The sequence below is a fragment of the Cimex lectularius genome, unplaced genomic scaffold (genome assembly GCF_000648675.2).
Source record: "Cimex lectularius strain Harlan isolate CLEC.00 unplaced genomic scaffold, Clec_2.1 scaffold345, whole genome shotgun sequence".
Classification (NCBI taxonomy): Eukaryota; Metazoa; Arthropoda; class Insecta; order Hemiptera; family Cimicidae; genus Cimex; species Cimex lectularius.
Window position 1 is genome coordinate 255,955 of NW_019392908.1, and position 71,867 is coordinate 327,821.

The 71,867-nt window shown below is 34.3% G+C and overlaps 5 protein-coding genes and 2 non-coding genes across 17 annotated transcripts; 2 read left to right on the forward strand and 5 right to left on the reverse strand.

The window, feature by feature from the left end:
- The first annotated feature begins 1,496 nt into the window (after positions 1–1,496).
- On the forward strand, positions 1,497–10,681 carry LOC106664231. Of its 2 annotated transcripts, none has more exons than XM_024229261.1 (7): positions 1,497–1,592; positions 1,685–1,757; positions 4,022–4,052; positions 6,129–6,679; positions 6,735–6,802; positions 10,204–10,311; positions 10,407–10,681. In XM_024229261.1, exons 1-7 carry the CDS (start codon positions 1,511–1,513, stop codon positions 10,433–10,435), a joined length of 942 nt encoding a protein of 313 aa, XP_024085029.1. In that variant the 5' UTR covers positions 1,497–1,510; the 3' UTR covers positions 10,436–10,681. The 2 variants fall into 2 exon arrangements, with proteins under 2 accessions (XP_024085029.1, XP_024085030.1); XM_024229262.1 differs by having other exon boundaries at positions 10,425–10,681.
- A 1,532-nt stretch (positions 10,682–12,213) lies between these two features.
- LOC106664229 lies at positions 12,214–14,764 on the reverse strand. 4 transcript variants are annotated; one of them, XM_014389732.2, is made up of 7 exons: positions 14,670–14,764; positions 14,355–14,443; positions 14,084–14,162; positions 12,920–13,584; positions 12,792–12,862; positions 12,617–12,730; positions 12,214–12,548 (listed from the first exon to the last, which is right to left on the reverse strand). In XM_014389732.2, exons 1-7 carry the CDS (start codon positions 14,694–14,696, stop codon positions 12,520–12,522), a joined length of 1,074 nt encoding a protein of 357 aa, XP_014245218.1. In that variant the 5' UTR covers positions 14,697–14,764; the 3' UTR covers positions 12,214–12,519. The 4 variants fall into 4 exon arrangements, with proteins under 4 accessions (XP_014245218.1, XP_014245220.1, XP_014245221.1 ...); XM_014389734.2 differs by having other exon boundaries at positions 14,529–14,717; XM_014389735.2 differs by having other exon boundaries at positions 14,492–14,715.
- Positions 14,765–20,839: 6,075 nt separating this feature from the next.
- On the reverse strand, positions 20,840–23,192 carry LOC106673716. 4 transcript variants are annotated; one of them, XM_024229257.1, is made up of 7 exons: positions 23,098–23,192; positions 22,764–22,852; positions 22,494–22,572; positions 21,329–21,993; positions 21,201–21,271; positions 21,026–21,139; positions 20,840–20,957 (listed from the first exon to the last, which is right to left on the reverse strand). In XM_024229257.1, exons 1-7 carry the CDS (start codon positions 23,122–23,124, stop codon positions 20,929–20,931), a joined length of 1,074 nt encoding a protein of 357 aa, XP_024085025.1. In that variant the 5' UTR covers positions 23,125–23,192; the 3' UTR covers positions 20,840–20,928. The 4 variants fall into 4 exon arrangements, with proteins under 4 accessions (XP_024085025.1, XP_024085028.1, XP_024085026.1 ...); XM_024229260.1 differs by having other exon boundaries at positions 22,920–23,141; XM_024229258.1 differs by having other exon boundaries at positions 22,917–23,141.
- Positions 23,193–25,316: 2,124 nt separating this feature from the next.
- Trnah-aug lies at positions 25,317–25,389 on the reverse strand. The gene has a single exon. It is a non-coding gene; the product is annotated as a tRNA-His (tRNA).
- Positions 25,390–26,804: 1,415 nt separating this feature from the next.
- On the forward strand, positions 26,805–35,290 carry LOC106664227 (von Willebrand factor D and EGF domain-containing protein-like). 2 transcript variants are annotated; one of them, XM_014389727.2, is made up of 7 exons: positions 26,805–26,891; positions 27,107–27,195; positions 27,349–27,466; positions 30,556–32,243; positions 32,302–32,360; positions 34,476–34,592; positions 34,670–35,290. In XM_014389727.2, the coding sequence occupies exons 2-7, from the start codon at positions 27,107–27,109 to the stop codon at positions 34,696–34,698; spliced, it is 2,100 nt and encodes a 699-aa protein (XP_014245213.1). In that variant the 5' UTR covers positions 26,805–26,891; the 3' UTR covers positions 34,699–35,290. The 2 variants fall into 2 exon arrangements, with proteins under 2 accessions (XP_014245213.1, XP_014245212.1); XM_014389726.2 differs by having other exon boundaries at positions 26,821–26,967.
- Positions 35,291–38,243: 2,953 nt separating this feature from the next.
- On the reverse strand, positions 38,244–50,161 carry LOC106664408. 3 transcript variants are annotated; one of them, XM_024229252.1, is made up of 3 exons: positions 49,958–50,161; positions 42,831–42,994; positions 38,244–39,245 (listed from the first exon to the last, which is right to left on the reverse strand). In XM_024229252.1, exons 1-3 carry the CDS (start codon positions 50,106–50,108, stop codon positions 39,057–39,059), a joined length of 504 nt encoding a protein of 167 aa, XP_024085020.1. In that variant the 5' UTR covers positions 50,109–50,161; the 3' UTR covers positions 38,244–39,056. The 3 variants fall into 3 exon arrangements, with proteins under 3 accessions (XP_024085020.1, XP_024085021.1, XP_024085022.1); XM_024229253.1 differs by having other exon boundaries at positions 49,976–50,160; XM_024229254.1 differs by having other exon boundaries at positions 50,033–50,159.
- Positions 44,061–44,134, reverse strand: Trnan-auu. Its single transcript has one exon. It is a non-coding gene; the product is annotated as a tRNA-Asn (tRNA).
- Positions 50,162–71,867: the final 21,706 nt, after the last annotated feature.

Sequence of the window (71,867 nt, forward strand, 5' to 3'; positions counted from 1 at the left end):
GAGCGTAGAGGTCAGTAGTAGTGACTACTCGGATATAATGAGTTGTTAAAATTAAAAGTTATACAAAATTACACGTTAAAAACAATATTTCTTCTATTAATTTCGAGATTTTTAAATATATAGATATATAATTATTCAGGAATCTTGAGATGCGGTCTGGTGTGATGTAGGTTCAGAAAAACATTTTCTTTATCGTGCCAACGTATCGATCTTTATTGAGATCATCTTCAGGGCCTGGGATTTACAAACATTGTTTACATTTAACAAATACATGTAGGATGTGGAAAAAAGTGAATTTATACAATGCAAAATATATTTTTTATAGTCAATCAAAGTATTTCTACTCACTCAAAATGTTTGTTTTCTGCGTACTTTGATTGAATATAAAAAAATTTTTTTTTTCATTGTATAAATTCACTTTTATATAGCCCAATATTTATTATATAGCCCAATTATATATCTATATTTGTAGTGATTAGTGACCGTTAGTCGATAATTATTCCCACAGAAATCGTGAGATGCGGTCTGGTGTGATGTAGGTTTCAGAAAAACGTTTTCTTTATCGTGCCAACGTTTTAATCTTTATTGAGATCATCATCAGGGCCTGGGATTTATAAACATTGTTTCAATTATACAAATACAAGTAGGATGTGGAAAAAAGTGAATTTATACAATGCAAAAAAATATTTTTTTTTATATTCAATCAAAGTACGCAGAAAACAAACACTTTGAGTGAGTAGAAATACTTTGATTGAATATAAAAAATTTTTTTTTTCGTATAAATTCACTTTTTTCCACATCCTACATGTATTTGTTAAATGTAAACAATGTTTGTAAATCCCAGGCCCTGAAGATGATCTCAATAAAGATCGAAACGTTGGCACAATAAAGAAAATGTTTTTTCTGAAACCTACATCACACCAGACCGCATCTCACGATTTCTGAATAATTATCGACTAACGGTCACTAATCTCCTCACATATAGATATATAATTGAGCTATATAATAATTTTTTATGGCGTTCTAAGATCCTAATTGTTTTATTCTAAAACGAAGTTTCAAATGTGCAGGAATTTTTCTTTACATTCTTTTATTTCGTTCCATCTTATTAAGTTTTAAGATTGAAAAAACTTTAAACTAAAAAGGAATAATTTACACGTTAAAAAGCAATAATATTATGAAATAAATCTAGATCTTTTTCGTATTGCCTAGTCAATAATTTTATTTATTAACACCCATTTATATTTCAATGCTAGCAATGCATAAGGGGAAAAATCTTTGTTATTAAGAACATTGAAAAATTCTCCTATTTCCAATGTGACCTTCCCAAAATACCTCTATCTATTAAACTACATTTACTATTGTTGCGTTTTTAAAATAACCCATCTATCTCGTTTGATGCCCTACGAGCATTTTGTTTTATTCTTACTCTCTTTAATCATTCTTTAATCATTATTATTGTGTATGTACATAATAGTAGAGAAAGACAGAATAAGACGTGTGCACATTCATGGTACAGGATCATTTCTTCTCGGAGGGGGAATTGCATTTGTCATTTCGTTCAGTCTCGCTCTGTACGCCAGTGTCGCAAGGTAAGATTCTACCGTGAAGAAATATATTTGTATCTTTTCGTATTTTTTACTTCAGAAGATCGTTGTCCCAACCTGTGCGGTTTGTATTTCAGATGAATCTTTACACGGGGATTATTCTGATTTTTATCGTTTGTCAATCCGGAGGTATGACGACGGTGGGATACTGTGAGTTTCGCACGTAAGCTGTTTGCAATAAAAAGCCCAGTTTTACAACTTAACCTAACAATAGTGAATATCATTAACTTTTGTAGGGTGAGTAAAAAAAAAACACATTTTCCAAAAGCAAAATTAAACTTGCTTTCTATTGGGTTGTCCGGAAAATAATGCAGGATTTTAAGTTTTCATTAAAAAAAATCTATATAAAATATTCTGTTTACGTTTACAGGATTACTCATTNAATTATTTTGATTAAAGAACATTGCTTTAAAGTAACTAGTTTCTTTTTTTTTGTTTAATACCAAAATCCTGCATTATTTTCCGGACAACCCAATATTTCCAATGACCCTCTCAACCTTTGACGTCCAGTATGTAATAAATGCTGTTTAGTTTAGTTGAGATTAACAAATCAGTCCCTTAATTTCTGTACGGTTCTTTAAATTTTGATTGAATATCATTTTCTACCTCAGTCTCTCAATTTGTAGTCTATTGCTGATGAAGACTTGACAGAATAAATTAAGAAGGTCTATAGTGTGGGTGCATGGAATGTGTTACATTTCACTCACAAAGTGAGATCGCGGATTGTAATGAAATTTTTCTATTTTGCATTGATTTTTTTAGGCCACAAACCTAGACGTCAAAAAAAATTTGTGTCAAATTACATAGGATTAGGTACCAGAATTTATTTATCAATTCCAAGGGCTGTATTGTTATTGGTTTTAACTTTGTAATTCCGCCATGGCAAAACGATTTAGCAAAAAGTGATTTGTGAGGATAACAAATTAAATAAAGATGCCGGTGGGTCAAAAGTAACATAATTAAAATAATAATAATTTACCTTCTAAAAATGAGAACATTTAAAATTTACTACAATAATACAATTCCTTTAAACAATGGAACAAAAATACAAACTTTTGATGAAAATTAAGTAATTAATTAAACAATGAAAGGAAGGAAATAAAGGACAAACTCACAGGTCTTAGATGGGGGCCAATACCAACACAAAAACCGAAACCTCTCCTTTCTTATCTTTTACCTCGCCTAGGTGGGACACCTCCCACCATGTTAATATTTGATCCTTACATCATTTTTTCGATCTCTGACCGATTTCGAATTTATTGAGGAGCGATCGAAGGGATAAGGAATTGAAGAATTGAAATAATTCTTGTACCCGTGGACCATCCGCCATTGGTTATTAAGCGGGGAACACACTTACCCGATGCAACGCTATGCGACCCGACGCCTTGTCTTCAGGCACTATTTTGAGCAAAATCTTATAATAAATTGTTAGTTCAATTTTATGAGCAAATCCATGAAATAAATTGCTGGTTAAATTTAATTGTTTTAAATAAAGTTATTCCGGTGTTTCCATAAATTCCATTCGCGTGAGAGAGTTTAACAAGATTGCTCTCCCCGTTTATTTCGAAAACGAATGGAGTTATAGAGGCTTTTATGCGTAGCTTATATTCATTTTTGAAAAAAACTCTTTTCCAAAAAAAAAAAAATATATATATATATATTTAATAGCAAAGGTCTATTTTATTTTTAAAATGACTCTCAGCTGTTATTATATTTCGTTGCAGATTTTATCTTTTTAAATTAAAATTTATGATAATAAATGGTCAAATACGCTTCCTGAGCAAAAATGGCGCCGTATAAAATCTCGGCCTTTTAAATCTAAAACAGGGAGGACCATCTTCTTGTTACATAAAGTATACCTCCCTCATGCGTCGTCCGGCGGGCATAACTCAAAAGTGGTCGATCCTATAAAATTTCCTTTCAGTAAAAGTAGCATAAAATAAGCTCTAAAATCGAATTGTACAATAAAACTATGGCATTCTCATTTAAATTAACAAAGTTAGTGTTATTTCGCAGGTAGATGAGATGCTAAATCTTTTACCACCACCCGATTCCTAGCCAAATTTACCTTGGAGTTGTATAAGACTATTTTTTGCTAAAGTTAATAGTTTCCGAATTAAATGGGTGGACTATACAAGTTGTACCTGTATACATTTCAAAATCCCCCTACATCCCTGAGGTACCGGAACATCGACCTTTTCCTGCTGCCTAAATTTTTGAAAATCCGGCGATATTTTTTCTGTTCAATATGATTCGATGAATCAATAGATTAAAAGAGTCAATAATAATACAGAATTATAAGGATGGAAGACAGTGGTGAAAACGAATTAAATAAAGTTGTTTTTTTTACTCACCTCTTTATATTGAATATTTATGACAACGCTAGAATTTCTACATAAAGTTATTTTTTACAGGTTTTCAACTAGACGTACGCATTCTCTGGTGGTATGCTATTTGTCTGATATACAATTAATGATCTGCCTTCAATTATAATTTAAAGTGTTAGATGTATCGACCAACTTTTCACTCAGGAATAATCTTGATTTCGGGATGATCTGGATGAAGCATATTAATTATTATCTGCCGAACTTTAGACCTATTTTAAGGTCATCATCAGGGTGTAAATTAATTACACATTATGATACATATATATTATTATATTGTTGTGACCGTTAGTTAATGATCATCTGAAGATCGTGTCCATCTTGTGTGACGTCGGTTTTAGAAAAACACTTTCTTTAGCGTGCCTACGTTTTGATCTTTATTGAGATCATCTTCAGGGCCTAGGATTTATAAACATTGTTTAAATTTTAAAATAATCAGGCCGAACCATTACTCCTTATAGAAATGTTTTTCTATCCCGTCTTCCTTCCCTACCCTTTCAACATCCAACGTATATAGACATAAAACCAACTAGGCCTTAGACACAAGAATCTTTTCAATTTTTAGTTTATTCTTTTGATGAAAATACTTGCCACTTAGATTAAGGGATCTATAAAATAAATTTGTTATAATACTGATTTTAGTTTTGGTGGAGTGTAATGAGGTATGATGTAATACCCTATCCGAGTTAGGCCTAGTACGCACTGGGATTCTTTGAGTCGACTCTTTGAATCTCCGGAGAGTCTCGGCTGCGTCTAGCCTGAGTCCGGGCTGCCCTGACTCATTGTTGCGATGAATCTGGTGTGTTGCGGGCTAGCATTTTCCAACTCTTTTGAATCCCATCCGATGTGGGATTCTTTGACTCAATGTTGCGCAACATTTGCCAGTGCGGACGTGAATCGGACTTCATTTGTTTAGTTGACGTTCTACTGAGTGTTTTCTTGAAGATTTTGATACTGTCTTTATCATAAAGGTATGTTGTGGAGTACCGAGTTGACTTTATAGTTTATTGAAGACATGCATCCCATCGGTGTTTGTCGGATTATCATTCACGGAATACAGAAATCGGGAATTGAAAAGCCAAACATTGAACGGTTTAACCCAACAATTCAGTGTTTCCGTCGCCGAAATTGAAAAAAATACACCCTTTAAAAGGACAGTTTTTAATGCACTTCCGATTGGATGCACTACGTACAATGCAAAAAAAGAGCAAGGGAAATTCCTGAGAGCTAGTTCCTCCGTCCTTTTCGCAAGCACTGATGAATGTGAACTGAATCTTGGTATGGACACGGTTCTTTGTCGCGGAGGAATTGCGAGAAGAATGCAGTTCTTCTGCATCGCAACAATGAATCTACGCAGCCCCGACTCTGTCCCGCAACATGAATCGATTCAAAGAATCTCAGTGCGTACGAGGCTTTAGAAGGTGTCTGATACCAATCAGTTTGCAATAGTTGCCAATTACTATAAAAAATAAGACTATCAACAGGTGACTAATTTCGATTATGTCAAGAAGAGAGAGAGGACAGAACATAGCAATTGACCAGCAAATGGCTATGGTGGTAAATCTTTCTTGAGCCATACCACAGAGAAAAAATTTTATTCTCATAAAAGAAACGAAATTTTTCCAGCAAATCCATTAGTGATTGGACCCAATAGAAGACAGTTTGTGTACTAAATGGACAAAGCCCTACGACTCCTAATGAGAAAGAAAAAAAATAAAATTTCAATGTTGCCGAGGATCTGTTTTTCTGAAGGTCGACGTAAATTAATGTTTTGTTTTTTATTTCTCATCCCTAATAGTTTTTTAATATGTCATACTCAAATATAAAATTTAAAAAATTATATTAAACATTCAACTATTTTAGGGCAAATTTGAAAGTATGATTTATATAATTTTATTATTTGCTACTTGTTTGATGTTTGTTATATTGATTCTGAAAAAATACAGGTTTTTTTAATATTGAAATACTTAGGTCGTTGTGAGAATTTTTTAAAAAATATTTTTATAACTGTTTACTTGAGTTCTCTTCAGTGCAGGTACATGATGGCCATTGTTTGAATATAAATTTAATATAAATAAGTTTAAAGCACAAAAAAAAGATTAAAAACATGTAGTTTGTTTTACCAATATGATTGCAGCAATTCGACGACTCTGACGCGAATTGTTGCTTCCGGCCTGAAGAAGGGAAACCTATTTTTGACAACAGTCAAAATAAATGCCTCGTGCTTACTAAACTTTTCTATACTGCGTTTCAATGCCGATGTAACTACTCAGTGGAAATACCCAATTGCCCATACGAGTGCGAACAATTCGACTGTCTGGAAAAATCAAGCCTTTATTGCTTTCGCATATTCCCAAAAACGACCGATTTCAGCGCCCTTCTGATCGAAGATAAAAAGGACCAGAAAGCCCTGACGACTCAAATCGGATGCGAAGATCTGGTCGAAACGTACGGACTGACTGGCAGTGGTAACGACATATTTGTGGAATGTTGGACCGAACGGATCGGCCAAAATGACACATTCACGTGCCAGTTGCCTCCAAAAAATTACAGGCATCAACCTAAAAGTTCAATGAATGATACCGGCTCCGTATCGTCATCAAAGATAAATATGAACTTCACCCTTGTACCTCAGGATAAGGGGGTTTATAAGGGAATTTGTGGACTTTGCTTCTGCGACGAAGTTGAGTAAGTGCTTTAATAAACATCTTGAAAACAAATATTAAAACGTATTTGATTATAGGCAAAATCGGTCAGTATTTCGACTATGCCCGTGTGACGTGGACTTAAAAAACGAACCTGAAACAAAACGTAAGTATTTTTTTAAATTTAATTTTTACAATCCAATCATTATCATGTACCAAATCACATTCACAATATATACACGTAATGAATGAAAAAATATTATATATAATAATATATAAATAAATAAAACCTGTAAAATAAAAATAGAAATAAAAAGGACACGTTTTAAAGAAAACCTACACCTTAAGAACATAATCACACCGTAGATGAAGGGTGTCTTTCTGCTAAGTAATTCCTTATAATTATAATGATCAGATGAGTAATTATTTAAACCAATTGTTAATAATATAAAAATATATCAAAATGTTTAACTTTAAATGCCTCCATCCTAATTTTATTTTGTTTGTCATCCCTTAAGATTGATTTTAAATTTATCGAACTAATCTGTAAATTTCATTATCCCCCCCGCCTAAAGCTTTTTCACCTTCTGACGTTCGTTCTACCGTACAACACCTAAAATCAAAGAAAGCTCCAGGTTTTGATCTTATTAGCCTAAAAATTCTCCAACACCTTCCCAAAAAGGCCATCATACTCATTACATACCTATTTAATTGTGTTCTTCGTACGACCTACTTCCCTATAGCTTGGAAGCACTCGTATATTCGAATGATCCCTAAGCCAAAAAAGCCAACACATTGTACTACTTCATACAGACCAATAAGTCTACTACCCACTTCGGGTAAAATTTTAGAAAAACTCCTATTGAAAAGAATTGTTCCGTTTCTAAATTCTCAAAACATAATACCACCCCATCAATTTGGTTTTCGCAACCGTCACTCAACTATCCAGCAGTACACATTATTTCCTCCTCTCATGAGATGAGACAGCACTGTTCTGGGGACTTTCTTGACGTAAGCCAAGCTTTTGATCGAATTTGGCACCCAGGCCTGCTGTTCATTCTCCACGGCATCCTTCTAACCACCTACTATCTAGAACAGTTACCTCATTGACCGATTCTTCCAAGCCATCGAAGGCCATTCCCTCCCTGCATATGTTCCTATCCATGCTGGCGTTCCTCAGGGTAGCGTTCTGGCCCCTGAACTATACCAGATGTTCACAGCTGATATGACATGCCATCTCATCCCGAAACCATTACATTCACATTTACAGACGATACAGCAATTCTCTAGCAACTCCGACCTCGTCATTTCCACTCGAAATCTCCAACATAGTACTACTAGAGTCTTGGTGTAAAAGGAAAAGGATAAAATTGAACACAGACAAATCCACCCACATTACCTTCACTCTGCGTAAAAAGATTGTTTTCTTGTTTTCTTAAATAATATTCCCCTCCCACCTGCGGACAAGGTGCGATACTTCGTACTGTACATCGACAATCGCTGACGTGAAACCTCACACACGACTGAAACGTCAGGAGGTTATGACACGATCTAACTCTTGCGCGACTTGTCGACCAACGTTCTAATTTACCTCTCAAAAATAAAAGGCTGCTTTATAACACCAAAGTTAAGCCGGTATGGACTTACGGACTGGAAGTGTGGGGTTCAGCCAAACATTCCAACATCCACCATATGTGAATACGGTAGTATTAGTTCAAACTGCCCAGTCCTTAATACTACGAAAAATTCTAGATGCTCCATTTTATCGGACCAACTATACATAGAGATTTACATATCCCGTTCGTTCAAGAAGAAATACGTCCGCGTTACCGTAATTTTCATAAAAACCTCCCAACTACTGTAAATCTCGCATCCCGACGAATCAAACCCTCCTCGCTAACTGAGGAGACAATGGCCGCGAGATCTCCTATGAAGTGATGGTGATGATAGTGAAAGTGATAATGGCACAAGTATCAATTAAACAGACAATATTTTAGTAACATTGGAATAATACCAATGGGTGTTTTCTCCACTCTTGGTTTAAATTTTGTACCTCGATCACTGTTACTTGGTACCTATTTAAAGGTAGTTGTATTGTAGTTCAAATTATTTTTAAAAAATCGTCTTCATATCAAGATACACTTCATTATTGGCAAAATAATTACAATTAATTAAGGTTTTTAGTTGAGATGAAAAAAAGTTAATGGCACGAGCGGGATTCGAACCAAAGAAATGAAAAATTGAAAAATGGCAAAAAGGAGGGAAAACTCATAAGGTGGGGTTGAGATAGGAAGTTGATGTCCGAGTGGATCGAGGTCACGATAGCTCAAGTGGTAGAGCAGCGGCATATCTAGCCGAAGATCGTGGGTTCGAATCCCGCTCGTGCCATTAACTTTTTTTCATCTCAACTAAAAACCTTAATTAATTGTAATGATTTAACTGGTCAAGCGGACCACGAAATTAGTGAATTGGCAAAATAGTTTAACTTCACTATTTCAAATACCTTGTCATTTTCGACCTCCTACTATGTTCTGATTGAGTAGTTCCGTCGCTAACACATTCTCGTCGAGTTAAGCTACGGTTTTAATAAAACTTGGTTTAGTCGCATTTCCTGGTTTGGTTCCTATCTCACAAGGACTGCCTTCTCTTCTTGTATTCCCATTAAAGCCGGTGTCTCCCAGGGCAGCATCATAAGGCACAAATTCATAATACACAACCGACATCGTTTCCCCTGACCATATTAAATGCTTTTTTGCTGGCAAAGCCATCTTTCATCTAATCCTGAGCCTTATTTAGCTAGACGTAATAAACAAGTCTATTTAAACCTTAATTTACCAACAACACCTTTTGAAAGTCCACTTGTCGAAACCCATTCCAACCTCTGATATTTTGCGATACCTGGGACTATAGATTCACAAAATACTAACATGGAATATCCTATGTACTACTTTAAAAGTCAGGGAACGAACCTACAAATTACACCTTAGGTTATTTGACCAAGGACTCACACCTCACTGACAAACTCACCATTGATGCCAAAAGTCAATAAAAATTTAAACCTTCATCCCATCCACTGTAACAGCTGTGTGGACCAACATGCCAGGAAATCCAACACGTTTGAAGTAGTTATGACCAAAAGATCCTTGAGAGATTTAACTAACTGACTAAATGTGAGGGATTGTCACTGCTGTTTGACTTCTCTCATCATGTGTAACACGCTGGATTTTAGTAGTCAATTTTCACATTTGTATGTTGCGACTAAAAATCGTAATTGTAAAATTCCACAATGCATTAACAAAATAGATTATCTTATAATGATAATATTGTTGTAGTTATTCTATTCTGTAAATTGTTATTAATTTAAAAAAAAAATCTTAATCCACTCTACTCCACAGACTTGGACAATTGGTTGTCCCACAATACAAATCAAAAAATTTACATTCTGGAAAATATCATAAGCAAATATTGACTAAACACTCATAAACAAGTGCTTATGAATTATGAAACACTAAAACAAAATAATTAGATGTTGATAAAAATCTGGCTGAATTATGACATTTGTTACAGATCTGATGCTATACGTATTGGTTACAACAGGAATAATTTTTATTGTGTTATTAATAATTTGCGGCACGTATAAATTAGTGTCAAAGAAAACTGGAAAATTTCAGCCGGGTAAGAGTTATTTTGTTTTGAATTAGTTTCAAGTATCGCGTATGCGATACATTTGATGCATTTTCATGTTTTTTGTTTGTTTCTTTAAATTTCAGTTTCAAAAATCGAAACAGTTCAGATGTAACATTGGCTGAAAAGAAAAATCTGCCAACACTGCTGTATGTTTTCTCATTACTGACATGGATCAAAACTGTCCTGATTTTTTTTTTTAATATAACTTTTCGATTATTATTTACCCTTCATAAATCCGTCATGAATTATATTTTTTATTAGTAGGTATAACGTATAATTACCGTTAATTTTAGTACCGACGGCTATTATCATGTTATGTATTTATTGTTATGCTAATAAACTATTGTACGATTTGTTATTTTGTCATTTTTTTCTAAAGTCATCCTGTGACATAATTGAGTTTAACACATCCATATTTATTCTAAAAAACACATTTAAATTGACAAACGTCAACTATTTTTTTTAAATATTTGGAATCTCAAAGGTAAGTGATTGAACATTTCAACCTCCACCACCTGCTCTGTTCAGATCTGTCAGATTTTGAAAGCCTTGCTTAAGACAGCATTTCTTCTCGAATTGTAAGGACGAATATCTCTGTAGGTCAAAGAGTTTGTTTATTAATAAAAACACACAAAAAATATCATATGGTAAGGACCCATAGACTGATGAACCAAGGCCTAACCCTGTCATATATTTCTGACGAGTGTTGTTCACTTAGCCAACCCTTCAATCCTACAAAATCTCATTCCTTACCTATCTGGGTCAACTATTCATCTGCGGCGACTACATCCCCAATGAAACAACCCGTACGGACTGTGGAGGTCAACCAAAAATTCCATCATTGCATTAGGTTTCCCGATCCAAAAATAGCACGTACTTCTACGTATCCAATCCATAATGGAACGTTCTTTTTGTGAAAGATTACGCGTAAAAAATCGTTGTACAGAACGTCCTGTATATCTATGTTATTTTAGGATATTTTTGTAAAAATTTACCTTTGGAGCAGAAAGTTTTATATGCTATTTTGAATTTATGGAGGTGTAGTGACTGTCAGGGCCGGTGTTGTTTGGAAGCGTTCTACATCGGTTGAAGGGACTCTGGTGCAGCAGTTTGCCCGTAGCCAAGTCGGCTATGTTGAGAAGGCGAGTTCGAACTTCGAGGTTAACGCTGAAAGTACCCTGGCCATCGTGGTAGATGTTTCATTATTGATAAGCGAGAACTCGGGTTGAAGAGTCTGAAGCCATTGGGGCAGTACTCCTGCTTATATACGCACTGGCTCTGCTCTGTTTCGCACTTTCGCTGCAGAGTAGGGACGAGGCCATTTCAGAACCGGTAGTGACACCTAAAGGGGTACCGTGGTAACCGTAGGTCCCTACTACAGAGGCAAGAGGATGATACGTTTTCGCGTTTCTTTTGTCTCAAAAACATCCTCTCGTCTCTACCATAAACCTGAAACCTATGTCACATCGCAGAGGCAGTGGGAATTGAGAGTAAACGTACAAAAATGTGAAAATATCGCAATCATCCATCGATGAACTCTTAATGAGCACAATATCCAGTGTGTCCTTGAAATAGCCAAAAAGAGGTACAAAATTAACAATTATTACAAACTCTCGAGAAACAAATTTCATTCCGTACCCTTCCATGTTCTCGACAACTAGGCGCCGCATAAGTCACTGGAAATGATTGACGCTAATACATAGAACAGACTACTAATGATTAATTTCTGATATTTTCATATTTATATGTTTTTGTGTTGACTTTCATTTTGTTTTTAAAAAATTATGATATTTACTTAAGCGCAATAATTGGCTTCATAAATAAATAAATACTTTTAAAAATGGCGGTAAGCCAACCATAATATAGTCAGAAGTAATTAAAAAACAATGGCTCCATAAATGATTTTATTAACATAATTTTATTACCCATATTAAATACACGATGAGGTAGAAAATGCATTTCTAATGATGAATATTTACTTTATTTTTTATAAAAATTACTAAGCTTGTTCAAAGTATTAAAGAAGCATAACTTCAAAACTGCCGTTAGATGATTATTCGGATCAGTTATCAAGCATAAGGCATAAGGCATGCGGTAAAAAAAAAATAAGTTAAAACAAAAATACGATTGTAAGTACATTAAGGCATAAGATACAAAGAGAATAAATATATTATCACAATTTGTGACTTACACTCGTCACATCTCAACTTGGTTTGCTTGGGAAACTAAAAAAAAAATATATTAAAGAAATCAAAGAAAAATATTAAAACTCAAATAAATAAAAATGTTTTACCAGGTGTAAAATGGCGAGTGTTCTTAATCTTCAAAACTAATTTATAAGCGATGAATGCTATTATTAAGACGACTATCAATGTTCCTAAAGTTCCAAATATGTACGATACCCAATCTGTAACAAACACCAAAATCAAACACATTTGAGCCAAGATTTTTTTATTGTGCTCACTTACTTTGTTCTCTTTGTAGTGATGACTCTACACACTGACATAGTCGAATAACACTACGGTTTTTATTTAAATCTCTACAATTAAATACATTTAAAATATTTAAAAATTGTTTCTAACAGGTCAATACTTACAGAAAATCGCCACAGAAGCAAAATTCACAAATTGCTGTAGAATTTCCCTTATTCGGGTATACAAAAGTGAAATTCACGCCAGTCGGTGACATGGAGCTACGAGTCTCATTCATTGGAACAAGTTCAATTGAAGAATTCCCCGACGCCAACTGACAGAGACTGTGGACCATTTCACTGTCTAGATTGTGCGAACATTCGAAAAATACATTTGTCGATCGGTCAGTATTCTCGTTCATTTCGACAAATTTTTCGCATTCAGAACGAACGGTGAACGCCTTCTTGCCTTTGGGTAGAAAAATTCTATTAGCTCCGTTGATAGAAAATTCGACCAAATGTTCAACAATGCGATAGCAATCGGGTGTCGCGTCTTCCTCACAAACTGTGCCGCAATAGGTTTCGTTTAGTTTCACTGTGTCCGGATTGCATTGGCAAACATCAGGCTCGACGCACTCGCCGTTCAAGCAACCCATCCTGCATGCAGGTACACAAGTGTTTCGGGTAACGTCCGATAGCTTGAAACCTTCATTGCACCCGCATACATCTGGTACTATGCAAACTCCATTTTCACAGGGCGGAGAACAAATAGGTCTACATTCTAATGGATCTGACCGCACTGTTTCATAATTGGAGCAACATCGTTCAACCTCGATGGTGGAACACCTTATCTGCAACCAATTGATAAAAAATTATTCAAGTACAAAGAACAGGCCGACATTCCCACCATTCTTTCGGAAATTATTTAAGCTTTTTTTGTTGTTCTTTAAGTACTGAAAATTACCAACATAACTAACATTCTACTGAGTGTCTCCATGTCAGTGCGACACCCACTTTTCTCAAAAAACGAAAGGTTATAAAAAAATTTAAATGTTAACCCCACGATTTTCCAAAGGATCTAAAATAGTAAGTGTTGCAAATATTTTTAACGTCACCGTAATATGTAATTGAGTATCAATTTATTGTTTAAATGAGAACAACCAGATACCATTCGAATTTTTATTATTATTTTTCCCGCACTTATCCCACAACAAACAGAACAAAATTTCAAATAATTACATAATTTGTAAACAACGACGTACTCAAGAATGAAAAATTCGTTGCATACACATCACACATTAATACATAATTTAAAGAGTAAATATTCTGTTACAAAACATGAGAACCCACCTTTTCAACCGTATATTGTCCACTTCCATACCAACAATCATGGTCGCAATTTTCCAGTTTCGTATAGGGGATTTCATGGCTGAAAAAAATAAAAATCAAACTTCGCGTTTAAAAACAAAGTATTCAGATATTATATTCAGATGCTATATTATGGAAAATCATGTAATATAATCAACTTAGAGATATTTTTAACGTTATACACCATTAATGCTTATTTTTTAATCTGTGAATATCGAAGGAAAATATGGGGGATTATGAAAAATTCGTATACCTCTCGACGCGTGTGCATATGCCATTATCCCATGTACGTCCGATTGAAACTGCTGCAAAAAGGCAAACTAAAACTGAGTATATCTCCATCTAGAAAATTACAAGGCACTGTTATGAAACGGTGTAATTAAACACTTCCTAGGTCAGTCTGTGTATGTTAGAAATTCAACCAAACTATTTTATGTGTTGTAAGTCTATCAATCCTATTTTATTTTAATAATCCGCTTGAACAATTTCGTTTCTATTCATTAAATTGTACTCAGAAAACCGATTCAAAATGTACACCCAGCAAAAAAAGTTTACATTAGCAGCTTACAACGAGTATCGACGGTCTTAAATACATCCACTGGTAAGTAAAAACGCGAAACTGTGTAATCGGACTTGTCTCCCTTGATATAAAGCATAAGAACGATTTTGGAGGGGGATCCAATTTATCATATATTATGCTTCTTCCTGTAATATTACGGTCACAAAGATAAACGAAGAGGATGTGGATGCGAGGAACGCTTTTTTGATAAACGTTTTCTTCTATCACTCCATGGCGTATTGGCAAATTGTCCTGATTGTTTATTTGCAAAAACTGTTCATTCTAAACTACTTATCGTGAATTAAATATTTATAACGCTTACATTTTTAATCCAAATAATGTAATAGTAAGTTAAACGTGATTTCAAAGTTTAAATACCGAGCATGCTCTTTGGGACTTAACTTCGACAAAAGACTTACTGTTAACCAAAACACACCCGATTTGAAAGGATATAATTGAAAAGATGATATAAACTCATTAAGTATGAGGAAACTCACAATTTACTCATTAAGTAGTTTTTACTGATTAACAGATCGAAACTTTCAGTAGTTTTTCTTTGCTTGAATCTAAAATGTAAAATTGATCTAAAAGGAAGAAATGAACTGTTAACAGGTTTGGGTCTGTTAACAAGCAAGCAGACTATACTCGTTAGAAACACAAATGTCGAACAATTAAAATAAAAAGAGAATATAAGAAAGAAAACTCACTTTCCAGTCGGGTCCTCGAAGCTCCACTATGATTCATAAGGGGAAAAGACAAGGGTGAAAGAAAAACGGGATCGGGCTACTATTTACCTCCATTCCTCGAAGAGCTACTGCTAACAGGCGATCTCACCACGACGATCGCGAGAATTAAAAAAAGAGACAGAAAGAAAACCTATAATTTTTGAAGATTTGCAAAACGGCCGATTTGAACTGTTCGAACAACGGGCGGAGAAAACAGGGCGTAAACATTGGCTGACCACGAGTTGAAATCCCGAAAAGTGGCGTTAACAGTATCCGTGGAGTTTTTGTGCACAACCAATTCTCAAGGAAAAGTAAACATCCTTGAGGTACAAAACTACTCCGCGCGATTCGTGTTAATTCTTTTACTCATTTATCTTCTCTTTTCCCTTCACTTCTTTTTTGTAATCGTGTTTGAAATCCTTAAAAGAGCAATGAGGATCTTTAACGTCCGCACCTAGCCTATTCGGCCTTATCGGACTTTTGTTTGTCAAGATGAGAGCTGACGCAGCTCCACATACGACAGAATGGTGTTACTGCCGCAGCATTGGTGCAGAGGCAGCTCAGCCCCGAAGGCCCAAGACAATCTCACTCCCCATTTGCCCATTCGGAGTGGTCGGGTCTGAATTAAGCATCAGACGGTATGCCGCGCGCATAGGGCTACCTAAGCCGAAATGCATCAGCCGGGTCTCCCAGTTGAGTAGTAGTAACTGGTACTACTACTAGGTATTCAGCCATATTACTTATGTATGTCGGGCTATACGCCCCTCCAAACCGCCGTCGAGGAAAGAGACCATCCCGTACGTACAACTTTACAAACTTATACTACATTGTCCCTAATCGGGCGTATTAGGGAGAGCAGAATAGAAACCTTACACAGATTGCGTGCTCATGGAAAAGTCCACATCTCCCCCACTGCTCTGAAGCAAAACGCAGAGATTCCCCACCCCACCCCCAACGACGACACCGACCAACCCGCAGCACCCTGACAGGCAAGAGCCCCGCATAGGCGCAGCCCGACACACTCCCCCAAAGCTCACATCTCATTATTACAATCCTGCAGGAACCTATGCAATAGTTTGTGCGGTTCCTCACATGCAATGCTAGCATACTCTCCAAACTAAAAGGCATGCTGACCTCTTCTAACTGAGTGAAACGGTCGAAAAATGTCTTTCTCTCCTTCTCGTATTACGATGTGCCTGATACTCTTCAATTCATCACAAGTCGCACAATTAGGAGCTTGTCTTAATTTAATCCTATGAAGGCAGGCACCGCATATGGAGTGATTTGTTCTGATCCGGGCTAACGTAGAAAAGAAACCTTTATTTCCTTTCATGCCTGAGAACCACGGGGTATGATTTGGTTCTGGAACAAGGATTTGTAGAAGGATCCACCTGTCCTATTCACAAACCTTGTTCACCATTTTTCTTTCCATTTTGTATTACATTAATCTTTTAGCATCTGCTTTTGTTAATATGATATTGAGGGGTGCTCCATACACTGACACTAATGAAACCGGTCGGTACGAAATAGGGTAACGAGGTGGTTTGCCGGGTTTTTTAACTAATATTGTTAAAATGTCCTTCCATTTATCTGGTATTTTAGGGCTCATGCAGATTTTATTAAATACTTTGAGGAGAGCTTGCTTGAGGAATCCAGGGAGATTACTGATCATGCTGTAATGTACTTAGTCTATACCCGGGGCACTCTCGCTTGTGTTTTTAGTGGTGAATTAAGATCGCAAAGGTGAATGGGGCTTCCAAGCTGCTGTTATCAGAGCTTGTGTTTACCTCAACATTCTGCTTATTACCTGGGACTTGGGGGCAAAAGCTGTTAATAAATTCTTCAATCTAATGTCCATATACCATGAAAGGTCGTAAAGGAGTGGGAACACTTTTAATTTGCATCAAATATTTTTAATGGGAGTTGCTTGATTAATGGAGGAGCAAAATGTTCTCCATGCTGCTCTTTCTGCTGTACGAAAGGTGTGCCTAAACTCCAGTGAAACCGTTTTTAGCTTTTCGTAATTTTCTAAAGGAGGAATTTTTTTAAAAATTCCGATAAGCATTTTTCCTCCTCGTTAGGCTCTTCTCACAGTTTACATCCCACCATATTTTACCCTTTCCCTTAAAGGAGCCAGTCCTTTTGTTTTGGGGAATACTACGCTGACACACCTTGGACCACACTTCATCCAAAGTGTTGTAATCGAGTGGACCCTCAAGAGCAGGTTTGTATTTTCTCCATGAATCTTTATAAGCTTTCCAATTAGCTTTTTTTTCGTTCCATCTTCCATGCTTTTGAATGACTTGACTTACGGGGTGTTTGTGATATTAAAATAGATAGGAAGATGATCTGATCCAATAGGGTCCTCTAATATATTCCAATTCGTCATAATCGATAGGTCAGAAGACACAAAGTGATGTCAACGGCTAACATCTGAGTATGGTTCGGTAACATAACCTTATTGGGAGATCCATCATTGAAAAATAGTAAATCGTTTTTTTTTCTACCGCTATAATCAATTCCGTCCCTTTTTTTGTCAGTCCAGTCAGATCCTAACGCTACATGATGACCGTTAAAGTTTAGTGCTATCAAGCCCAGTCTACCGGGATTCAGAGTATTAATAGATCAACTCAGTCTCCTAATAAATAATTTTAAGGATGAATTTTCGACAGAGTCTGCTGAATCAGTACCTGAAATCTTAACTGTTATCACTATTAAAAAAAACACTCGCATAACGCGAATTTTATACAGAAATTATGAAGAAAAAAATTAGATTAGTTTTCTGCAAAGGAACGCGCGTTCGATTTCTCCCAAGAAAGATAACCTTGAGCTCATTTTATTCGAAATGAATATAGAGATAACAATAATTTCTGAAACCTGGCTTTCTCCAGATTCCAGATGTGAATTTAGCAATTACTATTTTGTTCGGCTGATAGAAAAGATGGTGTGGGGATATTTGTGTACAGAAGTATTCAGTATAAACAACTAAATATTACAAATGGGTTAATGGTGAGGTTATAATTATTGCTGACTCATCTTCCCTTTATGCCTGGGCAGTATACAAATACAACTCTTTTCGTGATTGGGATACTTTTTTTAAATCGGTAAGCAAACCGTGCGTCATTGCTCTCTTATATAAAATAAGAAAATCCATTCAAGCCAACTAGTCAAAACTTATTGAACCTTGCAGACCGGTACTGTATACTTAAATTCACTAATTTCGTGGTCCGCTAGATCAATTATTATACTACAATTAATTAAGGTATTTAGTTGAGATAAAAAATAATTTTAGATACTTTATACTTTGAGATGACTATTCCGAACTCAAGCCGAACCATACTAGAGTACCACAAGGCAGTGTGTTAGGCCCTGCCCTATATCTGTTTACTAGCGATCTACCAGAATACGAAGAAAATACCACGTCCACATTTGCTGATGTTAAGGCAATTAAGAAAGTTCTCAATCGACTCGTATATTGAACAACTACATTTCCCAAATTTATAAATGAAAACAAAATAGAGAAAAAAATTTGAATAATGAAAATTCTATATGTGACTTCAGCAAAAGTAAAATCCGACGAAGCAAAGTATTTTGTAAGGAAAAGAAGAAGAAGAGGCATGTGAGGTATTAGCAAATGGGAAAAAAATCATAATGTTTATTTATTCCGATTATTTTTTTTACGAGGGTTGCTGGTGTTTTTGAAAAAAAAGCCCCTTTGTAAGTCTGTCGGGGAGGGCCATCTTGTTACACCCGTTCACGCGTCATCCGTCGGGCATGAGAGCAAAAGTAGCATAAAATAAGCTCTAAAATCGAATTGTACAATAAAACTATGGGATTCTTATTTAAAATAACAAAGTTAGTGTCATTTCCCAGCTACAAGAGAAAGTTATTAAATATATATTACCACCACGCGAATCAACGAAATGAGGACCTACTCATTATTAGTCACTGAGAAAGATTTCGGGCTTGTATGACTGATTGTTTATTGTTTGTGAAACGTCTTGTAGTTGTGTATGGCTTCGTCAAGAGGAAGTTGTATATTAAGAACATTGCCATGTCATGATTGGATTGAAAGTTGTCATCAAACTTACTTAAGTGCAGTAATTGGCGTAATAAATGAATTATTACATTCACTAATTTCGTGGTCCGCTTGACCAATTAATATATTACAATTAATTAACGTTTTTAGTTGAGATAAAAAAGTCAATGGCACGAGCGGGATTCGAACCCACGATCTTCGGCTTGATACGCCGCTGCTCTACCACTTGAGCTATCGTGACCTCGATCCACTCGGACACCAACTTCCCATCTCAACCCCACCTTTTGAATTTTCCCTCCTTTTTGCCATTTTTCAAATGTCGTGTAATCGGATTGGATTCTCGACGACAAATGAAATGGCCACGGAGAGCTTTAGTGAAGTATACTTCATTTTAAATCATTAAATTCACTAATTTCGTGGTCCGCTTGACCAATTAATATATTACAATTAATTAAGGTTTTTAGTTGAGATAAAAAAGTAAATGGCACGAGCGGGATTCGAACCCACGATCTTCGGCTAGATACGCCGCTGCTCTACCACCTGAGCTATCGTGACCTCGATCCACTCGGACACTAACTTCCTATCTCAACCCCACCTTTTGAATTTTCCCTCCTTTTTGCCATTTTTCAAATGTTCGAATCCCGCTCGTGCCATTGACATTTTTATCTCAACTAAAAACCTTAATTAATTGTAATAAATTATTACTTTGAAAAATAAAGGTATGCCAATAACTTCATACTTAATTGTATCAACATAATTTTATTTTTTATCATTTTTATGCTGCTGTTTTATTCATTCCGCGATGTATAGGTAAACATAGCCAGGTCGTTGTGAGGCTTCTTTTTGTTTTCAATAAGTTTTTAGTTCCATAAATGAGCCAACTTCACTGCACATATTGACTTTCATCTATTTTATAAAAATTATTACTTTAAGTAGTTTAAACATGTAAGGGATATAAGCGTTATCAATAACGTATCAAGGTCTCAAACTTTATCACCTATGACATCACAGCTTTATTTTGGTAAAATTTTTACATTTTCTTTTTTATATACGATTATAATATTACTATATTGTGCAGAAGTGTTTTCCTACCTTTTTTTCAACTGTACTAACGTTATTTTTTTATAAAAATTACTGAGCTTGTTCAACGTATTAAAGGAGCATGTCTTTTTTTTACGAGGGTTCGCAACAGCAAAAGTTAGATCAACCCTCAGGGTGCTGGTGTTTTTGAAAAAACAGCCCATTTGTAAGTATGTCGGATTCGACCCCGGGACCTTTACCTTACAGTGATGAGCGCCGTGTCGACGCCTATACCGTTGCGGCCACCGACGCCCCTGAAGCATAACTTTAAAACTGACATTAGATGATTTTTCTGAGTTATTAAGCATATGGCATAAGCGTGCGGTAATAAAAGATAAATTAAAACAAAAATACGATTATAAGTACATTAAGGCATAAGATAAAAGAGAATAAATATATTATCACAATTTGTGACTTATACTCGTCACATCTCAACTTGGTTTTCTTGGGAAACTGAAAAAAAAATATATTAAAGAAATCAGAGAAAAATATTAAAACTCAAATAAATAAAAATGTTTTACCAGGTGTAAATTTGCGAGTGTTCTTAATCTTCAAAACTAATTTATAAGCGATGAATGCTATTATTAAGACGACTATCAATGTTCCTAAAGTTCCAAATATGTACGATACCCAATCTGTAACAAACACCAAAATCAAACACATTTGAGCCAAGATTTTTTTATTGTGCTCACTTACTTTGTTCTCTTTGTAGTGATGACTCTACACACTGACATAGTCGAATAACACTACGGTTTTTATTTAAATCTCTACAATTAAATACATTTAAAATATTTAAAAATTGTTTCTAACAGGTCAATACTTACAGAAAATCGCCACAGAAGCAAAATTCACAAATTGCTGTAGAATTTCCCTTATTCGGGTATACAAAAGTGAAATTCACGCCAGTCGGTGACATGGAGCTACGAGTCTCATTCATTGGAACAAGTTCAATTGAAGAATTCCCCGACGCCAACTGACAGAGACTGTGGACCATTTCACTGTCTAGATTGTGCGAACATTCGAAAAATACATTTGTCGATCGGTCAGTATTCTCGTTCATTTCGACAAATTTTTCGCATTCAGAACGAACGGTGAACGCCTTCTTGCCTTTGGGTAGAAAAATTCTATTAGCTCCGTTGATAGAAAATTCGACCAAATGTTCAACAATGCGATAGCAATCGGGTGTCGCGTCTTCCTCACAAACTGTGCCGCAATAGGTTTCGTTTAGTTTCACTGTGTCCGGATTGCATTGGCAAACATCAGGCTCGACGCACTCGCCGTTCAAGCAACCCATCCTGCATGCAGGTACACAAGTGTTTCGGGTAACGTCCGATAGCTTGAAACCTTCATTGCACCCGCATACATCTGGTACTATGCAAACTCCATTTTCACAGGGCGGAGAACAAATAGGTCTACATTCTAATGGATCTGACCGCACTGTTTCATAATTGGAGCAACATCGTTCAACCTCGATGGTGGAACACCTTATCTGCAACCAATTGATAAAAAATTATTCAAGTACAAAGAACAGCCCGACATTCCCACCATTTCTTTCGGAAATTATTTAAGCATTTTTTGTTTTTCTTTAAGTACTGAAATTTACCAACATAATTAACATTCTACAGAGTGTCTCCGTGTCAGTGCGACACCCACTTTTCTCAAAAAACGAAAGGTTATAAAAAAATTTAAATGTTAACCCCACGATTTTCCAAAGGATCTAAAATAGTAAGTGTTGGAAATATTTTTAACGTCACCGTAATATGTAATTGAGTATCAATTTATTGTTTAAACGAGAACAACCAGATACCATTCGAATTTTTATTGTTATTTTGCCCGCATTTATCCCACAACAAACAAAACAAAATTTCAAATAATTACATAATTTGTAAACAACGACGTACTCAAGAATGAAAAATCCGTTGCATACACATCATACATTAATACATAATTTATAGAGTAAATATTCTGTTACAAAACATGAGAACCCACCTTTTCAACCGTATATTGTCCTTTTCCATACCAACAATTATGGTCGCAATTTTCCAGTTTCGTATAGGGGATTTCATGGCTGAAAAAAATAAAAATCAAACTTCGCGTTTAAAAACAAAGTATTCAGATATTATATTCAGATGCTATATTATGGAAAATCATGTAACATAATCAACTTAGAGATATTTTTAACGTTATACACCATTAATGCTTATTTTTAATCTGTGAATATCGAAGGAAAATATGGGGGATTATGAAAAATTCGTATACCTCACGACGCGTGTGCATATGCCATTATCCCATGTACGTCCGATTGAAACTGCTGCAAAAAGGCAAACTAAAACTGAGTATATCTCCATCTAGAAAATTACAAGGCACAGTTATGAAACGGTGTAATTAAACCTTAACTTAACCTTATTTAACTTCCTAGGTCAGTCTGTGTATATTAGAAATTCAACCAAACTATTTTATGTGTTGTAAGTCTATCGATCCTATTTTATTTTAATAATCCGCTTGAACAATTTCGTTTCTATTCATTAAATTGTACTCAGAAAACCGATTCAAAATGTACACCCAGCAAAAAAAGTTTACATTAGCAGCTTACAACGAGTATCGACGGTCTTAAATACATCCACTGGTAAGTAAAAACGCGAAACTGTGTAATCGGACTTGTCTCCCTTGATATAAAGCATAAGAACGATTTTGGAGGGGGATCCAATTTATCATATATTATGCTTCTTCCTGTAATATTACGGTCACAAAGATAAACGAAGAGGATGTGGATGCGAGGAACGCTTTTTTGATAAACGTTTTCTTCTATCACTCCATGGCGTATTGGCAAATTGTCCTGATTGTTTATTTGCAAAAACTGTTCATTCTAAACTACTTATCGTGAATTAAATATTTATAACGCTTACATTTTTAATCCAAATAATGTAATAGTAAGTTAAACGTGATTTCAAAGTTTAAATACCGAGCATGCTCTTTGGGACTTAACATCGACAAAAGACTTACTGAGAACCAAAACACACCCGATTTGAAAGGATATAATTGAAAAGAAGATATAAGCTACTTATTAAGTATGAGGAAATCTCTCTATTTTAAGTAGTATTGTCTGATTAACAGATCGAAATTTTCAGTAGTTTTTCTTTGTATGAATCTAAATATAAAATTAGCCTATAAGGATGAATGGAACCGTATGACAGGTTTGTATCCGTCGAATTTTAGCGCACAACCAAGTCTCAATGAAAAGGAAATATTACAAAACTACTCCGCGCGACTTGTGTTAGTTTTATTAACCTTTTATTTTATTAAATTCATTAGATTTTGTTTTTGTTCCGACTGTCCAAATAACTTCTTTCAATTAATTTATCTTTATGTAAGGTATCGGTTGAGATAAAAAAGTCAGTGTCACTAGCGGGATTCGAACCCACGACCTTCGGCTAAATACGCCGCTGCTCTACCACTTGAGCTATCGTGACCTCGATCCACTCTGACACCAACTCTCCATCTCTACCTCAAAAAAGATTAATCAATTGAAAGAAGTAATTTGGTCAATAAATTTCTAAATATAATGGATTATTAGTTAAAACGTACCTTGGTATTTAAATTTTCAATGGGCACACAAGAATATCTTTAGCATTTATTATTTTATCTATCCTGCTAATAAGAATATTTCATAATCCTCGGAAAATTCTCCTGCTATTTTGTATATACCTACAAAATCTGCCAATTACGGTATTTTGCATTATGCGATAAAAGACCTACATTGCCAAACTAGAAATATCGAATGAAGTTTTGCTTCAGTGTATATTAGGCAAGAGCCTGAAACATCTAGTTAATTTTGTATATTTGTATGTACAAATATGTATGGAAAATAAAACTTATTGTTCTCCTTGAATATTTTGGATCACGGCATGGTTCTGACGAAAAAGCTAATTCAGTTGTTACTGCCAAGCTTTCGCCTTATTTTAACGTCATCATCAGAGTCTATATTAATTACATATTTTGAAAACATGTTTGTACAGTTTATTAAAAAAATATATAACTGCATAGATCTTAAATATGTCTACAAATTAACATAATTAAGGTTTTCACAGACGATTTCAAATTTTTTTGAAGAACAATTCAGTCCCAACATTGCCAAGGATTGTAAGAGTATTGCAACCTTATAGTTTGCATCTTTGTCCAACGATAATTATTATCTTCTTCAGCGTTGAAACTTTCTGTCTTCTTATGTTAGGAAAACCAATAAAAAATGGAATAATTAAATATATTTGACGGTGTTGTGATCAGCGAACACATGTTGAACCACCGTTCGGTTAATTATGAGTCCGTCTAAACTTGCGTTTTATTCTTTTTTAATTTACCTAAACGAGTTTCGACATATTCAGTGAGGAACTGACTCTTTTGTTGGGTCCATCGATTGACTATAAGGGAGTTTGTTTATAAGAGCATTTAGATTATACGTCGTTGTGCTGCAATTGTGTGTCGGCGTGAGTAGTTAGATCGGTTGCGATGGGCTTTTTGTATATTTGGAATTCAATTGTATTGTCCATTTTAGAAAGTATTAATTATTACCCATTACCGGAAGCCGCTAGCGACAACCGACGGAGCCAATGGTTTATAAAGGTCAACAAGATGGACAGTTCATCACTGAAGGTGTCGAAACGCTTTTTAAGTTGGTCAAAACAGAAACAAAAACCCGAGTGTAGACCGACCCAATAGGTAAGCAAGTACTGGTTGTTCACCGATCACAGACCGACACCCACCATCAAATACAGTTAATCTTTAAGTAAGGTATTGATTGAGATAAAAAGTCTGTGTCACGAGCGGGATTCGAACCCACGACCTTCGGCTACATACGCCGCTGCTCTACCACTTGAGCTATCGTGACTTCGCTCCACTCGGACACTAACTTCCCATCTAAACGTACAATCTTTCGAATTTTCCCTCCTTTTTGCTATTTTTCAAATGTCGTGTAATCTATTTGAATCTCGGCGACAAATGAAAGAGAGCTTTAATGCAGTATACTTTGTTTTGCTTATTAAATCGATTAAGTTTCGTGGTCCAATTGACCAAATAAGTTCTTTTCAATTAATTAATCTTTGAGTAAGGTTAAGATAAAAAGTCAATAGAAATGATAAATGATGGAGTGAGTGTGGTGTTCAATCCTTTTAAAATATAGTTCCTACTCTCAGTAAGTACTATCTAAGTACTACTTACTGTGGGTAGGAACTATCTTTTTAAAAAGGATTAACAAAGTCAATGTCACGAGCCATCTCAACCAATACCTTACTTAAAAAATAATTAATTGAAAAGAAATTATTTGGTCAATCGGACCGGGAAACCTAATCGATTTAATAGTTAATTGTTTAATTCTCATTGGTTTTCTCAATTTTGTAAAATTGTAAAAATTATATAGGGAGTTTTACTTCTGTCCCTTCGTTAATTTGTTAAAATTAGTCTATTATTTATTTCATTTTAGCAGTTTTTGGAAAAAACCCGAGATAAGTCAAATTTTACTTTTTGTCTAGTTTTTCAAATTTTGTTCTAACTCAACAGGCTAGGAATAAAGATGTTTCAACATAATAATTTGTATTATTGTTAAATTGAAAATTAAATTAAACTACATATTGGGTATTAACTATATTAATTATTAAATAGTAATAAAATTGTATCAACTATAAATTTTATAGAATTGTAATTATTTAAAATTATATATACTTGTAGGTAAAGTAATAATGTCATTACTTTATGAAAATGCAATTCTTGTAATTATTTTGATAATTTGACCCCCCCCCCCATGAACGATCATTATGGTCATGATGTAAATGTCATTAAAAAACACAAATTATCTTATAATTCACTATTTTATAAATAACCTACTCAATAAAGACCACTATTAGTAATTTATTTTATCGCATACCAGTGTATCCACTAGGTTTCTCAACAACTGCTCAACGCAGAAAAAAATCCAACACAATTCACTTCCCTAATTACGGATAATATCGCAAAATAATTGGCTTTTAAACACGTTGGCCATGGTATGTTGTAAGATCATAAACAATCTGGCATAATTATTTCAAAAGTAAGTTTTTGTGAGGGGTACAATTGAAGAATTTATAGCGAAGGTTGCTCGTTTGATATCAGAGTGAACACATAAGCGCAAAAAGGTTTGGTTTTTACTAGGAAATGTTTCTCCTGAGTGGCCGGAATATTACGAGGAGAGTATGAACAACAATATATGATAAATTGGTTCCCCTCCAAAATCTTAATAACGCGTGGGCAGTGTGTATGTTTCCTATCGACGAGGGGACAACACCGATTACTCAGTTTCACATTTTTATTTGCCAGTGAACGTACTTATTCACGATATCATTTTTATTGGGCGTAACAGTAAATAATTCTAATACAATTTATATTATTTACAAAGTTAATTTCAAATTCAATAGTTAAAAATTTTTGTTAAAATGTAAGAGTTGTTCCTACCAAAATTATTTCAAATATGTAATGTGTTGTCAAAACATTTATTGTCCACCGAATTTCATAACAAAATCGGTGTGATTATAATCTGTAACCATACAGCATCAAAGCCGTGTTTTTTTTTTCAGATGAAATTGGAATTTGTATTTGTTTGCATTTTTGCCACGATATCATTTGGCGATTCATCAAAAAACGGCATCTGTCAACGTACCAATAGGTATGTCTTAGCTTATGCGATTCTACGGTAGGCCCTGTTTTGAAATGTAAAACAGACTAACAAATAAATGCTCTAATATCATTACTAAATAAGGTCTAATGAATTAAAACATAAGAAGGTAAAAATTTCTCTGCGTTTTTTTTTTTGTTTCAGTCATTACGTTACATATAGGGATAGCAATTTACAACTTGTTCCATACCGACATAAAATATGTCATTTTCGTTGTTATTATGAAACCAACTACAAATGGGAGATAGTGACTAAAATAATTGTAAGTAGTCGTGTTAATTAGAATTATAAATTTACAGCATATATTTTTTAAACATTGACACGACAACGGTTGTTTGAATGTATGGTTGTAGTGAACAGTGGGTAAACTCAGAAATTGTAAAAATCGAGTTAAATACTAGAAAAGTAACAAAATCACGTCAGAAAGCTGGGCAAATGTTGAGATAATCAGAACAGTATATTCTCGGAAAATTTAAATCGACACTTAGTCTGGAATAAAATTTTAAGTTTTTTCTAATTTTTTTCTAGATCACAGATAAATGTTGGCATGCCTCAGTCGTCTACACTGGAATACTTAGGTTCATTGTTTATTCTACTGTAGTATATATGTCCCAACCATGTTATTTGTTTGCATGCTATCTTCACAATTGAAAGACTGCTCCAAAGACCTGTCTATGTTGTCATATAGGCTTCTAATTATTGTTTTGTGTCAATTGCGGAAGAATAATAATGTTCTAAACCGTCCTTCTACGAATTCTTAACATTAATCCTTTTAAGGTATATGTTTTTTTTTTACAATATATACAATTACCTTCCATTGGGTAACAAGTAAGAAAGGACAATGGTAACAAGTAACCGAAATTAGTCAGGATGAGAGTTTTTATTCGAGGATTTATATTGGTTAACTTGTATGAAATTGACGATAACGGGAGTGGGTTAAATCTTTGACAAAAGGCATCTTGTACTGTAGAGGCAGTTTCGGTGGACACCTAAAAGGGAGTATCACGGATTTCTTTTAGGATTACGACATGGGCTCTTCGGATGCGGAGGATTCTCCAGTCCATAAGTCCATAACAGCTTCACTACTGTATTATGAAGCAGCATTTTGTTTAAGACAGGTAATTTCTACAGATCTATAACTTTTCATCCCTTCTTATCGTAAAGTCGTGTGTGGGTAGTCCATGTCAGACGATTTTCAATATATAGTCCTTGACGGGAGGGTTTTTTGATTGAAGTAAACTGGATTACATTTGATAAGAAAAAGGACTGATTGTTTACGACCTGCGAACCGCGACCGGTAATTATTTATTATGGATATTTATTGTTGTTTATAGCTCCATTAAGCTTAAGCAGGTTTTTCAAGGAAGACAGCCGTCCTTCAGGCTTTTCCTCTTCTAGGAGTAGGAATCTCAGCCAACATAAACCTTCGCAACAGAGGACATGAACTTCTCTTCTTCGTATCAATATCTGCACAGATTTTTTTCAGCTCAGAGTGTACATTCCGCAGTCCGAATTCTTGTTGATGCTGGATTTTGGTCGGTGAACTCATGCTTAACCAGCACTGGGTCACTTATTGATCAGTCTACACTCGCGGGTTTGTTGAAATACTCAAAGACGTTTCGGCATTGCGCCATTGAGTGAATAACTGAATTTCAGCATACCAGTCCTGCCATAAGTTCTGTTACAAGAAAAAGTCCATTAGGGAATAGAGAAATTTGATAATCTGAAAAAGAAATTTATTTTAAAAAATCCAATATTTTTAAGATTGAAATAAAATAATATTACTCGAAATGACCACCTTTTGCCTTCACACAAGCTTTTAGTCTTCGGGGCCAATCATCTATGGCAGAACGCAACACGTCTCGAAGAAATTTCTCAACTGCTTTTAACAGAGCGGACTTGAGGCTCTCTAAATTGGCGTGTTTCCTGTGGCAAGCCATAAGCTCAAGATGGAACCACATCTTGTAGTCCAGAGGATTCAAATCTGGGCTTCCCGAGGGCCAATCTGAAGCCTTAATGAATTCCGGAACATTTTCCTCCAGCCACTGCTGAGTTGTTCGAGCCTTGTGCGCAGGAGCTGAGTCCTATTGGAAGACCCAATGAGTTCCGGAAAAAAGAGTAGTGCTTAAGGGCTTTACTACTTTCTCAAGGATGTCTTCTTGGTAATTTTTCGCCCTTGTTTTGACTCCTTGCTCACAAAAATGGAGTTTTTGGATGATGGCCTCTTTCTACCCTTCCGATTTTTTCCTGAGCTTCTAGAGAACTTCTAGTATAAACCTTGTCATTTTGACGGTAAATTTTTCCTCGATGGTAAAAATTTTTTCATCGGTAAACAAGATGTTTCGATGAACTCCATCAGCGTACCGTGTCAACAATGCCTTGGCTCTTTCGAATCTAATTTTGTTTTAAAGATACTGTAAGCCTTTGTCCTGCCATTCTACGGTAAGCACTCGTCTTTTATGATGCGCGACATTGATCGGGAAGAAATTCCGATTTCTCTGGACAATATTGTTTGTTTTCTTAGCGGATTTCTTCGAATTCGGTTTTCAACAGCTATGATGGCATTTTTCGTCCTCACAGAGCGAGGACGGCCGGACCTTGGTTTGTCTTTAATAGATAGAGTATCTTTGAAGCGATTTATGGAGCGCCACACAAACATTCGATTTATTCCTAACGATTTCTGCGTCTTGAAAATCTCTGATTTTGAAATACCTGCCTTGTGCAGTGCGATGATGGCATGACGGTTTTGTTCAAGGGGCGTTCCATCTTGACGTTATTAATTCTCAATAACAACTGAGTAATAGAATTTAGCATTATATCAAAGGTAAACAATAGACAAGAGAGCAAGGTTCGCCGGGCGTTTGTTTGGGATTATTTTCAAAGTGAATCATTGTAACAGAACTTATGACAGAACTAGGAATTATTCCTGTATTAACACGTCCTAGATTTAGTCCTAACGCGTCTCTGTTTGGTAATGTTTCCGTTATTTCTTCAATGGTCCTTTGATGAACGTTTTCAACATTTCATTGAACCGAGTACTTATTTTTAATTCAGATGGATCCACGTTTTAGGCAGTTTGGTAAGCCACGAAAGTGTGCGGGGTCGATTGGTTCCCTTCCTCGGTTAATTTATCAGCCTCTTCGGTGCCCTTCTGCCCTGAAGTTAACTGGAGGAAGGTTATTTTGCGGAGAGTGAAGGTATTATTAGATTTTCCTAGGTTAATTTTTTTACACTGACACTCTTTTAAATTTTTAAATGCGGTTTTGCAAATGTTTCGACCCCACTTTTCACTGTATACAAATTTTTCCCCATCTTAATATTTTAAATATTGTATTGTTGATTTGATTGCAGACAAGGACGGAAGTGCGAACGGAAAATTTTTGTTGTCCCGGATACGAAACAGTGCAGAACACACCGTTGAAATGTAAACCGAATTGTTCGCCAGAATGTAAAAACGCGAAATGCGTACAACCAGGATTATGCCAATGTTATGCAGATTTCGAACCGCATGTCATCAAGCCAAACGTTTGCGTACCTGTGTGCAAACATGGTTGTCAAAACGGTGAGTGCATAGATGTGAACGTATGTCGTTGCAATCCCGGCTACATAGCGGAGAACAACAGTTCCTGCCTACCTTGGTGCAGAGAACTTTGCGTCAACGGTGCATGCATTGCTCCTGAACACTGCCTATGCTTTCCTCATTATGCTAAAACAAATAACGAATACGTGTGCGAATCGACGTGCGATTTCGAATGCATAAATGGCGAATGTACTGGAGTCAACGAATGTTCTTGTAATGAAGGATATAGAAAAAATGACACGACATCGAACGTCTGCGACCCTGTCTGTGAATATTGCGAGAATGCCATCTGTGAAAGTCCGGGCCGGTGCACATGCTTCCATGGATATGAGCCCTCGCAAGATCCTCGGGTATGCGTTCCAGTTTGCAAGGACGGCTGTGTAAACGGTTATTGTTCTGATCCAGATAAGTGTACGTGCTTCAGCGGTTATCAGTCTTCTGCAAACAATTATTCACAATGCGTCCCTATCTGCTCAAAAGAGTGTAAGAACGGAAAGTGCGTTGCTCCTGAGGTTTGCGAATGCTTTCTTCATTATGCTAAAACAACGAACGAATACGAGTGCAAACCGACATGCAGTTTTGAATGCATAAATGGCGAATGCACTGGAGTCAACGAATGTTCTTGTAATGAAGGATATACAAAAGATAACACGACATCGAACGTCTGCGACCCTGTCTGTGAATATTGTGAGAATTCGTTCTGTGAAAGTCCCGACCGATGCAAATGTTTCCACGGATACGAGCCTTCGCGAAATCCTCATGTATGCGATCCAGTTTGCAAGGAAGACTGTTTAAACGGTTATTGTTCCGATCCAGATGTGTGCACGTGCAACAGCGGTTTTCAGACTTCTGAAAACAGTTCTACAGAATGCATCCCAATTTGCTCAAAAGAGTGTAACAACGGAGAGTGCGTTGCTCCTGAGGTTTGCGAATGCTTGTCTGGATTTACGTTAAAATCGGGATTTTGCGAACCTGTTTGTCAGGATGAATGCATCAATTCTTATTGTGCGGCTCCGGACGTTTGCGAATGCTATCCCGACACGGTCAAAATGAACGAAACCCTTTGCGTCTCAGTTTGTCAGGAAAACGCTACTCTCGATTGCTATCACGTGGTTGAGAATGTGGACGAATTCAGTATGCGTCTGACCGGAGAGGAAATGGTTTTTCTACCCAAAAACAAGAAGGCGCTGACCCTTCATGCTGTATGCGAGCAGTTTGTCGATACGTACAGCGAAGCTAACATATCGTCCGGTGTACCTTTCGAATGTTCGACCGATCGAAACAGCGACATAGTACACACCTACTGTAAACTGACGTCGGAAAAATACGATCCTGTAATTACGATGAATGTTACCGATTTCAACGAAACGTTACCCATAAGTATGAATTTAACTCTTATATACCCGAAGATCGGAATTTCGACTGGAACATGTGAACTTTGCTTCTGCGATGAGTTTCTGTAAGTATCGAGTTATAAAACACTTAAATAGGTTCCAATAAAACTTGTTTAATTTCAGGTATTTAAATGAGGATCGTTCATTTATTCATCTATGCCCATGTGAGCACGTAAAACAAAGTAAGCTATCATTAACATTCCACAACTCGAACTTATTAATTAATTTTTATTGGTGAACGTTTATTTTTGTTTGCTATGTATAACTTTAATCTGTAGGTTCTCTTTATATTCTTATTAATTTTTTTCAATTTTACTTTGAACTACTTATTTTAATTATCAATTGTTTAACATAACTTTTGGACCATAGATATTTTAAACTGTCATCTTGGTTTTATTTTTTTAAATTTTCTTATCGTATTGCTATCTTTTGATTTGTTCCCTCTATTCAAACCCCGGCTATTTTTTTCCAAACCGTGTTGATGTTTGTCGGCCATGTTTTGACTTTTGATTCAAAGCCCGGGTATGTGTCCGGCATGTAGAGAAACGTTGCTCGATGTACCTTAATTAACCGATGGGTATCATTCCTTGGCTCCATGTAGGGAACAAGTATTACGGGAAACAAAGCTGTTTTATTAATAGTTTCTGCATAGTTTGATTGGTTGTATATTGAGAATAAATGGATTTATAAGAGTGAATGTGTAGAAACGTTGCTCGATGCACCCCCACTTAATTGAAGTGTTATTCCTTACTGACAGCGAGTAGGAAAGCGAGATGATAATTCTTCTAGAGCCTGGCAGCAAGTATTTAGGTCCTATGTTCCGATTTTTGGAGATAACATAACTTTTTTATTGTTTATTGCCCTGATCAATATCTTTTGTGTCTATTGATAGTGAATGTATTTATTAGCGCGAACATCTAATGTGAGAGGGCCGATTTTGAATATTGACCATGAATTAGACTAGTTAGTGTATGTAACGTTGTTTATATGTGTAAAGGATATTAAGTTAAGAGTTGAGTGAGAGGGTGAGCGTTGTTTATATTAAAAATGCATGCGTAATGAGCTGAACTGACCTGGCTCTAGCTTGGGGACCCCTAAGACAGAGATCTGAACCACCAAAACACCCGATTGGCAACCCATAAAACCAGGAACACACTTACCTGATGCTACGCCATGCGACGCTACCCGACGCCTCGCTACGTTTTGGTGGGGTGTGCACATCTATCCGACGCAAGCCCACGTCGCGTACAGTCCACAGCGTTTATCACAATAATCACTATCACAATCGCAACGCATCTTTTGTTCTTAATGCACTATTTTGAGCAAAACCTTGTAATAAATTGTTAGTTAAATTTTATGAGCACAACCATCTAATAAATTGTTTGTTAAACTTAATTGTTTTGAATAAAGTTACTCCTAACCATCTAATTAAACAATTTTTATAAAAACCTATGCATTTTTTATCTCATTTAATTTGGTTTACATTAAAATAACATGTTGTAATTAATATAACGACTTAATATGTACTTAGTTTGAAATAAACTACAAAAAATATGAGTGTCCTGTTCTAATGCTACCCGACATTAGAAAATGGTGTAATTTTACGAGCAAAACTATGAAATAAATTGTTTATTAAATTTTATGCGCAAAACCGTGTAATAAATTGTTCCAATTTTAGTATATGTACCGCCGAAGCGAGTACAATAAATTGTTAGTTAAATTCATTATATCAAAAAATCGTATTCCGGTGTTTTGATTAATTTTCTACCAACCCATTAAAATTAATTTTTTAAATAAAAACGAATTAATTTTTAATCACAGTTAATTTGGTTTATTTTAAAATAAATATGTTGTAATTAATATAACGACAATAATACATGTAGTTTGAATAAAAATATGAGTGCCCGGTTCTTTTGTCTTCGACTGTACTCGATGCGACCCGACGAAAATCTGGACAGTGGGACCGCAGAGCGTTGGGTAGATGTGCAAGGGGTAATGCAACGTTATGGAAAATCGGAGTTTGGATTTGCATCGGATAGCGTCGCATGGCGTACCATCGCATAAGTGTGTTTCTGGCTTAAGCCTTCGATTCTGCACATTGTGTATATTTTTGCAGAATTGGGCTTATATAAATAAATCAAATTTACTGGTCGGCCTTTTGGCATGAATCTTTTTGTTTAACACAATAAATTGGATAAATTGTTTCACTGCCACTCAACTGTTTTTAGACTTTTCTTAATTTACATGTTATATTTAACTTTTTTTTTTTTAGTTCAACAGTGGTTCTTTTGTTTCAGCTTCAATACTGTGGTATGCATTAATTATCACAGCAAGCACGTTTGCACTTTTAATAACTATTTTCGTTATGAAGAAATTTCTGTCGATAAAAAAACAAAAAACATCGCTTAACCTAGGTGAGATATTTTTTAAGTGTTTCCTATTACAGATTGATTTGTCGATTATTTGCCTGATTTTTAATTAAATCCTCCAGTTTCAGAAAACAGCGACATGGAGTTATAACAATGGGCGACAATAGTATATGTTTGTATAAATTATTATGTTATTCGTATGTAACTATGACTAAATGTAATTTTTATTTGAATAATTTTGTTTTTTATTTTACATATAAATTTGCGTTAAATATTTAAAATATTTTTATTCTATTTACAAATGTTACGGCGGTTAAAAGAAAAGGTAAGAGGATGTGTGAAATTCGTCTTGCCCGAATCCTTAAGTGCAAAACTTGAAAAATAAATTATTATGTTTTTTAGAGAAATCAAAATATTATTTTGATATCTTATGATTATATATTGTTATTTAGAATGAAATTGACCAATGTTAAGAATAAGAATATAAGAATATTGAAATGACTGTCTATTGAAATTAGATCTCATAAATCTTTTTAAATCCTTTTCAATGCACTTCATTAATATTTTAATCATTTAAAATTGACCAAATAACTGTCGTTTTATGTACTTATGACAAATGGATTATTCCAACATTGCCTAAATTAGTCAGTTTCCAAATGTTGCGTTTTAAAATAAGGTAAATTCAATAAAAAATGTCAGATATTTGTAATCAAATGTAATAAAAATATATACAAACCATTTAATTCCACTACTTGTTGCCATTTTCTATGTATTTTTTAAATTCACTCCTCTCAGACCTTCTTTTGTATTTAAGCGATGAATTCCTACATGTATTACTGCAATGGAGAAAATATATACTGTTACATAGCCCAAAATAAGTAGAAATTTGAAAGGGCAAAAACAGACAGATATGTGTTGGGGTAGGACATTCCAGCCAAGCTCCAGCAATGTTTGTTGCGTCCTGGTAGCTAATCCAATGTTGGTTTGATTTAGTCAATTTCTGACTTTAATCGACCAATTGTGTATATGTTAGAATCAACGGTTTGGTTGGACGGAAAAGCTCATAACGAAACATCCCCTTCAAATGCCAATTAATGCATATCACCTTGCGATACAATCCCACTTTTGGAGTTGTTAGCGGTGGGTCTCTGCGTTTTTCATTGGAATTTTCTTTTTGAACATGAATATTGGACGGAAAAAGCACACAATAAAGCAGGTCATTCAATCCCACCAAATGGTCATCACTTTCTTGTGATGTAATCCGGCTTTTGGGAGTTGTTAACAGTGGTTTGCTGCGTTTTTCCCAGAATTTTCCTCTCTGCATATTGTTATAAAGAAACCATTTTTCATCCCCAGTCATCCATCTTTATAAAACGGGGTCGTTTACATTCCACCTTAGAAGGGATAGAAGTCGAATCCAGTCAATCACTCTCACATATCCAACTGCTCTCAAATGCGTCTAAATGCTTGTTTTAAAATATGTTAATTCCTCTGTGATGTCTCGAGCCGTTGAGTTTGGGTTATTTGTGGCAAAAAGTTGAATTCGGTCATCATCAACGGTTGAAGGACCGGAGCGCTTTGCTTACCAAAGTTCCTTCTGAACAAGGAAACCACTTATGGACGGTGCTTAATCCGTTAATTCATGTTATGTACACCACATTATGTACATCACAAACTTTCCTAACAGTCTGAGCTGCCGTTTCCCGTTTGCAGTTGGGAAAAACCAAAACTCTTCGTACAATTACGAGATCTCGAACGAAACTTATTTCAATCACTTTTCAGAAATAGTAAACAATAAAAGACTAAATAAAAATTGCGTCCAATACAACATGGATAAAATCGAATTATTGAAAAACTCCACGTATTGTTTTCTACAAGCCAATACTTTATTTTGATATGTATCACTTGTAATAGGATAGTTTATTGGAATAATATATGTTGTACATATCGTTTATTTCATATTTCATGTGCTAGCGATCGCTATGCTATACATTTACATAATTACAGTCTAAACGTTTTTACAAATATGCAATACGGTTGAGTTGTCACAAAACCAACTATGGCTAGAAATTGTATTCGAATGACTGTTCTTCTGGTAGCATAACATCTTTGTTTTATTAACATAACAGTACCAAAAAATCTGTTCTTTTTGTTTTTTATCAAAATATTTTAATTCTACTTTCAAAAATGGGCACTAAGAAGCACCCGCTTTTCAGTCTTACGTTGTACACAGATTAAAACAGTAGCCGTCGATTGGAGAGTTTTTAGTTTTAGTTTTGTGAAGCTTTTCCGGTCGTTTTATAGAACATCCGCAGTTTGATTATTCATCATCCTGATCTGCGTCTGTGATTATTCAAAGCGCCTGATCAGACCGACGATGAAACCTCGGACCAATACGTGTAATTTATTATTTCCAATTAATTATTTTCAATATAATTTTGATATAACAACATGTTAAAAACTTTAAAATTAATATTATCAATATTTCCAACCGACAGAACTATTTGATTATGGAACGAATTGTAGTAACACATTCAACATATCCCTTAAGTTCGGTGTTCAACGACAATCACCATTGACTTAATGGGTTTTCTTTAACAATTCGAATTTATAAATGTACAAAACACCTTTTTTTCGAAATAGTACCACCTCCAACGAGGAAAGGCACTGGAACCACAAACGAACTCTAGGCCCGATACGATAATTTTCTATGTAATCGTCTAGGTATAAAAAGCGAGAGAACAACATCAAGTTATAAAAAATAAAAGAAAACAAATACAGATTTTCTTTTCGTGAAATATTCCATAAATTCAGACATTCTGATGATTTTTTTATGTTGTCTGTCATGATGAACTGATATCAATGGAAATTCTTTCACACTAGATCCTATAAAATCAATACATAAAATTTAATGCAACTATAACTTGTTTTCTTAAATAGCCAGCCTCGCCTTTTGACTATATTTTAAATTAAAATATTTAAGGAATTTTTAAGTTGCAGCTTCTTCGGCATATGTACATGAATGTTTTTTGATTTTTATCTTCGTCAAATTGATACAACTATTCCATATTTTAATACATAATTCATCTAGATAGATTCATGTAGTGCCGATTTACAATTTTGTTTTGTTTACATGTTTCTTTAAATTAATTCTGTAATGCTTGAAGTTAAGTTAAATTATAATTAAGATAATTTGATATAATTTTTTGATGCCGTGAGGAGCGATCAAGAATGAGGTGGTTTAGAAAAACACCCAAAAAATGCAATTTAAGATGTAAATGTGAATTTTGAACCAGGTATTTCATACTCACATAAAGTGTGGTGCTATTATTTAAGGATAGGGAAAAAAGAGGCGGCCACAAGGCCTACTGCGCCTCGACCTGTATAGATCTATTGTGCTCCCCTGTTTTTTATAGCTCACTGGCCACTCAGGTTATTAACCAGTCTCCACAGCTTTGCCAGCGGTTCCTTGGTGTAGGGTCTTGCTTGTCGTTCTTCTTGTCCTAGTTGCAAGAACCTGCACCTACATAGACCTTCATAGACCTTCACAGAAACCTAAAATGTTTTCTGCGGTCTCATCCTCTTCCTGACAGTATCTGCACAGTGTTTCTTCTGTCCGTACTATCTGGTGCATGTGCCTTCTAAAGTGACAGTGCCCTGTCAGGAGTCCAACAAGGATCCTGGTTCGGTTGCGGTTGCCTTCTAGTATTTTTTTTTAGTTTTGCTGATGGTCCTTCTATGAATTTTTTTGCGTGCCTCATACCTGTCGTTCCAAGAGGTTTTGGATTCTTTAAGGATCCATTTTAAGATGTATCCTCTTTTATAGCAGGCTGCTATGCCGCAGTAGGTTCTGGGCCCAGAGATTCCATGTTAGTCCCTTTTTGGCCAACATGTCAATCTTTTCGTTGCCTCTATGCCCCGAATGTCAAGGGGCCCATGCCAAGGTCATTCGTGTCACTGACTTCCATCAGGCTATTCTTTAAGTTTTCAAAATTTATATTTACATCTTAAATTGTATTTTTTCCAATTAACATATGTTTTGAAATTTACCCTGGCCCCGAAGATGACCCCCGATAAAGGTTGAATCGTCGGCAGAAAAAAATGAAAAAGGTGTTTTTCTAAACTCCCTCATCCTTGACCGCTCCTCACGACTTCAACAAATTATGAAACAACAGGTCACTAAGAAACACGCATAATTTGATATGTTGTAAAGTAATCAATTTTCAAATGTAACTTGTAAAATTTTGTTCCATGTAAAAGTCTTATTCGTACAACATAATTAAAATGAAATTGCGCATTATAAAACACGCTTAGACTGAAAGGAAGACAATACGTATTTCATAAGATCATCGGCCATTTACACAGAGAACGCAATCTTAAAAATAAAATCGCCCCTCCGGCGATGAAACCGTCGCTTCATCTGTGTCTGATGTCAGGTTAAAAATTTGAGCGCTTATATCGAAAATACCGTTGTCAATTGTTTTAAAAGTTATTTTAATGAGTAAGTGTCTAATTTAAGTCTTGGTACGGTGGCGGGTTCGGGGGCGGAGGCATCGTGTTGTCCGCTTCCATTGTCAGAGGGTCGTCTATGTGCGGCATCGAACCGCTGAGATCTTTTTCAAGAACGTCGGGTGTAAACGCTTCGGAATCCTTTCCATCCGTCTCTTCAGGCCATGATTCTTTAAACATGTTCGCAATCTGTAAATATAAAAGTTCTCATCAATTAATGTTGAACCATAAACAAAGAGAAGTTATTATTGCAACTATTACCATATAAAACGATACCAAATTGCTCAAAAATGAATAGAGATATTGCCAATTTGTAGTATTTGACTATGTACGCTACATTCTTTCATTACTATTATAAATTGCATTAACGTTTATTATAAATTATTAGGTTTTTTATTGAAGGATGAAAATAAAATATTTTATTTCCTTAATTTTGTGTGTTGGACATAATAATTTTGTTTAACAATTAATACCGTGTATAAGGTTCTTTGTTAGCTAAAACCTCCATGCACCTGTTAGGCATAAGGTTGTCACTAATCTCATAAAGAACTCCATGGGTGTTGCAACGCTGCACCTCAGTTTTTGCATGTCAACTGGCTGCGGATGAGATTGAAAAGCCTTCTATGCATCCAAAATCCCTACAATTGAGATCCCTGGTTTGATAGATGTATTCCTCGATAATTTCTTGGACATAACATACTGCGGTGAGGTTGTCTTCAACAATATTGAGTCCAGCTCTTCCTCCAGGGTAAATCTCAGCCCAGATCACCACCTCCTGCAAACTGCACTGAAGGGGCACGCGAACTGGGGGATTGTACGCAGCTCCTGTTCTCGGTAGACTTTTCGGCGCCTTCTATCACTGTACTGTTAGAAAAACGTCACTTAAGTAAACATGACAGCATTCCATTTGTGTTCTCTTCTAGCCGTTCGCTGCACCACATTCTCCAGAGTTGCTGGGAGCGGGCTGTTGATGCAGTCTCAAAGGTGTATACGATGTGAGGCCCACACGTGTTGATAATGACCTTTCCAAAACGTCTTGTAGTTCATTTATGATCTGGCTGGCACTATGGAAAAAGGTTGCAGCAATGACAATATTGGCACTTCCAGTCTCTCGGAATCGGGCTAAAGCACGAGAGACCACGCTCAGAAAAACGCCAACTGCCTCTGTGATATCCAATTGCCGGTGACTCTTTCTCACAATAATATTACGAACTTCTGGTTCAAGATGATGTCTTTCCATTGTTAAAGATAAATCAACTGGATTAAAATGGAGAAAAGATGAGAAAAGTTGTTTGTTTACAAAATGAGAAATCTTCATAATTACTATTCTTAAGTAAATCCGTTATTAAAAATGATGATTAACATTTGTTTCTTTTTGTTTTGTATTTTCTATTTTGTTTTATCCGATTAACAAGAATATATCGATTAATTTAATTGAAATCAATAGAATAAGAATAAATTATAAATACCCCTATTCATTTTTGAACAGTTTATTTTAAAAAAACTCCAATGTTAATAAATTAAAATCATTTATAAAACAGTGTTTGGCACTGGCACTTAATTTATAAGATTAAAGTGGTGGTTTCAAGGAAATCGTTGTTTAAAGCGGCTTAAGAATATTGACGTGAAAACGGTGGTAAGGATAGATCGATTAGGTAGGCAGTACAGAAAGCAAGTTGACAAAAGGAATCTTCAGGTCATAGTGGGAAGTGAGATTATGGAACTACTAGGTGCCTAGGTAAAACTCTGTATAAAACTAAAAGTAACTAGAAGAAAGAGGTAGCTCTTTGTTGATTTGGCACTGTTGAGGGACTTGGGTAATATATTATATATACAGGGTGTCCCAGTTCCTTCTGACGAAACTCAGGAAATCGATTCTACTCTTCGTGTGGAGCAAAAAATGCTCAGAAGAAAATTTATATAGACTNACCTTTCTATTTTTTCCTTTTTGCTTCCCGTGGCCACTTCATATGTCGCCGAGAATCAAATCCTGATTACACGACAGTTGAAAAATGGCAAAAAGGAGGGAATTTATATATATATATATATATATATTATGCAGGGTGGGCGACCAAGACCCGAGGGGTTAAATGCCTGGGTAGACTCGTACCCCATCCCTGAAAGGTCCGGGACATGGTCGGCTCACGTGTCCTGCATAAATCTTTTGGACTTGTTCACAAACCCCAAGATTTTGGACCATTTTATCTCGGGGAGTGATTTGGTGATGTCCGCTCCTTCAAAGATATCAAATCTGGACCTAACAACTTGGAACATACATGGTGACATGTAATACTTTGTGACTTAGAACATTAATCCTGTAGTAAGTATCCTCCAGTAAGTCGTACTCGAGTCAAAATCGGTAGCTACTTATTGATGAACAATGGAAAGCAGGAAACCAACCTGGAGATGGCTGATAGTCTAGATATAGTAGAAATGAGAAATGATGGAGTGAGTGTGGTGTTCAATACTCTTTAAAAGGATAGTTCCTACTCACAGTAAGTTGTTTTGCAACGATCCGGATTTCGAGCCTTTTAGCTCATCATCAGGTTGAAGGACTTCTACAACCACGTCTCTCGACATGAATTGCCAAAGTGAACCGCTGATACCTCCGCCAACGCAACGTTCCAATTATCAGCTGATTTTTTTAATGACGCTCAATTTGAACGTGCGAAACGCGGAAATTATAACACAAATAAATATTAGAATAATAAATACTTAATATTACTATAAATTACTATAAAAATAATAACAATTAAAATAAGTAGATTAATTATTTGGATGTTTGATATGATTTATGTACATATTTAAAATGGGACGTAGATCAAAATCTGTTAAATGCATTAATAATATAATAAGATAATATCGGAAGCTATTTGGTGGTGATATATAATAGAGAAGACATTAGGAAGCGGGAGAAGACATTAGTGTATAGAGAGGTTATTGAGATAAAAAGCAACTTCCGTTAAGCTGGTGCCTTGGGTCTACTGTCTTGGTGTAGTCCTAAGTTCCGTAATAGTTTGATAGATCCTTCATATTGATGAACACTGGGAAGCCAAAGAACTTGAACCTTAGGAAGCGGTAAGATAAATTCGTTGCTAAAAAGAAAGGTCAGGTTATTGTAGATAATGAGGTTATTCGTCGAAGCGGGAACGGATCAGTTGGCTGACAGAAGGAATGATAAGTTCATACAGAATAGAGAGGTTATTAAGCTAAAAAGAAACTTCCGTTAAGATAGTGTCTTGGGTGAAACTACTGTCTTGGTATAGTCCTAAGTACCATTATAGTTCGAGATTGATTGATGAACACTGGAAGTCAAGGAACTTGACCTTTAGGAAGCGGTAAGGTAAATTCGTTGCTAAAACAAACGTTCAAGAAGTGTAAATAATGAGGTTATTCGACGTACTGCGTAACGAAAAATCTTTATTCTTACGAATCTTCTTGGGGAGGAGGTCGGTAGTTCCTTGTTGTTGTTTTTGGAATATTAATATTAACTAAAGAAAAGTTTAGGTCGTTGAGGATGAAGAGGTGATGCGGAGTCTGTTGTTGAAGAACAAGTTATTTGTGAACTTCGGATTGTATAGATCTAATCTCCGTTTATAACAGCTCTTGCTGAAGCAGCAGCCAATTAAAAGTAATCCAGGATTAAAGGAGTAGTGGGAAGTGCCTATAGAGTATTCCTGGGCCCACAGAGAACTGGACCATAGATGGAAAACCTTGCTGGGTTGTGAAATAATTTAAAATTAACTGATTTAAAATAAACTTGTGTTACTTTACCGATGGTAAAGGATCGTCGATTAAATTTTCCGTCGACCTCGGGCTCGGCGAGTTGCCGTCCCTTTCTCTGTTTCTCGCCTTCGCGAGCAGCCTGTTCTCTCTCTCCCGCTCGTACTGCCTCGCGCTGAAACTCCTCGTCGACGATGTGCTGCTGTGCACAGATGCTGCGATTCGGCATTAGAAACACAACATAAAATTAGATTCAGACTGAAGGAGAAAGAAAAATCGCATTAAAAGTGGATTTGAGTAAGCTTGTTGTGTTGAAGGTAGCATGGCGCTTCTTTAAATGCGGTGGGCTGATAATAAAATAAAAATACATCGATTAGTGAGAAAACATGCCTAAGTAAAATTTTCGAAATAAAATGTGCGGCAATTGTTCAGTTCCAATCTTTTACTTGATAGCTGAATTCGACGGCATCGACATTTAATCTATGTTGAAAGAGGAAATTCTTTGTCTGAAAAAGACTGATAATGTAACATCTTTTCATATATTGAAACATGGAAATAAAATTACTCTATATCATCAGATTTAAGATATATTTCACAAAAACTATAACATACTGCTGTTATTATATCATTTTCAAATTGTACTTAAGGAGGACCGAAGCGTTCGAACGTACCAACACTCTTCAGCCAAAATCAAATTGTATTGGGTTGATCATTAAAAACGATTTGAGGTATTTCCTTCCATATTTTTTAAAAATTGATTTCGATTCATGAACACATGGGATCAACGATTTTAACGAACCTTTTTCTGGTGATACCAGGTCGAAAAAGTTTCGACTCATAGCTTTCTTACCTAGGAGCCCAAAAAAAAAGAAGTAAATTACATAATTTTATTTAAAACATTGTTTTCTGCTTTTCATGTTTCAATTGTATTATGCAGGGTGTCCCGTGACAGTATCAGTATATCAAGAGATCATCCTGCATATCAAATTGGACTAAAAAGTCCATATTTTCATAAGCACTATTGTCAATCTATTCGATATTTTTCACTTTTACTAACAACTTCATTCCTCTGTATCTCATAAGTATGATTCCTACTTTAAAATGGATTACACCAATGGAAAGAGCATAAAAAAGCCTGTGAGTTTATATATACACTTTTTTGTATTTATCTATATATTTTTAGATTGTGATGAGCCAAGAAACAAATATCTTCCACAAATAAATACATAAATGATAACTAATATGTTTATGTACGGTCTTGGTTGAGATAAAAAAAATCAGTGTCACGAGCGGGATTCGAACCCACGACCTTCGGCTCAATACGCCGCTGCTCTAACCACTTGAGCTATCGTGACTTCGATCCACTCGGACACCAACTCCCCACCTCAACCTACAACCTTTCTATTTTTTCCTTTTTGCTTCCCGTGGCCACTTCATATGTCGCCGAGAATCAAATCCTGATTACACGACAGTTGAAAAATGGCAAAAAGGAAAGAAAATTCGAAAGGTTGTAGGTTGAGAAGTGGTTAGGGCAACGGCGAATTGAGCCGAAGGTTGTGGATTCGAATCCCGCTCGTGACACTTTTTCATTTCAACCGAAAACTTTACACAAACAGGTTAATTAATTGAAAGATTGGTCTGTCACTCAGACCACTAAATATAATGGTTTTAATAAATGATGAGGCAACTAACGTAGTAAAGGAAATAAAACAAAGATTTTGGTAAGAAACTAAGTCGATATTCTTTCTTTGCGTTCCCAAAAAAACCCTGAATACAAATAGTTGGGGGAGATAAAAAAATATCATTTTCCAATTTTTCGCCGTTCAAATCTGTGATTTTTTCGCAAATGTCAAATAATTGTGACAACTATGAAATGAACAGAAACTTTAAACAGATACTTTAAAGGGGCTTAGAAGCCTATAAACCACAAGCAATGGCACAAACATTTTGTCCGTTAACAAATTAAAACTAGAGATATAAAATAAAACGTTTTGAGAGGTTTTTATCGAATTTATGCTAATCTTTGACATTATATTTAAATAAAACCTAAAATTTGCTCACCTAGCCTTAAAAAAAGCAATCCAAATTTCCAACGGGTGTACAAAAGATGAATTTAGATAAAATCCAGAGAAACCATGAATATTAACATAAGACCTCAGAGACAACGAAATAGACCCCGGCTAACCCAGCACAAAACTTATTTTTTTGTTTTAGAAAAGGTTAGAACAAACTTGAAACGATTTTTTTTTTTCAAAAACTATTTTCTAATCTACTTTACTTGCAATTTCTTTTGGTTTTTGTAACTATCTGTATGTTTAATCTTATATATTACATGTTGAATATTATTTTATTATCGTAGGTAAAAAGCAAGTCGACTGTTATATAATACCTTGAAATACATGCAAAACAACGACAGAAAAAAAATATTTTGATCGTTGGGTTGGGAATTTCCTAAGCACCGCAGCCTTTTGGCTTATTGTGCTTCTTCTATGCCCTTAGTTCTGTTCAATTTAGTCGATTCTTATTATAAGTAGTCGAACATTGACTGTCAATGTTGCTGTTTTTACTGGGTCTTCTTGGTACTCTAGGCTACGTCGCATTCAAAGATGATATGGGTGGTAGTTTCATTCACCTCATGGTATAACCTACAAATAGGTTCATGGTTGAATAAACCAGCAGATGTTTTCTCAAATGCCAATCTTGACTTTAACCTTTTTAGTTTAATATCTGGCACGTCGTAAGTTGGTCAATTTCTTCGTTTGTTTTGTATGGACACATTCTGAAATGAAGGAGTTGGATCTTGTACTCCTAAGTATCTAGATTTATAAACGGTCTTGCAAATCCTTCTCTGGCCAGACTGCTTGTTCATTGTCATGAAATGATTCATCTAACGAGTATTTTGTTATCAGTGCAACCTCTTTCAAGATTTTATAAAATACAAAAATGATAAAATGTAATTCATTTTGAAAGACCGAGGTTTGTATCTGTACATCATACAGTTGTAATTGATTTATTCTGATATCTTTTTTCCATTTGTAGTCTGTTAAGATTGTACAGGATGTTGCAAGGATAATATGTAATCAGTTCCTATTTCTAAGAATGGTTGTCTGATATTATTTTACATTGTTTTATGCCCGATATGTACAGTTTCCAAGTTCAACCAAATTTTTTTTTGCTTATGCTTTAAATCAATCCATTTTTTCGCGAGGTAATGTGATTTGGTTTTGACCACACTTTATTAATCTAATATCAATAATCAATAATGCTAGGTTAAAAACAAAACTGATATTTAATTCATAAAATTCATACACCAAAAAAAGACAGAAAACTTTATTTTAAAAAACAATGAAATTAGCTTTTAAAAAAATGTCTTGTCTCCTAGGGCCCCTTTTTGATTTAGTGTAAACGAAAAACGCTTCATTAAAATCTGTGATCTCACGTCTCTACCTTGTAGGTACAAGAAACGTTCCATTTTGTTCATATTTTAAATATCGACAAAATAAAAATATCACAGTTTTCTGGAGGAGAAAAACAAACGTTCAAAATACTGAAATTTGGTATAAATTAAAAATCGATGCATTTTTGTAAATCTAAACAATTTTGAGAATATTGCGAGTTAAGTTATGCGTGTCTGCTCAACGACTTTGCCAAATATTTGCATTTGTATAAAAGCATGCTACCATCATTGTGTCGAAATAAGTATTTTCCTTTTGTAATATCAAATAGGTATGTACATATTTGATTGTATCTAATAAAACATTACTTTCATGTACTGGCTACTGATGTTGCATGGCGTTTAAGCCCAAGATTTACAAAAAAGGTGTTCAAGACCAATATAGTGCAGGAAACACAAGGATGAAAATATGTGGTATTGGTTTGTTTTTTCATGTCTACGATCCATATAAGTATTAAATATCATATAATAATATGTAAATTAAAATACCTTATATTACTACTTACTACACTAAGCGAACGTGTACCAAATATTATCTACCTAGAGTTAAGTCCAGCAGCTTAGTTTGCATGCAAGCCCACGATTTGACCAAACGTTTGAATAAAGAAAAATTTAAAGAACAGGCAATCCATATCGGGGTGGTGTGCACTTTATGTATAAATCGTGAACTTGAACACAAAATAGAAAACTTGAATAATAAAATTATTTTAAATAAAGCTACGTTTTAAAACTAACAATGGTGTTGCAGCGGCTAAAGGAGCTATAGATCAATTGTTCTGTAATCTACTTTGGCTACATTTGTTTCGGTCTCACCACGACCACCTTGCTGTTCCATGAGCCCTGTCATCTTCAACTGCCTCGTTTTATATTCACAAGCCATACCAATTATTCCGCCCCTAAAATACGACCTAAAAACACTAGCAAAGAGTGGCGATTCGTCCTGATGTCAAAAAAAAAAATCCAGTCTGTTTTCATTCTGATCTAATATTTTATCTACCGTTCAAACGTTTCAACAACCCTATCGTGATTTTATAATGTAGGAAAAACAACGTGACTGTATGCTTTTGTCAGTTGATCCAACCGAATCCATTTTAGTTACAAAATCAAAACTTATCAGTGTGTTTGTTTGTTTATGTGTGTGTGTGTGTGTGTAGGAAAATCATAGAGGTTAGAGGCGCTATTAAAAATAAAAAAGAGAAAATGCTTATTTTCATTTTTTATTGCGCCATTTGTATTATTAACTAATCATTTTTCTAATATAGTTAAAATTTTACAATCCTATTTCCTTTCATTCCCGTTCTAGATATTAATAATAAAATTTACTTGCACTTTTGTTTTTTATTCTTGATAATTAAATATCAGAGAAGTCTAATTGATGGCTTCTAATTAAAAATTAAATACAAATATAAAAATGACTGAAATAAAGCACGAATTTAGGATAATTTTAAGAAATTTTTTGAAAACGAGGTTCACTGCCTGTCAAAAATGAAAAATTCACTGCGAAAAAACCCCAATGTGCCTATAGCCAGGAACACACTTACCCGATGCTACGCCATGCGATGCTACCCGACGCCTTGCCACGTTTTGGTGGGGTGTGCACATCTATCCGACGCAAGCCCACGTCGCGTGCAGTCTACAGCGTTTATCACAATAATCACTATCACAATCGCAACGCATCTTTTGTTCTGAATGCACTATTTTGAGCAAAACCTTGTAATAAATTGTTAGTTAAATTTTATGAGCACAACCATCTAATAAATTGTTTGTTAAACTTAATTGTTTTAAATAAAGTTACTCCTAACCATCATAATTAAACAATGTTTATAAAAACTTATGCATTTTTGATCTCGTTTAATTTGGTTTACATTAAAATAACATGTTGTAATTAATATAACGACAAAATTACATGTACTTAGTTTGAAATAAACTACAAAAAATATGAGTGTCCTGTTCTGATGCTACCCGACATTACAAAATGGTGTAATTTTACGAGCAAAACTATGAAATAAATTGTTAATTAAATTTTATGAGCAAAACCGTGTAATAAATTGTTCCAATTTTAGTATATGTACCGCCGAAGCGAGTACAATAAATTGTTAGTTAAATTCATTATATCAAAAAATCGTATTCCGGTGTTTTGATTAATTTTCTACCAAACCATTAAAATTAATTTTTTAAATAAAAACTAATTAATTTTTAATCACAGTTAATTTGGTTTATATTAAAATAAGTATGTTGTAATTAATATAACGACAATAATACATGTAGTTTGAATAAAAATGTGAGTGTCCGGTTCTTTTGTCTTCGACTGTACTCGATGCGACCCGACGAAAATCTGGACAGTGGGGATTGCAAAGCGTCGGGTAGATGTGCACGAGGGTAATGCAACCTTATGGAAAATCGGAGTTTGGATTTGCGTCGGGTAGCATCGGGTAGATGTGCACGGGGGTAATGCAACCTTATGGAAAATCGGAGTTTGGATTTGCGTCGGGTAGCATCGGGTAGCGGCGCATGACGTAAGTCACGCTCGGGCGTTACGATATTGCGGCATGGCGTCTAAATTTATCGCGCCATTTTTATTATTAATTTATTATTTTTTCTAATTTCGTTAAAATTGTACAATCTTTTTCCTTTTATACCTATTCATAAAATTAATAATACAAATTTCTTTGCACCTTTGCCTTTTATTTTTGATTATTAAGGATCCTGAGAAGAGTAATCGATGCTTTCTAATAAAAAAAATTATAAAAATTATAAAAATGACCGAATTCAATGTAGATAATTTTAAGAAATTTTTTGAAAAAGAGGTTCACTGCATGTCAAAAATGAAAAGTTCAAGCTTTTAAGAAATGTTTTGAAAAAGAGGTTCACTGCATGTCAAAAATGAAAAGTTCAAGCGAAACAAACCCCAACTCGCCTATGTCAGCTCGGGCGTTACGATATTGCGGCATGGCGTCCAGATACGACACATATGGTGTTGCTTAGCGCTATTCAATTTTTGTGGCGGTTGTACATAGAAAATCGCCGTCAGAAAGATGGGTCCAAGTCCAAGAAATTGAAACTTCAATGATTAACTCCGAGAATTCTTTATGCTTTAGAATGCTTATAAAACGCACAGATAAACTAGCAATGTGAACAATCTGCGTTGGCCCTTTTGTAACGATTTTTTAATTAATTATGTCGAGCACATTTAACCGAAAGTTATTGACTACACGATAGTAATTTGATCAATTTCAGGTGCCAACAACCACACGGATATATAAAATAATTGCTTCTACAACAAATAAATCAACTTAATTGAACCATTTTAGGACAAAATACGAATCAATAGAAAGAAATAGGTTAAATGTCTTATTACGTCGTACCTGGTATGTTCACAACTCCTAAAATATTTTTTTAATAAAAATTAATTCAAGCCAGAATAGAGAGAAAAACTAGATTCGCTTCCAGAGAGTACTTGTTTTAAAAAAGCCCAAACTTATAAAATTATTTATCAAAACAATTGCTTTAAGACAGAAATGCATATTAAAGACAGGAGGATAAAGAATCGCCAAATCCATCACCTACAGTGGAATGAACATATACTAAACTAATTGTTCACCGGGGATTCACTGGTGTACCACATCGAGAGAGTCAAAGCGGAGTCATACAAACATAATTGACAAAATTATCATAGAGGCGTAATAATAAATAGTAAAGACTGGTGTGTAGGATGTGAAATGACCTCTGCGAGTGTGGTTACCATGTGAGGGGGACAGGTGGCATGAGATAAGCAAGATGGCCGCCGCCCTTGCTGCACCTGCTCTTGATGAAGGCACCAGGACGCCTCGGCTCCCCCGCGTGAATCCGCCCCGGAGGACCGAAACTCCAGTCATCCCTGAAAATAAATTAAATAAAATGACAACTTTCTCGTCAATCGATAAAATAGCCAAGTTGTGGCGCCAGTAGGATAAAATCACAGATATAAAAGTTTGAGAAGTTCAGGAGAGAAATGAAAACAAAATAATAACAACCTGCTTAAGAAACACAACATATCATCTTCAAAATAACAACATAGCTACTGCGCATAAATATCCGTTAGTTTGTTATTATCTAATAAAGTATCAATGCATCCTTTTAATTATTTGAACAAATTAAAATATACACAATATTTTGGAAAGTCATAAGAACATCAAAAACAGAATGCCTTACATGTAAGTTAAAACTCACTGGTCGTTATATTTTCTTTTTTTTTCTATTTTTTACATTCTTTTTATAAATAACTACATGCTAATCAATAGCACGTAAATTATAAATATTAAAGAAAATAATTTAATAGGAGATACTCGAAATTGTGGTCTAAAAAATTAGTGATAAGAAGTGAAAAAAGTTAAGTTTAAATGAAGAAACAGGATTTGAAAAATCCTAAATGATATTACTATAGTGTCATCCATCATCTCATACAAACTACAAATGGTAACGAAAAATATAACAAAGAAAAGCAAGGAAACAAATACAAAAGTCCATAGATTAGCAAAGTTTACAATCTGTTACTACTAACACCCAAATTCAATCACGCAATCAGTCTGTCTTTCTCTCTCTCAAACTCTCTCTTTCTTTCCCCCTCCCTCTCACTCATTCTCCTTTCTCTCTCTCTCTCTCTCTCTCTCTCTCTCTCTCTCTCTCTCTCTCTCTCTCTCTCTAACATAAACTCTTTTATATATTTTGTCTCTCTTTTTTTTACGCACTCTCTCTAACTATCTACGTCTCTTTCTCTATTTTCCCCTTTCTATCTCCCTCTTTCTAAGACGCTCTCTCGTACTCTATTGTCTTGTTCCATCTTTCTTTCTAGATTAGATTATAAAGATGCCGGCCTTTTTACGACCTGTGCAAAGCGACCAGTATTGGCATATTGTGTATTTATCTTTCTCTCCCACTCACTCTCTCTCTATTTCTCTTTCTTGCTTTGTATATCCTGTCCTCTCTAACACATTCTTTCCTAGTCTTTTTTTATTCCATTTCAAAAAACATTAATTTGTTGATCGTAAGAGTGGTCAAAATACATCTAATTCTGGGAATATAAATGATTCCCTCTCTTCCTCACTCTCACACCATAAATATCTCTATATATCTACCTATCCGTCTATCTATGTATCAATGCATTTATTATAGTTTTCTCTAGACCTTATTCTCCATTTTTCTTTTTTTTATCTTTAGATATAATGTCCGTTTCGATGTGCCTCTTGACGTGGATTGACACTACTTAAAAAGCACATGAAAATAGACATATATCTACTAAAATAGTACAACTTCAAATCAAAAAAGACCAAATTGGCATTTATTTTTCTGTACGAATAAATAAATATATATATATTTATTTATTTATTTATTTATTCTGTTCATTTATGTTTTTACAGTTTATTAATGTATTTGTATATCTGTTTCGCTATATATATCTTTCAGGAAAAATATTTTTTTTCTCTGTTATTGGCAAATAGAAATGTTTTTCTTATTATCCATAGCAACGGACGTTCAGTGCAGACTTTTTTTTCTCAGTCGAAATCGTTTTTGTACAACTCTACTCCAAAGAGGATCCCTTTTTTTCAAATCGTTCGTCCCAGATGTGTTTCATGTCTCGGTTCACAGTTGTCTTCAATGTTTTCGTTTATAGACTTTGAATGGATTATAGTAGAGGCTTCGGTTTTCTTATATTTTGTTTTAGTTGCTTCTATGACGTTATCGTACCATGTTTGTTCGTCTCTTGTGGTATTTTGTACAGCGATAACTCTGAAACTTGACTAAAACAAAATCGCTAGTTCGAACTTTGAAAATTATTTTGTTTTGATAATTTATATTTTTGTAACTAATCAACATTTAGTAAAGTGTGGTAAATCTTATAACTATTTTGAGCTAAAACGCTTTTTGTATTTAATTGTATTGCGCCATGATGAATCATTTTTATTCTATCGAAACCATGGATTGGAAATTTACAAATGTTATAGCTTATTTCTGTTATTTAATGAATACTTTGCTTTCTAGACAAATTTTTAGCAGGATAAAAAAAATACTGAACTAATATTTTTCATTTTTTAAACTGTTCACATAATATGCCAGTGCAAAAGTTCCTAAGGTTTTAGGTAAATATAAACGTTTTTATGAAATTACACAGCTGCAACAGCATAAGCTCTGATATCAAAGCAGTTAAACAAAGTTTAAAAATCAACAAAAGGTAACAATGAAATTTAAAACGCTACATCCATGAGCTCTATCTACTATCACGCTAGATTATTTTTAATTAAGTTTTTAAAGTTCATAGCAAACTACCATATATAAAAACTTTAATAAAGCAAATTTTACTTCACAAAAATTAAACTTATCATATTACAACAAAGTTTCAAGTTGGTTAGCAATTTCTTTCTTGCTATTTATTTAAAGGAAATTCGTATTCTCTCTTCCAAAGTGTAATTGTAACAGAATTACTTTTCCATAAATGAAATAAAATTATAGAAGGCAGGAAACGTTTCGCATTGTAAAACGCACAATTCCGACAGACCATCCAGGGACAATGTCTGCCATCCGGGTAAAGCGGCACATTCGTCAAAATGAATAATATAACAACAATTCGTAACGTTTTACCCTTTCTCTTTCGCAGAACCCAACCCGGTGGTAAAATGTCGGATAAAGTCGCCTTTGAAGGACCGATCAGGGAAAAAATCAGATAAGTCAGTCGGATTACCTCAGGCTGCCTAATTAACGGCTAATTTTACAGCTTCCTCTAGTCAACAGGTGAATTTTAGCGACCGATTAATTATCGGGTGGAACCATTTTTCATGCGGTGCTGCCCCTTTTTGTCCTACTCTTCTTAATTTAGGACGATTTCTTGCTTTTAATTGCACCTTTTAAAGCTAAAGTGAATTATAGAAGGATTTTGATTCCACAAAATTAAGAAATTATGAAATGAAAGGATAAATAAATTTTGCTTTATTAATAAAAACGTTATTTTATCTAGAAATTCTCAGCAAAACGAACAGTACTGTATCTTTGTAGGCAATGCAAAATTACATCAAAAGATACGTAATTATTAAATAAAAAATTGTTTTATGATGTTGAAATATGGGTAAATAAGTATATTTAATTCAATAATATATATGTATATATATTACTTTATCTAAGTATTGTTGAATTAAATAATGACCATTCAGTTAGGAAAGTATTAAAACAAATAGATGTTCCTTCTAGATCATTAATATAACTGACAGGCAAAATATTCCTCTCAATGGATTTTTTCTCGATAAAAGAAAATTCTGACCTTTATTTGTCTCAGTGTTTTTTTCAATGAATGTTTGTTTATGCTTTCTTTTAAATTGGGAATATCAATTAGCGTTAAACACACCTAATCCTTAACATAAAACAAGGATAAAGGATTTTTCAATGCTTACATTTTACGGAATTCAAAATATTAAAATTTAAAATCACTGACAATCCTTATCTAATGCACGATAATGCATCCGCCCGTCCACACGTCGCTCGCATAGCACGAACATACCTTCAACAGCATAAGATCTGGGTCTTAGCCTGGCCAGCCCGTTCTCCCAGACCTGATCCCCCTCTAACATTTATTGTATAACCACAAAATACGAATAAGAGCACGTTCATCACTTCCTGATACACTACACGATCTTGAAAAGTTATTCGTGAAGAATGGGCTTACCTCCAGCAAAGAGACATTTCCAGAATGGAGGAAAGTATGCCGAGGTGTCTCCAAGATCTAATTAAAGGAGGAAATACGTTTATTGAAATTATATTTAAAAATCTAAAAAAATTAAAACAAATTATTTCTGACCGTCTTTTTTCATTTTCCTTAGCAATTTACATTCTTTCTTACTTTTCTGAACAAAAACTGAATTATTGCGTTCAAAAACGTGAAAATTTGATTAATATTTAAAAATATATACAAATCAAATTATATATTAGTGGGTGGAATTTGCTGCCTGCCAGTGTATATCATACAATACAATCACAAATTCATATAGGCACGCCAACAAAATAATTGATTATTCTACTTTCCCGTCTGGTTCACTCATAACCTGGTATTTCACCTGTTGGTATTTCAAAAACCTGCAGCTACTAGACTGTACAAATTTACGCTAAGTTCTAGCGACTAAAAGTAATTTTCGGGTTTAAGAACGTAGTGGGGGACCGCGGTAGCTGAGTGGTTAGCATGAGAGACTCTCACGCCGCCGCGGTCGTGGGTTCGATTCCCACCGTCGCCTCTGGCCCTTTTTTCACAATAACCCTATTGAAAACACATATAAGAATTGTCACATGGCTAATATGCATAGTTCATAACGCCAAAAAAAAAAAAAAAAAAAAAAAAAAAAAAAAAAAAAAAAAAAAAAACAAGAACGTAGTGTAAATGATTTACAAAACATGTACACTCTGACTATATGCATAATATTAAAACATTGATTAGAAATACCGGTAGGATAAATAAATTTTGGGACTATTGCAACGTCTTAAATAAGTCCAATTTTTGTCCCGATAAAATATTTTTGAATAATTTAAAAGCCTCTGATTATGAATATAAACCTTATTCCCTTGTATAAATCTATTTACAACTGTTACTCTTGAATAAGTATTAAGGATGCTCTTGTCTGTTATGTTAAATAAACGTGAAGGATCAGATGGGATACATAATAAAATATTAAAATCTTGTATACTTGCTATTGCAGGAAAGAAATTTTCCTTATTTACTTAAAAATAGTTATTTATCTCCGGTTTTTAAAAGAGGTAATAAAAATGTATATTTGTAATTATAGATAAATTGTATACAACGTGCTATGGGCAAAGTTTTTAAAAGTATCCTATTATATTCCTTAAACCCACAACTAAAAACGTCATTATTCCAAAGGAACATTGTTTTCATTCACAACGATATATATTAACCCACTAATTATTATTTCAAGATTATTTATTACAATCTTTTTCTGAAGGATTACGTTGACTGTATTTACACGACTTTTTAATAGCTTTTGATAGTTTTGATCTTACGATTCTACTGCAGAACGTATAAAAATTAGGCATACATTGTAACATATTACGCTGGTTTACATCCAATTAAAACGGTCGAAAGGTTAAAGTAAAACTAAAATAGATATTGTTGTATACTTTTCGTGCCACTTCTGTCAAGGGTCGCACTTAGACCTTTTATTTTTAAAATCAATATAAACGATATCTCTGATTCTCTTCCATCTGTTAATACCCTACATTTTGCAGATAATTTAGAAATATTCTTAAAAATTAATTATATTTCTGATTGCTTACAACGTCAACCAAATGCTCATGAAATAAACATAATAATAACAATGTTTTTCCATGAAATAAAATATACTATCAATTGTGTAGAGATTAGTGACCGTTAATCGATAGTTATTCAAATATCGTGAGATGCGGTGGGGTGTGATGTACGTTTCAGAAAAACATTTTCTTTAACGTGCCAACGTTTCGATCTTTTATTGAGATCACTCACTGGCACTCTCAACACGACATGCAAGAGTGGCACAATTACACAGAAGACAAACACTTTGAGCCCTGAAGATGATCTCAATAAAAGATCGAAACGTTGGCCCGATAAAGAAAATGTCTTTCTGAAACCTACATCACACCCGACCGCATCTCAAGATATCTGAATACTATCAAATAACGACGCTGAATCATACACATAATTAGACGTGAAATTGTTAAAGAACTTGGTATCATTATTGACAATCAGATAAACGTTCACACACACATTAATAAACTATTTCTAAGCAACTAAACAAACTAAACAATTCCATGATCCGGATGCACTTAAAATTGTATACACTTCCACTTGAAGGCCAATGTTAGATTACTGTTCACCTTTTTGGTCTCCCTTTCAATCCTTCTATATCAGTGGCATAGAAAAGGTACAAAAATGATTTCGACGCCTGAAACATTACAAAAATCTAGAGTATACAGAGATACACCACACTCATCGCAAATGTCTGATGGAAAATTGACTGTTCTGAACTGAAGGAAATTCTATTCATTATATTAATTATTACATTCCTTAACTGATTGCCCATTACTGCTTAACAGGATTAATTATCATGTTCCGTCTCGTCATTCCAGAAATCATATGGCATTGATTGCTACAGAGCTAATTATGCCAAATTCAGTTTTGTATCAAGAAAAACAAATATGTTTTTCTGGTTCAAAATAAAGATACATTTAATGTCAGTTTAAGCAAATTTTAATATAATTAAGTAATATAAATCTTGGTTATAATTAATAATTGATAATTACATAGTTCAAATTGTTTCAGTTCAATTTAATTTTTTTTAAATAAACATTTATAGATTTATGTAGGGTTTTAACCTTTATACTTTTATTGTATACATTTGTAATTGGGAAATAGTCAAATATTATTAATAAATAAATAATAGCCAGGCTCGACAATGTTTTTTTTTCATAAATAAAAGTGCTTTCCTCACAAAATATCTACACCAAATGAATGTGATTAATTTACATGAAAAAAGGAATTTTTGTTCTATACTCCAGCTTTCCAATCCGGTTAATTTGAAAGGAAGATTCATTGAAACTATTTCTAAATATAACGGATATTTAAAAATGCTAAAAAAAGTTCATAAATGAAAAAAAGTGTTTTAATTTTAATTTTGGACATGGCATTTCATGTTGTATTAATATATGTTTTTGTTATATATAAATTAGTTATTAGATGTAATGTCGTTTCTCGTTTAGTTTCTGGATATAACAAATTGAAACACCATCTCAATTAAAAATGTTGAGAAGCCCTAAGAAAAAGTTTCTCTGTTTCCTTTATAAATATGCGGCTAACTGTAGTAAGAGCGCTGCGAAAACAGAACCACCATATTTACTGGAGAAACAGAGCCGTATTATTTTAAAGGAAGATTTATTTATACAAGGAAACTTTTTTTATTATCATTTTTCCCCCAAGCTATTCTTATATCATTATTTTCTTTTATATCAAAAACTAAATATATGAGAATTTGTTTGTACTAGCTATTGATTTTGAATGAAGATTAAAATCTAAATTCATGGCATATTTTGAAATTTCAATTTTCACTTTTACGATCCAAGGACAAAGGAAATAACACTTTCCATCCATGACTTTCCTCTATGGACAACGTTCCCATTAAAATTTTTAAAATGATTGGCTTAAATTTAGATAATAACTGGTCAGAGTATGCCAATCCAAACAACAATTTTTCCTGACGGATATGTCAATATGTCATGATGCCTTCATAACCTTCAATCCGATCAACTGCTGAAATAACGGAAAAATAATCTGTCGACTGTTTGAAGCAAAAATACTGGAAGCAAGTACAACATTTCTTATTCTACAACATATTCCATAATTTCATTGTTTATTTTACTGCAATTTATAAGTATCATCTTTGGTCGGCATTTAATGTTCTACCTTTGCCCAATTTTTGTATTCTTATTAACGCAGCTTTGGTAAAATTAGAATTTCTACGCCTCCAATTCAATCAAAAAGCTTTTTGGATCTGAACTTTCTCTCACTCTCTCTCTCTCTCTCTCTCTCTCTCTCTCTCTCTCTCGCTCTCTCTCTTTCTCTCTCTCTCTCTCNTCTCTCTATCTATCTATCTATCAATCTATCTATCAATCTCTTTCTCTCACTTTCTCTCTCTCTCTCTCTATCTATCTATCTATCTATCTATCTATCTATCTATCTATCTCTTTCTTTCTCTCTATATATTTATCTTATATATAACTATCTATTTTTCTCTCTTCTATCTCTCAGTAATTTATATTTTTTATAATAATGATTGCTTATTTTTTTAAATTTTTGAATATAATATTATATCAACAAATTTGCTGCTATTGACTATTTTTACCAAACTATAACAACGTTTAAAATAAGCCTTACAATAAAATATGAGCTGAGAGCCGACACAAGCAAGGTCATTTAAAAAAACTTTCTCGGCATTTTTTAATTCTTATTCGGATGTGGATAGCGTTGGTAATACGGGCTTCATCTTTTATTCAAAGCTAGTTTTTTGCCATAAACTTCGGGCGGGTTGGCGATCCGAACCGGATTATGAAAAGAGAGGCGGACGTTTCTTATGATTTCGTTTTAAACTCTTTCCCAATTTCACACATAAACTCGCATAACTAAGTTAAAGGGATGGTGGGGGACGCTATTGGCATAAACCCTGCCGGCTTCGTTCACGTTCGACAGGAATGAATGGATGTAAATTGACTACCGAGGCCAAGTTCTAGACGTCATTTGAATTTGAAAACATAAACGAATATGTCATCGAGTTGGGAAGAGTTGGAAAAATATGATAATTCAACAGACTCGCTCGGAGAAACTACAGAATATTCCTTTGGAATATTTACAAAATTTTCTGCTCGTTAAAATAGGTATTACCGTACCTATAATTCACTTAAATTTTACATTAAATTTGAGCTTCATTCCATTGATAAATCCTACAAGGTTTTAGTTAATTTAAGAAAACACAAATCATTTGTTTCGAGTAATTGTACAAATTAATATCAATGATTGACCCTTAGAAAAGTATAATGTTAAATTTGAATATTAAGAACAGAAATGATATTTGCTTGTAACTGGACGTTAAAAATAATTTATGTTAGACCAAAGTATTTTCACTACTAAGTTCATCGATTTTGGCTTTTTGGAATGCATTCACTAAAGTGAGTGTTTTGCGACACTTTTTCAGGGAACAGTTCTTGGTTCATTATTGTTTTTATTATAAATAAATTATTTGCTTAACTTGCACACCAAAGCTTTGATTTTACAACCATCTGATAAGGACTTATTCTTACATTAAATGCAAAAATGGCTGACAGATATTTTTTGAAAAATAAATGGAACAAATGCTATCTAACTTTAGTTGTCCAATTCTAAACTTTGTGCGTATGAGGTTCCTAAACTTAGTATTCATTCTTGTTTATTACATAATCAAACTACTATGGCTAGACCGTCAAAAAATGTTAAAATACAAAAGTCAAGTCAAGTAAAAAATAGTTGATAATAGTTATTCAGATATCGTGAGATGCGGTCGGGAGTGATGTAGGTTTCAGAAAAACATTTTCTTTATCGTGCCAACGTTTCGATCTTTTATTGAGATCAGTTTATAGACTTTGAATTGCTTTTTAAGTAGTGTCAATCCACGTCAAGAGGCACATCGAAACGGACATTATTTCGATGTGCCTCTTGACGTGGATTGACACTACTTAAAAAGCACATGAAAATAGACATATATCTACTAAAATAGTACAACTTCAAATCAAAAAAGACCAAATTGGCATTTATTTTTCTGTACGAATAAATAAATATATATATATTTATTTATTTATTTATTTATTCTGTTCATTTATGTTTTTACAGTTTATTAATGTATTTGTATATCTGTTTCGCTATATATATCTTTCAGGAAAAATATTTTTTTTCTCTGTTATTGGCAAATAGAAATGTTTTTCTTATTATCCATAGCAACGGACGTTCAGTGCAGACTTTTTTTTCTCAGTCGAAATCGTTTTTGTACAACTCTACTCCAAAGAGGATCCCTTTTTTTCAAATCGTTCGTCCCAGATGTGTTTCATGTCTCGGTTCACAGTTGTCTTCAATGTTTTCGTTTATAGACTTTGAATTGCTTATTNTTTGAGTGAGTAGAAATACTTTGTTTGAATATAAAATATATTTTGCATTGTATAAATTCACTTATCCACATCCTAAATGTATTTGTTAAATGTAAACATTGCTTGTAAATCCCAGGCCCTGAAGATGATCTCAATAAAAGATCGAAACGTTGGCACGATAAAGAAAATGTTTTTCTGAAAACTACATCACTCCCGACCGTATCTCACGATATCTGAATAACTATCGATTAACGGTCACTAATCTCTACACATAGTTGATAATTTTCAGATATTTCCAAAATGCCAAATGTGAACTATTATCTGTGTGAAAATGCTTTTCCTTTTGTGTTCAGCGGCATTTTATGAGTAAAATAATTTAGCTAATATCATAACCCTTTAGAGTTCTTGGTCTGATTGATCGAATAACTTTTTTTCAATTAATTAATCTTTACGTAAGGCTGGTTGAGATAAAAACATGACTTTTGAAAAATGGCAAAATGGAGAAATAATTGGAAAAGTGGGGTTGAGATGGGAAGTGTCCGAGCGGATCGAAGTCTCGATAGCTCAAATGGTAGAGTACCGGCGTATTTAGCCGAAGATCCTGGGTTCGAATCCCGCTCGGACTTTTTTATCTCAAGCCAAAACCTTACGTAAAGTCTGTAACACCGAAGATGTTTCAAATCGTTGTTATGATAGTGATTGTAATGTTTATGTAATATTATGTATGTAGTTAGAGTTGATGTGAGGTGTGCTGGCAATGCAGTCTTTTTCCTATACTAGCAATATTTCTTATTATGTTTTCTGACCGATCCTACAAAGAAAATCTGAAAGAAAATTTGTTTGTTCCTAGATGGACCTGCTACTCTTTCAATTCACTAATGCGTGTTGATGTTCCATCGAAATTTTCATGAAAAAATTCCAGATTATTGATGTATCTTTGAGTAGAAATATAGTGTAATAAACTAAAAATTCAAAATTTAAACAATAAAAAATATTTAAAAAGTTAATAAAAGTGAGAATAGACTATTGTTCAACGCGGCTTCTTTTGTCTGGCTGACATCGTCGCATCCATTGTCCGGCTCGCACAATTTTCCTCCCCGGAATAACAATTAATAATAATTTCCTCTCCGGTATGAATCATCAAGTAAAAAATTTACCATGTCCGACGGGAATAAGTCAAATCCCTGAACAACAGAAAAAAGAATCTTGGAGCATAAATTTTGTACAATTTTGTAATATGATGTTGATTGAGGTAATGTTCCCTCAATATTGACCTCGATTTTTCAGATCTTCTCTATGAACCGTTTTAAATTTCTTCCTTCTTATTATTTTTAATTCTTTGTTTACTGTGTGTTTTTCGCTTTTTAATTTCGACCCCTTGGTCAAACTGGTAGTGCCCCAATTTACGCAAACTTTGACTGTTAACATCACCATTTGACAGTAATTGAACATTACGAATCCATTACCAATTTTCGCCTGTTTAGGAAGATGAATAACCGTTATCGATTGTCTTCAACCTTCATCATACTAATACATCATAATTTCATCATGTTTTACAACAACAACAAAAATAAGGATCATTTTTTAGATTTGCTATTTAGATAAATAGATAATAGTGTCTCGTTTACAGAATGAATACAAATTAAACTCCTTTTGTTTATAACAAATAGAGCATGAACATTTAGTTAAAAATACTTCTTTCCTATTAAAAATTCGATTTTTCTTCTCGTTTAACCTCTTCCGCATGGTAGCCGATTCATCATGGAGTGCTGATATACGTAGTATGTTCAAACTTTACCGATGTCTAATTCGATCCAGTTTATTTACAAACGACTCACCTGCATTCCGTAAATGTCGAGATCCCTTCATTGTACAAAACGAGGGTCCCTGCAAATCCACCCTGGATGCTACCAGTAACCTTACGAAACTGCCCAAGTGAAACCCGCTCTTTATTATATTGACAAGAGCTTCTAAAACGTAAGGCTTCGGTAGAGGAAACAACATGTATATAAAGACGGATCAAAAGACCATACTGGCGCGAAGTTTGTCTGTGGAGACGGACTCCATGCCTGCAGCAACTATACCGCTGAGCACTATACGATGGAAAGTGCATTGAGGAAATGGCTATCTCGAGATTTTTAAAAGTTATAAACTGCTCTAACTCACCGTCCGCTCTGTTGAATTTGAAAAACATATTTTCCCCAATCCTCTTGTTCAGACCAATTTAAATGCACTGCATGATCTGCTCACTTCCTTTGGGTACCTGGGGGCACAGCGGAATAGTTAGAAATGAAGCAGTTAATAAAGTCGCGAACCGGTTTGATATAATATATAATATAATATGGGTGATATCACATGGGAAACGGTCATGTTTACTCTGCATGAGAATTTCATGTCACTTGAAAGAAATGATATGGCTAGCGTGGCAACGAGTTTGGTAAAGAAGTAGAAACGCTAAAATGAGAAATTTTAAAGCCCAAGTCCAATCTTGGGGATCTTCCTTTCGATCCTCAAGACATGAAGAGTCCGTTCTAACTCGTTTAGGAATAGGACACACGAGACTGACACATGGCCATGCGGTCAGTGTTTACTCCCCATGAAGATTTTATGCCACTTGAAAGAAATGATATGGCTAGCGTGGCAACGAGTTTGGTATAGAAATAGAAACGCTAAAATGAGAAATTGTAAACCCCAAATCCAATCTTGGGGATCTTCTTTTCGATCCTCAACACATGAAGAGTCCGTTCTAACTCGTTTAGGAATAGGACACACGACACTCACACATGGCCATTCCATGGCCAAGGAAAATCTCCCTATCTATAATAACGAATAGATATGCCATAACGAATGACAGGCTGATAAAATTTCTAAAGAAAATTATTTTCCAAAAGTTAAATTAGAAATCTAGCCATAAGAGTGACATTATATCATGCCAGATTTTAAGGAGTAAATAGCCCTTATGTCGGTTTACGCTTTTATATATGTCACTCTCAACACGACACACAAGAATGGCACAATTACGCAAAAAAAAAAACACTTTGAGCCCTGAAGATGATCTCAATAAAGACCGAAACGTTGGCACAATAAAGAATATGTTTTTCTAAAACTTAACACACCAGACCGCATCTCACGATCTCCGAATAATTATCACGGTCATTAATCACCACACATTTGTATATTTAAAAAAGATATTTCGGAATTAACTTATTTTTTTAATAAGTATCTCCTCGGAAGTGCTTTCCGTTCTAAATATGGAGGGCATAATTGAGCTAGTAGCTTTGCCAGAAAGAAAATAATTTACCCAATGCCAGTTTAGCATATTTTCTTTTTCTTACACTATTACCATTGCACTCAATTTTTTTCTTTTGCTCTTTTTCCCCATTTTTTCCTACCACATATTACTACTCAATTTATCTTTCTTTTTACTCTTCCTCGATCCACACTCTTCGAACACTATCATTGTATATTTTAATTCAATTATCTCTCTTTTTCAATTTGTTCTTTCTTTAATTTCCTCCTTTCTCTCTCACTCATTTTTCTTTTTCTTCATTTAATTCTTCTCATTTAATCTTCAACTCCCCTCTTTTTAGTTTTATCTCCTTTTCTCACTCTCTCTCTCTCTCTCTCTCTCTCTCTCTCTCTCTCTCTCTTTCTCTCTCTACATCTCTTTCTGTGATTTTCGCTACATATCTTTTACTTCTTTTTTACCTCATTGAATTTATCCTTTTATTCCTTCAAAATATTATTCTCTCTCCTTTTTTCTGTCATTATTAATCACTCGCTGTAATTTTTTTTCTACTATATTTCCCTCTCTTTCTTTCTTTTTTCTTTCTTAATGTTTATCCAACTCATTACAATTTTCCCACTTTTCACTTTTTTAATTTTTTAATATTCTTGAGCCCACTGAGTAATGATTAAGGAATTAAGCTACCAACGTAACATGGAACCATTCAAAAAATTATGAATTGTTTATAATTAGTTGTTTCATCTTTTCCTATTTTTTATTTATTCCTTCCTTTTTTCATTTATTGCTATACTATTATTATTTTATAAAATTATTATCTACTTTTGTCATAATCAATGAATTTCTAATCCACATGAATAGAATCTACTTTGACATTGTAGAAACTGTCCTTTAAAAAAGTGAATTCTGTTTGTAAGTGTGACCTGAAAATTTTTTCTTTTATAAAAACAGTTGTGCAGTGATGGTGTGATAATGGAATTTGTTGCATTGAAATCTCCGGTAAAAGTTTAATGCACAGAATTAATACGAGTTCCTGTTCTATATAATTGCTTGCTAACCTGTTTCATTTGTTAATTTACAATTGCGGTTTCCTTACGAAGCCATGATTTACAGCCATCCATGGAAACAATAATTATCAGAGGGACTGCTATGAGAAAAAGCAGATGTCTGTTCCATTAGTGGATTAGGCAATAAACCAACACGGGTTTACATAGGGCGTTTGTTGTAGTTACCTTCACAAGGGAGCTTTTTACAGATTAACACTTGTGTTTTTGTATAATTACATTTAGATAATGTGAGCCAGGTATAGCAGTGTCTAATAAACTGTTTTCCTTTCTCTGCAGCAAAGGGTCACTTTAATTAGGAAACTTTAGCATTGGCTAGTATTGAACAAAAGCCTTTTAACCATAGCGTTAATTATCTGGACAATAACTATATTGTACAAGCATACGTTTAGTTTAATAATTTTTTATTAAGAAAAATATTGAAAGTTTATATATAATAGAATAATTTTTTATGTCTTGTTTATTTTTGAAATTATCCTAAACTTATCTATATTTCAATACAATGCGAACTGAGTTGTCAATGGTTCAATTATTGCGTCTCGCCGAAACCAAATAAACTTGAACAAATCAGATAAACGACTTCCAGTGTGTAAACCAAGTTTGTAGACTGTTTACTGACGAAGTTTGCACCGTTCAAATAGACTTTGAATTATCAAAACATAAGAGAGATAAAGAGCCAGTTAACGGCCTTACGCTTTCTTATCCGGCTAATTAACAATAATAGACTTCAGTAGGTTGAATTTGCAGTTGATTTCTTTAGTTAGACCAGTGATTAACAGGCAGGGACGGTGTACAATGTTCACTATGTATGTGCACGTGTTTGAACCCACAGAAGTTGAGGAAGTGATAAGGTAAATATTTCCAAATGTACATACTATTTATTGTACCTATTATGCTAATTACATAAGCTCACATTTTCTTGATCTTTCCTTGCAAAATTATCCGAGTTTTTTATATTTTAGCATAACAGCTGCAAACATTTATTCCAAAAACTGCTCTCACTACATTTTCAAGTCAACTGGTGTATTTGTTATCATGCAATAATTTCTTTAACCCTCATTTCTTCTCTCTGACTTTATCTATTTATTTTTTCTTTCCTCTCTCTCTCTCTCTCTCTCTCTCTCTCTCTCTCGCTCTTGCTCTCTATCTGTCTATCTATCTTTATCTCACTTCCTAATTTACACTCTCTCTCATTCATTGGTTAGTTCTCTCTATCGTCTGTCTGTCTCTCGCTCCCTCTCTCTCTCTCTCTGTCTGTCTGTCTGTCTCTCGATCCCTCTCTCTCTCTCTCTCTCTCTCTCTCTCTCTCTCTCTCTCTGTATCTATCCACCTATCTCTCTATATATCTATCGTTCTATCTATCTTTATCTCTTCCTTCTTTACTCTCTCTCACACATATTTTAGTTTCTCTATCGTCGTCTATACTTCTCTCACTCTTTTTCTCTCTCTCAATCTCTTTTCCTTTCTTTTTCTCTCTTTCTCACCCATTGGTTAGTTCTCTCTCTTGTCGTGTGTCCTTCTCTCTCTCCCACTCTCTCTCTCTCTATCCATCTATCTTTATCTCTCTTCTTGTTTTACTCTCTTTCTCTCTCTCACTCATTGTTTAGTTCTCTCTCTCTCTATCTTTCTATCCCTACTTCTCTCTTTTTCACTCTCACACCCCTTTTTTTATTATCTTATTCAATATCTCTTTTTCGGTGGCTGGTAAGGTCGCAATACGAATTTATATAAATTGTTGAGAAAAACATTAGGATCCATAATTTTACGAAGGCCTTGACGACATTTTCCAGGTTTCATCGGAAGCTTGTGCAGAGGGAGTTGGATGTAATAATAATAAAGCGCAATATTTTTCACTCAAAGTAAAATTAGAAATACAAACACTGCCAATTACCTTCTATGCCTCTTCCGAACTTGTAGTGTTTAGTTGAAGAAGGGTTACATACGAAAGTAAGAATACAATAAACATTTTCTTCTTGCAAAATAAGCAAATGTAATGAAAAGAAGATTAATTTTTTGGGTATAATTCGCCATAGTATACTGTATGCAGCAGTGTCTCAGATACAAGTCGGCGGCGTACAGAATGAAAATGCAAGCAATCAAGGAGGACAAGGGGCGAGACAGATGGAATAGATAATATATGTTAGGTGAAAACTTGGAGATTAGGTGGATATTGGAAAGAAATTGTATTGGAACAAATATAATACTCCAATTCGGTAGTATGAGAATACCATCAAATTAAAAATACATTATACTATTTATATAAACTGCAGTCAACATGACCAGTACATTCTATAACGGAAATGAAATCAACAATTCTCAGATTATCTTTTAATTTTAATTTATAAGTTTGAAGAGTGATTTCTAATTAAATCGGCAAAATTTCCTAAAAGTGTTTTTATGACGATTTATTCATAAAATTAGCACGGAAATAGATATGAATCAATCCAGCTCAAACAAATATTTGATCATTTTAAAAATGTAATTTTCCACTGCCGTCTTGTGAATATTAAAGTTATTGAAGCAAATTGCCAGTTTCGGAAATGAGAGGACTGAAGGGAGACGCTATGTAAATAGAGGGGAAGGACTGATATATTGACTCAATGGGAAGAAAAGAGAAGGCGCGATAGGGAAGCAGAAAAGGGGTGAGACAGTAAACGAGTGCTGACTTCTGACAAAGACGATTTACCAAGAAGTCTGGGATGGGGCAAAACAAACGCCATTCCTTCCACAGACTTAACTCGTTTCAATTTGAAACTCGCTCTTTCACCCTCTTGCACCCCGTTCCCCTTCCGACGGTGTTCGGTGCAAGGAGAAAAATTGACTCATTTGTTAGAGGTTTTAACAATATACTGTTTTATTTGGGATCATTATTCAGGCTTGGCCCTTATTTAAAAGAGGGTCGGTGTTTATAGATGATGATGGATTGAAACACTTCAGGTGGCTGGCTGAAGAAAGAACGAGTATAAGGAAAACCAACTAAAGTCATCACATTGCCGTAGTAAATTCGCGATTGAGTGTTGGGTGCGCGCGCATGTGAGTAGTGGTAGAAGAAATTATTATTTCACATAAATTAAGATTAATTAAAATTAGAGTCAATTTACGACACTTTACTTATGCAAATCTTGAAATAGTAACAGTTTCATGATACTTGTTCTACGACCTTATTTTTCACAAATTGCAACTTTATTTTTACTAAAATTATTATCGGCGGTATAAACAAGAGTGATGGCTATTATTATTATATTGCATTTAATGACTGTTAGAAAAAGTCAATAGTAGTTAAAAATACGTTAAAAATTTGCTTTGCATTCCGTCGTTAAATCATATACCCCACTTGAAAATTTTTATCTTAAAAGTTTCATTATGTTTTTCACAAATGTTATATTTGTAAAAACTATTTAAGGATATTGACTATTTATGTTAATATAAAATTTGATCTAAAACGAGTAAATTGAAACTTTGTAAGCTTGAGTGAATTTTCTTCTCAATTCCTTTTTCAATTCAAAGCGCAAAGCCGCCAGCATTACTCCGTCAAAATCATCGGACCAGAAGTGGCTCAAACCTGCTCTCGAAAGATCGTCCGAGTGAATTTAGGACGGACAATAGAAATGAAATAAAAGTAAATAAACAAGGTGATATTGTGCGAGTCTTGAGGGATATAGAGTCCGGGAGATGGCTTAGGAGAGTATTGGATGGGCGGCTTTCTTGCTTTGTTATCAAAGTATTGTGTCCGGCACAACAATACCTTCCCGAGGCCCTCTCCCTTAAGAACAAGATTTCGAGGCAATCCTATCGTTCATGATTTATGTTAGTTCGGATTTTTAAGGAAAAATACATAAAAATGAGGATTGCCAATGATGTCGCTTAAACACGGAAAACCACCAACTAGTGATCAAATTACAACAGTTATTCAGAACATTTCAATTCATAAGCCAAAGAACTACTATTTGACAAAATCTTATAAAATGTTGATTTAAAGGTGTTCCAAATATCATCCCATTTCAAACAGATTGTGTAACAAAGTTTAATGTATTCCTTCTAAATCCGTTCTAAAAAGTTCGTGGTCCGATTGACCAATTAATATTTATGAAAGGTATTGGTTGTGATAAAAAGTTAGTGTCACGAGCGGGATTCGAACCCACAACTATCGGCTAAATACGCCGCTACTCTACCACTTGAGCTATCGTGACTTCGAGGTTAGTGTCCGAGCGGATCGAAGTCACGATAGCTCAAGTGGTGGAGTAGCTCCGTAGCCGAAGGTCGTGGGTTCGAATCCAGCTCGTGACACTGACTTTTTTATCACAACCAATACCTTTCATAAATATTAAGTATTCCTTTTAATTGGACCAAACTGAAATGGCGAGACAAATATTTAACTAGAATTGTTAGTTAGTATTATGTATGTCATGAGTATGTATGTGGTACCAGTGAAGACGTGTGTGCAATAGGACTCTTCTTTTTAATAATTATCTTTATGATTTACCATTGAAAATTAAATCTCGTAACCATGATCATCTTCAAATTTATATGCGATGCTCAATATCTGAAAATTGCATTAGATTCATTAATATAGATATTAGGAAAATTGTTTAGTCGGTTGTCTGTAATAATTTAAACCGTTATGCCCATCACACCATATTATGTGTAACTATTCAGAAATCGTGAGATGCGTTCTGGTGTGATGTAGGTTTCAGAAAAAACATTTTCTTTATCGTGCCAACGTTTCGATCTTTATTGAGATCATCTTCACGGCCTGGGATTTACAAACATTGTTTACCTTTAGCAAATACATGTAGGATATAATTTATACAATGCAAAATATAATTTGAGGTGAAAAGAACTCAAAGAAGCCGACGCCTTATACAAAAATGTCTTTTCTATATCGACTTCCTTTCCCACCCCTTCAAAATCCATCATATATAAACATAAAACAGCAAAACCTCACAGGCACTCTCAATGCGACACGCAAAAATGGCACAAATGCACAGAAGACAAACACTTTGAGTGAGTAGAAATTCTTTGATTGAATATAAAAAATATATTTTGCATTGCATAAATTCACTTTTTTACACATCCTACATATATTGGTTAAATGTAAATAATGTTTGTAAATCCCAGGCCCTGAAGATGATCTCAATAAAGATCAAAACGTTGGCACGATAAAGAAAATGTTTTTCTGAAACCTACATCACACCAGACCGCACCTCACGATTTCTGAATAATTTTCGATTAACGGTCACTAATTACCACACATTATGTATAACACTGAGCAGTAAAATACATTTCAGTTACATTGACCTTTCTTACTTATAATAAATAAAATATTATATATAAAACTTAAAATAATGTAAATTCTGCGTAAGTTCAGTTTTCAAATCAGTTGCGCACTCAGATGCAATATAAAGAATCTGAAATGAGATGCACATACAAATAATATTAAATAAAAATTAATTAGATTTTTATTCAATCATAAAGCACTTTTATCCTCTTAATAAAACTATTATAGAGAATAGAAATTCCTCAATTATATTACTTTTCTGTTTTTGCTGTTAATAATTCTATTCAAAATTCCCGCCATGAACGTGCTCTAAATTTCTGTATCCGCTTTATCTTTAGTGTAAAAGAAACAAAATCATATAACCCCTTACTACAACAAATTGCTTTACCCGAAACTTTGCGTCAAAAAAACTTTTTATAAACTTTAACTTTTCATATCTTTTAAAAAGAGTAATTTTTCTTAGCGTTTTGTTTAAACAACGAGATCACAACTTGAAGATAGCGTTCTACCCGCTTATATCTAGAGATTTCCATCTTGTTAAATACAAAATATCCTTGTTCCAAAAGGATATTCCTCTTCCCTGCCGGCAAAAATTATGACAATTTGCCCTTAGATGTCAAAAAAGCCAAATCTCGAAATGTTTTCGAAAATATTTCTCTTAAGACAGTTTTAAGAAATATCTCCCTTTTTTGGCCGAGACTCTTAAACATTTTTTTTGCTTGTTTGTTTAACATTAAGTTTACATATTTTACTCTCATTAAAATTGGAGATTGTTAAAGTTTTTTTGTTTTTTTTAAAGCGTTTCTTTTTTCATTTCTCTTACAGAAGAATTGCTTTTATTTAATTAACATTTTTTTCAATACCACGTAAAGCCAATTTTAGTGAAAATGTTATGCGTACCTTTAGGTGAAAACCCCTATTCTAAAAATTATTATTAAAATTTTGACGTTGTTCGTAAGGGAGAATTTTGTTCATAAATATGTCCAAAAAAATTTACTCTAGCCTGCTGGTCAAACTAACCATCAAGCAAAAATATACTGGTAGAAAAATGTTAGATATATTCACAATTCAAAGTATAGAAACGAAGAACAAGGATGGGAAAAAATTAAAAATCATCCATGTTAGTTTACATACCTACTACAAATCTTTTTTAAGAAAATTTCAGAATTGAATAACAATGTATGCTGTGTAGGGAACTAGAATTTGTAATAGAAAAATCCCCATGCATTACATCCCTTGAGCAATTAATTTGAAGATTAAATTTTTGACTTTCCATAACAAAGAAAAGATGGTTTGGGAATGAAACCGTAAGTGGGGAAATTATACTAATGTACATAAATGTAAAAAATTTGGATAAATCAGTTTACTATTATGCAGAGATTCTCTTTGAAATACCTAATTTATAAGAAGAATGCTTTCTGTTTATTTAAACAAGATGTATTTATATAACATATTTAACACTCTGTTTATTATATTATTATTATTCAAATAATACCTGCTGGAGGTGCTACACCAATGCCTCTTAACGGTCTATTGACACATATTTATCTTTATGTGATAAGATGATTATTGAAATGTAAATCTGTTAAAACAAATGAATGAAAGTAATAAATGTGTTTTCTTGTTTTCTGCTGAGAAGATATTCATACTTTATATTAAATTGACGTTTAAGGATGATGGGGTATGCTAAACCATCACGACCGACAGGTCTTGAAGTGTAGGTCAACTATGCGCCTTGAATTGCTAATTGCTGATTCTGTATTAGAAGTTTCATTAGCAGTAATATTAATTAAAACCTTATTATTACTTTATAACATAATTTATTTCCTAAATACCATGCTTGGAAAGAATTAGTTTGTAGCCATTATCGGCGCGCGTTGGCCATTTCTCCATTATTGTTTTCCATCTTATTTTTTACTTTGTACGTCCACATTCCACACAAACATTTATAAGACTTTTATGACCGTTTGATTGAACAATTTTTTCCATGTATAGTGACAAAATTTAAATAGGCAGGGGGATTCCAGTACCAACAATACAAACAAATTTTTTGAATTTTTTGAAATTGAAAAAATTAATATAATTTCATATATCGTAAAATATAATTGAAATTATCATTTATATTTATGCTAAATTTACTAAATTCAGTAGTTAATGTTAAACATTTTGATATCTATTTCACTACTTATTTTACGTTATAATTACAACTCGATTGGTCTGATATCCTGCGATTGTATCTTTACAATATTTCTTCGCCTTAAGCACAATATTATAGACAATCCTTGTCGTGAATAGACGAAGCGCATCAACATTCTATGTAATATTAAATGCTAGTAGGATTTTGTCAAACTTATATAAATATACGGAATAATATCACTGT

Excerpts from the sequence above, each read along its gene's own strand:
- LOC106664231 (XM_024229261.1), top strand. The coding sequence starts at position 1,511 with ATGGTACAGGATCATTTCTTCTCGGAGGGGGAATTGCATTTGTCATTT. Across the intron at positions 4,053-6,128 it reads GACGTACGCATTCTCTGGTG|CAATTCGACGACTCTGACGC; the intron begins GTATGCTATTTG and ends ATATGATTGCAG. Across the intron at positions 10,312-10,406 it reads AACTGGAAAATTTCAGCCGG|TTTCAAAAATCGAAACAGTT; the intron begins GTAAGAGTTATT and ends TTTAAATTTCAG.
- LOC106664229 (XM_014389732.2), bottom strand. The coding sequence starts at position 14,696 with ATGTATTTAAGACCGTCGATACTCGTT. Across the intron at positions 14,444-14,669 it reads TAAGACCGTCGATACTCGTT|ATGGAGATATACTCAGTTTT; the intron begins GTAAGCTGCTAA and ends GTAATTTTCTAG. Across the intron at positions 12,863-12,919 it reads TGCTTCTGTGGCGATTTTCT|AGATTTAAATAAAAACCGTA; the intron begins GTAAGTATTGAC and ends ATTTAATTGTAG.
- LOC106673716 (XM_024229257.1), bottom strand. The coding sequence starts at position 23,124 with ATGTATTTAAGACCGTCGATACTCGTT. Across the intron at positions 22,853-23,097 it reads TAAGACCGTCGATACTCGTT|ATGGAGATATACTCAGTTTT; the intron begins GTAAGCTGCTAA and ends GTAATTTTCTAG. Across the intron at positions 22,573-22,763 it reads ATATGCACACGCGTCGTGAG|CCATGAAATCCCCTATACGA; the intron begins GTATACGAATTT and ends TATTTTTTTCAG.
- LOC106664227 (XM_014389727.2), top strand. The coding sequence starts at position 27,107 with ATGAAATTGGAATTTGTATTTGTTTGCATTTTTGCCACGATATCATTT. Across the intron at positions 27,196-27,348 it reads ATCTGTCAACGTACCAATAG|TCATTACGTTACATATAGGG; the intron begins GTATGTCTTAGC and ends TTTTTGTTTCAG. Across the intron at positions 34,593-34,669 it reads AAAAACATCGCTTAACCTAG|TTTCAGAAAACAGCGACATG; the intron begins GTGAGATATTTT and ends TAAATCCTCCAG.
- LOC106664408 (XM_024229252.1), bottom strand. The coding sequence starts at position 50,108 with ATGACTGGAGTTTCGGTCCTCCGGGGCGGATTCACGCGGGGGAGCCGA. Across the intron at positions 42,995-49,957 it reads TGGTAACCACACTCGCAGAG|CATCTGTGCACAGCAGCACA; the intron begins GTCATTTCACAT and ends GCCGAATCGCAG. Across the intron at positions 39,246-42,830 it reads TCGACGATCCTTTACCATCG|ATTGCGAACATGTTTAAAGA; the intron begins GTAAAGTAACAC and ends TTATATTTACAG.